Here is a 72,089-nt window from a genome sequence, read left to right on the forward strand (position 1 = left end):
AGTCTCAATCACATAGTTCTGTTTATTGTCAAATGAAGTACTTCAAGAAGAGGGGAAAAGCAAATAAAAGGTATATTCCAGTGTAAAATACATGGGGAAATGATGATTAGTTGTTGTATGGAGGACACTGATAATATATACCAACGTATTAGCTATTGGCTTTTGCATACAAACAAGTATTTCTACTGACAAATTTCACGCTAAGTGCACAAGGAAGGAGTTTCACCAAAAATACTAATGAAGGCTCAATTGTGGCTATCAGTTTGTTGCTAATAGCTCTCTCTTTCATTTTACAATGTTTAGAAAGACTGTAAATAGTAATGAAAAGATAAATGTGTACGAAATTCAAACGGCAAGTTGCTCCTAATGGCTACTGAAGACAGAGGGCCTGATTCTCATTTACACTAAGGCCCCTTTGCACCACATGATAATGTAAAGAGGCCTTCAAGTGGCTGTAAATTATATTGATGCCCATTTTAAGGCCAGTTTACACAGCAGAGTGGTGTAAAGCAGCTTTAATGTCAATGTGAGTCAGACCCAGTATTTTTCATTATTCTGCAGAATATCGACCTAATCACCTTTTGATTATGCTGGTGTACTGGTGAAAAGTATGTTTTGTACAAATATCAGAGAAACATTCATCAGAAGATAAAAAAGGACAGTAATTAATATTTAGCTTTTAAAATAAATATGTACACTATTTACAATATTTCAGAATGTTTCAGAAGATAATATATCCAGAACTATGTGAGAATGCCTAAAAATAACTCCCTATTCTTTTAATAGGAAATGATTTAATATACAAATATATATATATATATAGCTAGGGTGACCAGATAGCAACTGTGAAAAAACGGGAGGGGGGGGGAATAGGCACCTATATAAGAAAAAGTCCCCAAAAACGGGACTGTCCCTTTAAAAATGGGACATCTGGTTACCCTATATATTGCAGTTATTTATTTTCCCTTCAGTCAACTGTTCAAAAATTAACAAACAAGGATAGCATGGGACATTATTTTCATCAACCAAGATTCAGGTACCCAATGTCCATATATTGAATAAAGTCAAAAATATTGTACTTCAGCTGGAAATCCTAAGAGTGCTTTCGATGTTGAGAATATTTGCAGCCCATTACTCTGCTGCCATACTAGCAAGTTAGCTTAATGTATCTGATAGTCCTGTCTGCAAAGCTGCAGAAAAGCACATATATCAGTTGGTCTCAGTGATGGTGATCGTCTGTAGCATGTCAGATAGGTTTTCTGGATCTAGCTCTTCTTTGCCATTATCTGAATTTTCCGATAAGATGTAACAGCCAGAGTCTCTCGGACAGTCATTTAACTCTGACTTGTTAAAGCTGAGATCAGGGCTTAAGGACAGGGGCTGTTGCTCATTTTCATGTTCTTGTTCAGCTGTAAAAAATGAAAAGGAAAGTGTTATGAACCCCCCCGAACAACACTTAGATGATTACAAGATTGTTCTTGGAGCACTGCAGAAACTGAATTAGCAAACTGCAGCTCTATTAGAGCTGTACCTTATATCTGTTAGAAATTGAAACCTTAGAAATCAAAGGATTGATCATTTTCACTACATGATGTCAACAGTCACTGTAGCCCACTTAACATGAACATGATCCTGCAATACATTGCTCAAAGGATACCTGAACCCCGAAGAAGACAAAAGGACTGTGTATTGGTTCAAGGGTCTGCTTGTGCAAAATGCATTGCAACGCTGGGGTCTATATGTCTGGCTCTTCATATATGTCTTCCCTCACTTTCAAAATCCTTTTAAAGACCAATTCAGTACCATCTAACATTCCAGTTTCAATGTGCCCTCAACCTTCTGTGATTGATGTGTAATGTATTGTAGCTGCTGTACCTTTAGGCTATAAGCCCCACAGGGCACGGATTTAGGCTATGTCTACACTACGCAGCTTTTAGCACAAAGCTGTGCCACTACAGCCATGCGGCTAAAAGGCACACAGTGCAGCTGCTGTTTGTTGGCGGGAGAGAGCTCTCCTGCCAACAAAAAACTTCCACACCCAGCGAGCAGTGGTAGCTTTGCTGTCAGGAGAGCACTCCTGCCGACAAAGTGCTGTTCACATTGGTGCTTTTCCTCGACAAAACTTTTGTCTTTTGGGGTGTGTGTGTTTTTTTAACACTTCTGAATGACAAAAGTTTTGTCGTTCACTTGCAAGTGTAGACAAAGCCTTAGTGTATTTATTTACAGTACTGGGTATGTTAACCATGCCATACAATTGCAAGATTTTCAAAAGCACCCACAAAGAGGGCCAGATTTGCCAAAGAGCTCAGTTCCCATTTCAGTACCAAAATGAAGTGGCCAGCTTTTCAAAAGCAATAAGGATCAGATTTTTAAAGGTGTTTAGGTGTTGCTGTGCTCAGCATTGCAAAGCCTAACTGGGTTAGATACTTAAGTCTCATTTTCAAAAGGGATTTAGGCACTTGGGATTTCAATGGGACTTAGGCACTGAGCCTAACTCTGACTGAAATTCAAAATCCCTTTTGAAAATGAGACTTAGGCTTTGCAATGCTGAGTGCAGCAATAACTAAATACCTTTAAAAATCTAGACTTTAGCTTTTCAGTGAGAGTTGCTGGTGCTGAGCATTTCTGAAAATCTGGCCATACCTAAATAAAGGATGAGATTTTCAAAGGCACAAAGGGCAATTAGTCACCCAACTCCCATTCATGTTGTTGAAAATCTCCCCAAATTAAATAGAAGCAAATTTCTCTTTCAAAACATTTGTCCTTATTTAGCACTTGCACTATAATGAATAATCTGCCAGTGAATGGAAAAAAGACATACAGGTCTGTTGCATCTTACGCGCATTTAACATGCGCGATTTCAGCTTTACGCGGTCGGCAAAAACAAAACAAAAAAGAGAAAAATAACAATTTTAATACTGTACTTGTAGTGCGGGCGATTCCGCCGCCATTCAACTCAATGTAATTTTGACTATACGCGGTTTTCGCTTTACGCGCTAACCACGGAACGGAACCCCCGTGTAAGATGAGACTCGCCTGTACTGCCTCAACAGGAAGAAAATAAACTGATCTCTCAACCAACTACAACCTGGTATCTCACTGAACATACCAAAATGTCATGAATTTGATATATATTTGACACAGAAAGTCACTGGTGGTTCACTACTCTATCAGCAACTCATATCAGGCCTGACATACTACACCTAACACACTGTTGGCACTCTGTATCTAAAAGCTGTCCCATAAGGTATATATGAACTGGTAACATGCTGGTCTTGAAAATCATGTCATGGCGTATGCACGGGGTGTGTACAAAAGGTTATCAATACATGCTAGAATTGTGTTCTAAACATGCGTGTCAGGCAGGATTATGATACACAAGGAATGTGGTTCTGCCTACTTGACTGTGTCTCCGATGTAAATTAGGTAAGGTGTGACCAAAGACAAAGAAAAGCACATTTACATACAAGGCAAACAAAGCCATCAGGAGAGCAAAAGGGGAAAGAGGAATAGTCGTAAGAGAGTTATTGTGAAATTTTTATATGTAATGATCAGTTTTGTTCTCAATTAATACTATATTTGTTAATGATGACAGCTTTATAGTGAACATGAATCCTGTGTATTGGAGGTAGAGTAGATTATGTGCATTTACAGAATGGTCATATATAGCATATGTCTACCAGGAGGCTGGGGTCCAGATTGTATTTACAGTGTGCATTGCTGGTACACCAGATAGAATTAAGGCTTTGGATGCAAAACCCTCCCTGGAAAAGGCAGGCATGCAAGGAAGATTCATAGATAGTCATTTCAAAACAATCACAATATTTCATTCAAAAAAACTGTAAAAACTGGACATTTTGGCATTGTTGGAACTTTTTTCTTTTTCCTCCTAACCAAAATTCTGGCAAAATCAACCTGATTTCACAAAGCATTTCAGTTTCCAAAGAATTGTGTAGTCTAACACAATATGGTACCATCAAAGTATTTCCAACCAGCTCGAATTGTAATCATCTGCCCTGAAACTCCCGTATAACACGTCTGCATCAAGACCATAACCTCTTTTGAGGTACAGATTATCTTTTTAGAAAGCTATCCATTCTTAATTTAAAGACTTCAAGTGATGGAGAATCCACCATTTCCCTATGTAAGTTAATGGTTAACTATCCTCACTGTTAAAAAGGTGAACCTTTGGTCAGATTTGGCATTGTCTGTAACTATTTCATCCTCTCCCCACCTTACAGAGGATGGTTTGTCATATGAAATTTCACCTCTTTTTGTAGGGAAAATTTTTGGTAACATATCAGGCCAAGTTAATTTCTGGAGTAACTCCAGTAACTTAAATGGAGTTATACCAGGATTATTAATTAATTATAATTATTATTATTAGTTAATCACAATAATAGAGGATACATATGTGATGCCTAACCTAGCTTTTCTATTAGCTCGTGCTACATTTCAGCCAATGGCAGCAAAAAACCAAGTCTGCGTGGTCACTGTGTGCTTACAGAAAGTTATTGTACGAACCCTTCCTTAGATGCTGAACTCAGTAGTTTTTCCTATTCCTCAACTGTAATCCCAGGATCATTTACATTACCACTTGCAAGTGCTTTTATCAGCTTCTGTAGAATCATCTCTCTGTCCCCTCAAGCAGTGACCTAAAAAAGTGTTAATCCTGTTTACATCATTATGGTCAAAGAGGAAGCTTTGTCTATTTCTTTCTTTTTTTCTTTTTTCAAAGTGAGCAGGAAGAGACAGTTATTGCTGGAATTTTTTTTAATTCCATTTTTTTTTGGTCATCCTATTTGTTTCCTTTTCATTAAAAGATGACTTTTTAACTATGTTCTGAAGAGTATAACTTCTTGTGCACAACTGGATCTGTTGTGGATTTTTTGCATTTGTGTCTTCCCATCATGTTGTCACAATGACAGATCACATTTGGACCAAAATGGCAGGAGCTGAAACTTCTGTAAGAGGACTATGTATGCATTTTTCCTCTGGCTTTTGAATTATTGTGTGCTGTGAATATATGGTAGTCTTGGGTAAACTCTGTAACTTTCTAGAAAGCAGAGTATTTACACACACTTTTTTGTAGCAAAATCAATCTGAGACAAATAAGCTAAAAACTAAATTACTACAAAGACAGAATGGGACTCTGAAGTGGTGCAGCACTGAACTTCACAGTGTCACAACTTTATTATTGCTGGTCAAAAGATGGTATTTTCTGTGGAAAAAATTAGAAAATTTAGAAAATGTTCCAGTGTTTGTTGTCTGAAAAAAATAAAAATATTATTTTTTCTGTTTTTCATTGAATAAATAAAATAAATATTTTCTTCAGGAAAAACAGGCCAATTTTGTCTGAAAAAAATTGATAGAAAATTTTCAGCCTGCTCTGACTATCATGCAGTAAATACAAAAGCTGCCTCAACAGAATATTGAGCATTATAAATATATATGGATTCAGTGTAAATGTCAAGTTCTCCTACTCCACAAATAAAAGCTATACTTATTTTTAACTTTTGACTTTTACACCTACTTGTTCTTAACTTCCTGGATACCCTGTCAAGCTCTTTATCATTAAAGGTAAGTTTGTAGGGTTAACCTGGATGTCAGTGAAAGATACACTGCACAGGAAAAGGAATAGATAAAGAACAACTACTGTTAAGTGTTGCAGATTCATCAGACCTCACTATCTGATCAACAAATGGAAGGCGTGTTATTTTTCCTACAGTAAATCAGTTTCATTTCAGATACGTAGCTTTCAGTCAGAGCTGTCTAAGATAAGGTTAGAAGAGTCCAAGTATGCAGAATTTTGACACGTGTTCCAATACAGACTTTTTACAAACTTTTTCTTTTTGCTGTGCCCTCCTTCTCCATGGAAGTCAGATAAGCGCCACACCCACCCTGCCCCATCTCCCATCCCTCTGGGACAGAAACTGGGGTGGTGGCAAGATCCAGCTGGCTCTATTCCCACATGAGCCCATGGCAGCTTGGCACGGAGCAAACCAGGATCCTTGCCCTCCTTCCCCCCCCATCCAGAGCCTCTCACTCGTGCAGGGCCTGGAGGGTTTAAAATATGCAGGGCTGCGGCCAGCCAGTTATCTGGGCTGGGGCAGCAGAGAGAGCTCACAGGAGTCCCCAGCGGTCAGGGAGTGGAGAAGGGGGAGAGCAGCAGGTTACTGCCAGAGCAGGATGGTGCTGCTCTTTCCCTTACTCCTCTCCCTGACCAGTGGGGACTCCCTGTGCATTCTCTCCACTGCTGCCCGGCCCTGGTTCAGACCCATCTGACCCCAGCTCTGCACCCCACCTTGTGCCTCCCGATAACCTCATTGCATCGAAAACCAATGTTTTAATACTATTTTAAACTAAACTATAGGATTAAACTAAGAGTATTGAGGAAATTTTAGGCCTTAGGTCTTTGACAATGAATGCGTGATGAATATGTAGTTTTTCCCCTTGTTAGCTCTTGGAAATTATTATTACTACCACTATTTCGGTGGGTCTGTAGATGTGCATGGAACTTTACAGAACTAGTGAAAGGATACGTCCCTTCAGAAAAGAGTTTATAATCTAAAACCCTGATTCAGGAAAACAATTACATGTATGCTTTAGAAAAATTCCTATTGACTATCAGTGGGACCAGGATTTCAGCTCATGACCACATATACCGGTATATATATAAGTTCAGTTATAACAATGGTGTCCAGCTTTTGCAACCCTATTTTCCAGTTGGATTGGCTGAAGCACAAGGAGGTCAAATGAGGTGTCCAAGGTCACACATTGAGTCAGACGCTCAGGTTGGACTTAACCCCAAGATCATCTTGGCTCCCTTCTTTTGTTGTAACTACTTGACCGAATGGCTTATTTATATTCCTCTATGCAGTTGTATCAATTTTAGTTTTTAACATCTTTGTACTTTAGAGTGTCATGTCAAACCTTGCACATTACTTCTCTCCTCATCAGTCCACTGACAAATACTACCGTGTTATGGCAATCAGTTAAGGTCAGCTTCATCACCATGCTCCTGATTCAGGAGAGCATTTTCCTTGAATGTGTGCTTAAAGTTAAGCATACATAAGTCCTATTGACATCTCTGGGACTTAATAAAAGCTTTATAATTAAGCACATGCTTAAATGTTAAAGGCCCATTCACTATTCTGCTCTTTGAGAACAGCGTTTGACTGAACTGAAATACTCATGTATTCACAGCTGATGTGAAGCAATTATTCATCTCATCCATGGACTTAATACTCCAACACATCATCAGTAGCCTTGAAACAAGGAGCACATTACAAGACTTATTATTTACAGAACAATTACAAGTATTTCAATTGTTAAACTACAGCACAAATATCCTCAAGTATACTATTCTGCCTGAAGAACAATGGCATAAACCTATGCTGGCAAAGGGCAGGGACCACTCGTGGATGGTAAGGATTAATTAGTCAAGGTTTAATGTAAAGAATATGAAAAGGCTGTGTCAGGTTAAGGACACTCTTCCCTGATCCTTGCACTTTTGCTGGCATGGGAACATGAAGAACATCAAGTGATTAAAAGTAGCTTGAGAAAGACACTAACTAATGCCTATTACAGAGTTTAGATGCTTAAGGCTGCCTGCAATGCTTGCTATCATTTGAGTATTAAAAACAGTAAATCATAACTACACCATACCAGAACAGTATTTCATGACTACAGAAACCTGTTAAAATTACTCATACTTTGTACCAATAAAAAAATCCTTGTAAAAATATAACTTTAGCATTTTCTATTCCTGTTTTGTTTGTTAATTGTTGATGTAAAACGTGTAGGATAAAATATACAGAATGTGCAGCATGATCACTTAGCAACCTAGATATGTACTGATATATATGCACAATCCAAGGGCAGGTCAAGGGGGAGGGGACAGGAGGCCACCTCCACCCAAACTGCAGGCTAAACAATAGGTATAGTTCTTTCTCCTTTCCTTCCAGGCTCACTCCTCCTCGTCCTCACTTCAATCATTGTATCTGTTATACTGGGGAGGCCCCTTTCCCACCCTCACCACCCTCAGCTGACAAAGGCTACAGGATAGAAAGAAGGACTGTTCCTGATGTGCATCCGTCACCCAGTCCATAGGGAATGGTGAGGGCAGAGAAGGCCATTTGAACTACCTCTCCTGACAGTTCTCATGGAGTCTCTTTTCTTTCCATCTTGGAGGAGGAGAGACAGTAAGGGACAAAGAGGGATTCAGAGAGACCCAGAGATGGTCTGGGAGTGAGGGGTCCTGAGAGACCCAGACAGAAAGCTGAGGGGGGCTGAGACAGCCATGGGTTCTTAGAAACTCAGAGAGGCAGAGTGTGCATATGAGATGGAGGATCCCACTTGGGGTGAAGTTCTGAATAATTGAGCTTTATGTGTTGGAAGTGGCCAGGTGTGTAAGAGTGACTGAGTGATAGACAGAAATCCACTCCACCCCAGTTAACAGCCAGACTGGGGGGGTTGCAGATGAGCTATTACTCTTGATGAGCTGTAGACCTAGGCCCCTAAGAAATCCCTAAAATGTCTCTGGGAGACTTTGCATTCCCCGGTCCCATTTTTTCTTCCACAGAATCCTCAATTTAGAGTGGATATCTGGCAAAGTGGTTGCTCAGGAAGGGCATGACTCTACATTAATGCAGAACAAACCTCTACGATTTGGTCTGGATGAGTATCCAAATATGTAGCTGTTTAGCTGAAATTTGTAGGAACTTATCTGAACTATTTTGGGTTAGAAATCAGGCTGAAAATATCACAATAGCATGTCTCACGGTCTTGGTACTTCCAAGTCCAGTGAAAGCAGCAAGTGCAAATAAGCATAAAAGGGAAAACAAAACACACACAGAGAAAGCTAATAACTTCTTGAACCTCAAACAAGATCCAGTTCAGGTTCATTTCAAGCTGAGACTACAGATCAGCTACTGTTTTATCCAAACCATTGTTTGCTGATCTGTACTACAAATGCCAGTAAATTTCATGGCTCTCACCAGGGGCTAAAGGGAAGGAACAGTGAATGGGAAGAGAGGATGTTGAAGATCCTCCTTTGCAGGAAGACAAAGACAAAAATGTTTTAATGTACTTCTAGGAAGTAAACCTGGGACATGGGAGATCTAATTTCAATTTCCTGCTCTATCACAGGCATCACTTAGCCTCTCTGTGCCTCAGTTCCCATCGGTAAAATAGGGATGATAGCCATGCTCTACCTTACAGAGCTGTTGTGAGGCATTCATATACTTCTGGGAGAGGGGCAATAATAGTACCTGAGATAATTTTTCAGGAATTTTTCCTATTTGAGGAAAAAGTCTAATTTGTGGACTTTGGCAGAAGTCACCATTATTTTAAATGTGTTTATGTCTCCAATTAAAATGAGAACATAACATTGAATGTAAGTTTACACACTTACTTTCATAGTCCTGTAGATTCTCAACTGCAGAAAGTAACCTTGCCCTGTCTTCTGGGTTTGTAATATTTAGTTCAATCAAATGGCTGTCCTGTAGCTCCTTTAAATCCTCCAAAGTCTCATAGCCATTTAGCAAGAGGGTTGATGAGTATTCCTACAAAAAGAAAAGCAAACAATTCCTTTAGTGAGCAATCAGCAGGTTCAGTGAGAGACATAACCATAATTTCTCTCTTTCATTTTTTTGGTGGAAATGGGGAGAAAAGTCATCATGACTCCTGGAGCACCGAGTCCCCCAATCAGCAACATTGCCTCAGGGCTTGTTTTAAAGAGAGCTGTCAAATTACTGTTCCCTCCCTTGTCCTGCCCATAACATGAGACATCCTGCAATGTGTCTCAGAGTACCTCAGATATACTAACACTTTACATTCAGACTGGGTTTATTTAGCTGAACTGCAGCATTGTTTAATCTATTGCTATCCAGAGGGCCAGACCCTCAGCTGGTGTAAATCAGAGTATCTCCATTGAATCTGATTTATAGCATCTGAGGATCTGGCCCAGTGTCTGTAACACTCCCATATTAATTTGAGAAACATGAGAATTGTTTCATAGAAGACTTTGTGTGGTGTTTCTGTTGGAAAGTCAGGTTTTCTATTTTTGTCAGTGGACTGCTAGAAACTGCAGCGCATACCCATAACAGGCATTGCTTAGTGTCTACTGCATAAGATAAGCCATTCTAAAGGTCACAGAATGAAATTAAGTGCATTATTGTCCTTTCCACCACCACAATTAGTTATTGTTAAATTAAAGTTGGATTGCCTGGAGGGATAACACTGACACAGAACCAAGAATATGATTCATTAACAGGTCAGGGGAAAAAAATAACCTTTCAAGACACTAAGAGAGAGTTTCCATTTAGATGGACTTGAACCAAGCCCCTTCATTCCAATACCCCCAAATTTCAGTGCCTGGCCCAAACAGGACAAACCAAAATAGGACAAACCAAAACTCCAGATTCAGTCACCACTAAACTTTGCAAATGTTTGGATCTGGGCCTGACCTTTGTAGCTTGGGTCCCCTTTCTAATTTTAACGTAACATACTTTCTGAACATATTTTCCCTCTCCTTTTATAGGAGTAAACTAAGTCTAGAGCTGGAACCAGGAGCTTCTGTGTTCTACTCTCGACTCACTGCTATCTCAGGCTGTGACACTGGGCCATTCACAACCTCTCTGCATCTCAAGTTCCTGAACTGTAAAATGAAGATCAGTGGCCAAATTCGAGTCACGTGAGGGATACATTTTACCCAATAATATTTACAACACTAACATGCAGTAGGAAGTTTTGAGGATTAATTAGGGTTTGCAAACTGCTTTGAAATTGCAGTGTCATAATACTGTCATTATTATTATTTTATGTCTGTGTTACAATAATTATTCCATTGATAAAACAGCCTAAGAAGAAGCATTCAAATTTTCTGTATCCAGAAAACAATTTGAGTCCAGCTCCATAAGCAGGCTGGGTATTTTGTTTACACTGGTGCCAGCCAGAGGGAGCATGCAGAGAACCATGTAGATGGCTGTAGGACTAATGCATTGTTACTCCTGGTGCCCCCAACTGTGTGTGTGTTGTCCCAGTGTCTGAGTGTGTGTGTGTGTATTCCTGCAGAGAGAAGTGATTCATTCCCACACAAATACCAGTGCCATAACATTGTTGTTATTATTCTTATTTATCATTTGTATTGCAGTAATATCTAGAGACCCAATCAGAAATTGGGGCCCATTGGGCTACACACACTACACACCTATACTAAAAAAAGACTACCTCTTCCCCAAGGACCTTACCAACTAAGAAAAAGGCATATTAAGTGAAGGATTAATGTACTCTCATGCCTTATTTTGCCAACAACCACCCTCACATCCACATATCCACTGGCTAGGTAATGGAAGGAAGTAGCATCTTCTGGGCTACTGATAGGATATTTCCCAAGCTGCTGGAGCCTGCCATTTTGGCCCTGGCTTTGATGTAAAAATAAGAGCAAATGCACAGAAACAAAATAAAACACAAAACTGGAAATGTGTTTGCTGACCTGAAGATGGACCCGTTCCAAAAGTTCCTGCAGAGTTTTAGGTTTGGCCCTTTTGCTCCCTCTGTGTGCCTTTATCTTTCTAGGTGTAGCTTCCGCTTCCAAAATAATATCGACGTAAATGAATTTGAAGTGCCCCACCTTGTTATTCAGCATGCCTGTCCACATACCCATGGGGGTTTTGCAGATGATGTCTATAATGTCTCCTTTCTAGAGAAAAAAAAAGCACACCAAATCTGAGGCAGATGATTTGTGATATGTAACCTGTTACCTCAATGGAGCAAGAACAGAGTCACTACACAGACAACATCGAGCAGAAGCAACATTAGTGCTCAGCAGTATTAACTAGAATGAAGAAACTCTCCTTCCACAACTAGGGAATACTTCTTGATTTACAAAATTCCAGAAAACAATTGCAGAGTAATGTGTGGCAAGATTGGCCCTGGCCCTACAAACCCCTGCAGAGGAGTAAGGGGCAGAAAGTGGACCCCTTTCTTGCTTGTGCGGGCAATACAATTTACATATGGGATGGGAAGTAGCCTCTGTGGAGCTACTATTTTCCTTCCCATGCAGATGGGCCAGCAGTGGGCAGGAAGGGACAGGGAATGGGTGGAGTCTTGGCAAGGAGCAAGAGGGCATTCATAGGGTATATCTCCACTACATAGTTAACCTGGACTCTTACCCAGGTTTTAGCCCAGCTTCCTATCCTGCCCCCAAACCATCCACACAGAAAAACCTCTGACTTGATTTGGAGGGGCTTTAAGCCAGACTAGCTTACATAGCTTGGTGTGGGGGTTAGAACCCAGGCTCTACTTTAACTTGAGCTGGAACCCACCCACTTTGCGGTGAGGATTCAGGCTAAATCACTCAAGTGCTGATAGGCCTCCAATGCCTTTCCCATAGTTCCCCCAAAGGGTAGACAAGTTCTCCCACAACTGATAAAAAAGAATCGTAGAACACCTTGGCACACAAAAAAAACATGGGATATGCTCCAGACGACAACAAGCAAGTGAGAATGGTAACAAAGATAGACCTTTGCAGTCAGGGCTCTCACACCTGGGCTAGGCTTACTCAGGTGCTGATCACCCAAGCTAACTCTTCAGTGAAGGCAAACCCCTCCCCAGTTTGCTCCTGGGACAGCTCAACAATGCACTGTCCCAGCAGCAAACTCCTTTATTCTGGGCAGTTTGTAAATACACAATCTAGACCTTAATTGTTAAATTATATATATATAATTCTGCCTTAAAATAAGAATTTACCACAGTATTTCAAATAGTGGTGTGCAAAGCATATGCAGCAAATCTCCAAACCCACCTTGGGTTTGGAGATTTTGTTCCAAACTTGAAATTGAGACCCAGTTTATTACAATGTGTGTTATAAATTCTGCAAACATTTTGAGTAAATTTCAGCCAAATGATAGTTTTGCTTTGCAATCATGCAAAGTTCAGGGTTTCACCAGGTTTTGAGTTTGTTTGACCACTAAACTCAGAGGTATGAAACCACATGAAATGAAAGCTAAGGAAATATTTGCCCCCAGCCCCATGAAGCAAAAACACTATGCTTTTGGAAAGGTCTCATTTCTACATATTGGGAGGGGGATTTGTATCTGAATCCAGATTAGGCTCAGCCTGGGGTTCAAAGCCAACTCAGAGCTAAGGTTTGTGTTTTGATTGAACGGTGCTGAAATTTTATGGGCTGTACTCACAAGTTTTGAGCCCCAAGCAGCAGGCAGCTCACAACTTTAAAGCAAGCTGCCTTAATAGTGAAAAATGTACATGACCTCATCGTTATGCCATCTGATATCACCAAATAGCTGATTTGAAAAAAGACAACACCACTGAGGTGGTTGGGGAAGTAATGAACTAACTGGTGGTGAAAATGATCACCAAGCAAAGGCAGAGGTTGAGGATACAATAGAGTAATAGATAAACTGGGCAGGACTATATCATATAGTGGTTTAAAGGTGACAGTAGGAAGCTTATATTTGATGCAGGGGAGAAGGAGGAGTCAGCAGCATAGCTTACAGGGGTAACATAATCAAAGCAACACTCAAGAAAGATGATTTTGGGAGCAGTATTTTAAATGGACAGACTCAAGATCTGGACACACCCTGGATGAGAGGGCAAACTCAAAAATACTGTGATAGGGTGGAGTCCCATGACTCAGGGTCCCTGCAATAGTAGGTCTGACAACTCTGTATGAACTAGCCCTGTACAAAGGTATTGCTAAACTGACTGTGTCTGTTTTAAAGTGTCATATATCCTTAAAAGTCAGAAATGAACGAACAGACCCCTTCCCTAACAAATGTCTCAGATATCTCTACTGCACAAAGCAATTTTGATGATGGTCTCACCTTGATTTTGAGAGAGTCAGTGTCATAAGGACTCGGTGTGAAGTCGGTGTGCACTTTGGCTCGTCCACAGAATGGTCCAGTGTAAGGGACTTCATCATCAAGTCTAAAGCTGTCCCTGTTGCTGGTTCCATCTGAACAGCTAGTCACTCCACCTAATGGAGAGGAGAATGAAGATTTAAATCCCCTTCCTTGAACTACTAGATATTCAATTTTGTATAGAAATGGAGAGGCTAATATGCAAAGCACAGGATTAAAAGACTGTACTAAGAGAGTTTTCACCCATTCCAAGAAAAATATATTCAATAATCAAATGTACTACGAAAGGCTAAACAAAATAAGTTGGAGACCTTTAATTTATTCTGTGCAGTAATCCTTTATGATGCTGATGCTAATAGACTGCTCATTTTACTTATGAGCTTGTTTGAATATTACCTCTGCAGATTAATAATATGTATTTTAAAACTGCAATGTAGGGAATTATAGCTGCTGAACTTGTCCTGTTTATTCAGAGAAACTGAAACAAATACTGCAGAAACTACTTTATTTCATTATATTATAAACTAGGACCTCAACGCACCTACATTACAGAGGGAAATTTTAGTCTTATCTACATTTCTACCTGTCATTTTATCCAAGTTGGGTAATAAAACATCAGTAGAGTAAGTCAGGCAAATTGAAGCAAGCTCTGCAAAATCCCATCCAAGTATGTTTTTAGATAAGACCAGCAGTGTGTTGGAAGTAAACTCCCATATAGTTTGTACAAATCACATCAGAGAAAATGACCATAAAAATCATTTGACTTGATGTGGTTGTTCAAGTGCACAGCTACAACTCAGGGCCAGACTAACCACTAAGTACAAATGGCCTGTGCCTACCGAACCCACTCAGATCAGATTATATATGCGGTGACACCAGTGCAACATCATCATGTACAGTCTTTGGGGAGCAGTTTGCCTACAGCATGGCAGCCAGAAAGGAACCCCACTGCCCCTGGGAGAGTTACATGCCTCCCCAAACCTCCAGCTTATGCTACTTGGTGGGGGGAATAGCAGATTTTTGGTGGGTTGGGAAGGAGGCAGACCTTGGTCCTCTGCTGCCTTTGTGTTGGCTGGGTTCTCCCATCTCCTCCAGAGCAGCAGAGTCATGCTGGGTAACTCCTTTTGGCTAATCCATCTGCAGACTGGGGGCAGTGGGTTCCCAGCCACCCTAAGAGAAGGCTCGTATGTGGGTGACCCTGCAATCACCACTCCACAGGTGATGGGGCCATGGCAGCGAGAGGCCTAGGGCCAGCTCTGACATTTAAGGCTGTTGTATCAATAGGCAGGAAGTCAGGCTTGTTGAAAAGCTCAAGTTTAATTATTGTGGGGTTAAATTTTGGTTCTAATTATGAAAATGGGCAAAGTCTGATTCACAGATGGTAAAGCCAGAAGGAACTACTGTACTAACGTACCTCTGACCGCCTGTATAACACAGGCTGTATGACTTCCCTGAATTAACTCCTGTTTGAGCTAGAGCAGATCTTTCAGAAAAACATCCTGATTTAAAAACTGCCAGTAAAGAATCCAGAAAAAGTCTTGGCAAATTGTTCCAATGGCTAATTAACCTCAAGGTTAAAAAACTGCACATTACTTCCAAACTGAGTTTCTCTAGCTTTAACATCCAACCGTTGGATCTTGTTATAGCTTTGTCTGCTAGAATAAAAATCCTTGTGTTATCAAATTTCTGTTCCCCAGTGCCAACAACTCAAGGCGTATTCAATAATAAATAATAAAGAAAGAGACTGAACAGGCTATGCTTTTTTTGTACTTACTAGAAGAGCTCTGGCCACTATTCAAACTATAGAGACTGTCCATGGAGTCACTGGCTTTTAAGCAGACCTTCTCCGTGTGTGTTCCATCCCCAGGGTCACTATGCGAGTAGCAGACTTCTTTTCCTTCTTCATTCTTCAGCAATAAAAATCAGTGGTTAGATGCAGTGAAATAGATTTTATATGCACAGCTGACACGCAATATCTTGTGCATATTTACTTTGCCTATCCACAATGATTCTAAAAAACCCTATTATTACAGTTTAGTTGCAGTTTAAGAAAGCTTCTTTCACTACCAACCATTACAAGGGAGGAAGCACTTTTCGTGGTTATACCATGGGGCTGGGAATCAGGAATTCAGGGTTTAATTCCCAGCTCCACAACTTACTCACCCTGTGACCATTTACATGTCACTTACCCTTTCTGTGCCTCAATTTCCCCAGTGACTGCCCTCCAGAAAAGGACACTGGCTAAATTCATCCCTGAACTCCGCGGAATTACAACAGTAGTGAATCTGGCACAACAGTTACATCCATCTGAGGCTTATCAAGGGGAAATCCTAGATAGCCAGATAAGAGACTTTCTGGCTGCTTTGCCTCACCAGAGCAGGGGCCAAAATCTATCCCAAAGTTTTTCACCTTTCATGTTTTGTAAGTTATCTTTGCTAATTTTAGAAGTTCAGGCGGAAAATACAAAATCATCTGAGGCCTAATTCAAAAAGGCTGCCTCTTCCACATACTCAGGAAGCCCATAGGAGCAGGAAGGGAACCATTAGCTGCAACTGCTATGTCTTGCAAAGAGCTTTCCCAGAACCTGGACTCTACTGGCCTTCTGCAGCTAGAACCAAGGTCAGGGCTTTCCAGAGCCAACCTTCCAGATGGGAGTGTGGATGATCAGCTATCACACTCCCTGAGTTGGCTGCTCAAGTCTCATAACAAAAATTCTGCTTTTACAAAATTAACATAGGCCCATTTCCCTCACAAAATCATCTAAGGCCTGGGTACTGGACCTTAGAGGTTATATTATTAAATGCTACCTCTCAAAGCATAGCTTATAGAGTTTGCAAAGATTAGAAAGTATGACCCATGCTTCAGTCACCACTTCATTTAAAGCAGATGTAATAGCTAAATGGAACAATGATGATTTTCAAAGGAAGCTGGTTCTTTACCGTATTGCATTACAATGTCAACGTAGCGTGACATGCTGATGTAACCTGGATATCATATGCCCTGTGGGATATTGCATCAAACTAAGGAAAATGTTAAACATCCGTTATTTGGCTCATAGAGTAGATCAAAGGTGATAGCACATTTGTGGAGTGGGCCCAGGGCCCCTGATGTGGGACTAATCTCTAGAAACTAACTTCCTCTTCCCATGCAGATGCACGTAACACAAATCAAGGATGACTGGTTTCCAGCAGGGAGAATGCTAGTTACACCATTCTATTGCACCCTGCACTAGTTAATCAGTTGAGAAGCACTGAATGTATTAGTTACAGGGGAAAAGAAGATTGTATGTGTTGTCTGTTTCTTTTGTATGAAGAATTAATTTAACTACACAGAAATAAATGTGGCACTCCTGTTTATTCTTTCTCATAATACAAAAACAACTAGACACATAATGAAAATGAAACTCAAATATAAAACTAATAAAAGGAAATACATTTTTAATGCACAGTATGTGATTAAAATGTGGAACTCACTGCCAGAATATATTGAGGAAAAAGGTTTAGTTAGATTAAAAAACGATTTTACATTTATTTTTATATATAATAAGAATATCTGCAGTTGCATTAGATAAGATAAAAATGTATGAGGGATATAAACCCTCCTGCTTCAGGACATAAGCCTAACAGGGATTAGAAAGAATTCCTGCATGCAGGTTATTCCATAAATGTCCACCGTGAGAATTCTTCTGAAGCATCTAGTATTGGCCTTGGTCAGAGACAGGATACGAGACTAAATGGACCACTGATCTGATTCAGTATGGTAATTCCAATGTATCTCATTTTGGATCAGATTTTTCCTGGTCCTTACACAGATGGACAGTTAGTGAAGAGTGTTTAAGAAGCTTTCCCCTCACTTGCATGGCTGTATTCATGGATGGATGGATGGATGGATGCACACACAATCTTTTCACTGTTGGCAAAGCAAAATCTCTCCTTTCCCAATAGTATAAAACTCTCGTCTCTATCCTGGACCCCAGGAGGGTGAAATTGTGCGCACGCGTGTGTGCGTGCGTGTGAGAGGGAGAGAGAATATGCGTACACAGGGGAGGAAAAGCGTGGAGGGAAAGAATTGATATATAATTGAGGTAACTACTGTTTTAATTCAATATGTGTCACTAAGTTATATACACCTGAACTCTGGTACATCAATGCTAGTTTATAACATGCTACCGTAAAACAATGAAATAAACACACACAAAATTTCTAATGTAATTGATCATACAAATCCAAAGATTTTTTTAAGCATATTTACCATGTCCTCAGAGAGTGCCTTGATGTACTTTTTACCCATCTTTTTCTTCATGGTTAGGGAAATGGCCCGCATCTTCTTTCCCAGGCTTCCTCCATTACCTGCCATTTTATTTTGTCCTGGATCTCCAATGTCACTTACAGTCTCCACTTCACATATCTAATTTGAAATTAAAAAAAACCCAAAACCATTATTACTCATGAAAATAAAATCAGATGTAATGGAATGAGAGACTGCAGAGAGATATTTTGGATTCAGGTAAGGTGCATGCAAGTTATTATTAGCAGTTCTTCTAGCTTTAGAACTGTCTGGGGAATTATATGTACACAACAGACTTGCACTTCGCTTAAGTACTCACAAATGGGATATAGAAAATGCTGTACAAATTGATGCTCACCTTATTTATGGTCCCTGATCCAAATGAGAGTGGTGGGAATTTACTTAACACACTTGAAGACAGAAAGCCACATCTCCAGGATGCTAGCATAAGGCCACTATTGTAGAAGCAGCCCTCTGAAGTGTAGATTTTCCTGAGTTCTTGCTGCCCTTTCTTTTTTAAAAACAGAAATGACCCTGTCCTTTGCACTACGCAAATATTAAGGGCTTGATTGTGCAAACCTTACTCTGGTTGCTAAGCACTCAGTCACGCAAGTAGTTCCCATTGATTTCAACAGGAGCATGCACGTGAGCAAGTGCGCACCAATGCATGTTTTACACCACTGAACCCTACTGTTTCCCCAACAGTCACAGGGAGAGGGAGTAACAGAAGTAGATTATTGCAACATACAAACCTCAACTGAATCATCTGGCTTTGATACTGAATGGTGCCTAAAACGGTCAAAGTTTCCAAAACTACTTGTGCGCTATAAGACAAAATAAACAAACAAAATTGAGCTCATTGACAATATTCTTTTTCATTATTAAGACAAATACAAATTCTCTCTCTTATGTTAAAACTTCTTTGCCTATGAATGGAACATAACATGCTATTTTTAAGTAGAGACAGACACAGCCTTAGAGGTGCCTATAGGGACAAAATATGAGTGTATATCTGGAGACAAAGCAATCTGAATCAAAGACATTGTTAACAATGCATGGAATTAGATTATGCGTATGATTATAGGAGCTCATGTACACCAGTTTCACATCCGTAGTTTACATTGACTTCAGTGAGTTATCGTCATTTACTCTGGTGGTAAGGGAGATCACAATCAGGCCATTTACATTTAGTATTAAACAACGTAGGTGCTTTGGAGGACACCAGTTCTATTACTGTAGCTGTTCAATTAACTTTATACAGTTTATCCTTCCTACTGGGAACTGCAGCTGAAGACTGTTTAAGGCTCTTTAGTTTGGGCTAGATTCAGTTCCCACTGGAGGCAGCGGAAAGCCTCTCACTGGCTTCACTGGGAATTGAACTGGCCCTTAAGAGAGAGTTCCGAATAAAGAACTTTAAGCTTATTTCTGTGCGGGAACATTACGAAACCAAGTGAAACAAACAGAGTAATCAGTAAGCTCCACATTTTTCAAAAATAGCCTCTAATTTAGGTGCCCAATTTTTAAACACACACGGACTCACTTCCCTCCTGTGCCAGAGCTCTGAGCTCTGTTCGGTGCAGGGATGGGCTGATATCAGGGAGCTGGTTGCAGCTCCCTAAGCCTGTATTGCCTGGCCATGGCATTGCAGCAACCAAGGGGGCTGCACTAATTTGTACCACTGGCACAATTGTGGAGAACTGGTATATCAAAGCTCTGCTCTGCCTCCACCATGCCCCCTTATTGCTGCCACACACATCCAATGCTGAGGATAAGGCTGACACTGGAGTTAGCATTGAAGACTATGTCAGCTTTACAGCAGTGGGGAGTTCCCCTCCACAAGAGAATGATCTTCTGTCCGTTTCCAGGCAGAATCCTTTCACTTTGCATTGCCTGAGTGGCCAAAGTGTACTGAGCACACAGAATAATCTGGTCCAGTAGCTGTCTAATGTTTATCATCCAAAAATTGAAACACCCAAGTTAGAAGCTCCTTTTGACAATCTGAACCTAATAAATCAACTGCCAGAGTTTCTAGACTTGTAACAGTATCTTTTAAGAGATCAATTTAGGTTTTTCACAGTTATTCAAAGCTAAGCCAAGAGCTAACCCTTCTAATTTCTACTCTTACATATAAGATAGAGAAAATGACCTGTAATACACTCACAAGATTATTGCTTGTTTTATTTTATTTTTATACTTTGTGTGCCCTTCTCAGTAGGTATCTGGGTATCCAAAACTTTCCATTTGCATAATTTGGAAGGGAAATGCACTAAACTTAATAGTAAATATCAAACTGCATGAATAGTGTACATTTCGGAATTCTGCTCCAGAAACTACATGTCTTAAAACTTCTGGGTTAAAGAATTGCTCATATTCATTTATCCATTCCTCCCTCACTGTGACTTCAGCCTGCCTAATGGATTGCTTGTTCTCTCTTTTTCTTTCCATCTGGTGATTCTAACAGTCCTTCTCTCCTTCCATCTGCCGCAGGTATTTAAAATGCCTGTCATATTTCCCTCCCATCAACCATAACAGGTCTCCCCAGCCGTCTCTCTCTCTAGCTTCTTTAACTTTAAGATAACTTTACAGGAGGCTTTATCAGGTGTGATGTCTGAGGCCTTGTCCACCAGCCTACTGAAGTCTCATGAGCTTCCAAGCTTCTCCATCAAATATACCTCTGAATATATTGCAGTTTTGAGGAGGAAGCTTCAGATTGAGGTTTCCCTTGAGTGATGTGTAAGCAAAATGAAGGGTGATTAAGGCACTAGACTGGGATTCAGAAACCCAGTGTTCAATATTTAGGTCTGGCACAAACTCCCTTTGTCACCTTGGGTAAGCTCCTTCAGGTGGTATTTCAAAAAAATGTTCCACATTGGAATAACTCAGTTTACATGAAGTTAACGGGAAAACTCTCATTTACTTCAGTAGGAGCAGAATTTGAAAATACCATCCCTTTGAAAAGGACTTTTGAAAATACCATCCTTATTCTCATCATGCCACAGTGCTTGATTTATAAAATGCGAATAATGCTACCATGAGGATAAATTCATGTGTTTGTGAGGTACTCATATACTACAGTGGTGGGTGCCTTACGAGAACTAGACTGATGAACTAACCCTCGCTGTGTATGTTCTTATATCATCCCATTTATGTGTTATCTGAACACCACTCATGTCCTTTCATGAAGTGTTCTTAAAAGCAGGGGATCTGAAGCTCTTATGGCATTCAACTCTGATGGAGTTGAGATCTGAGTAACAATTTAACCTTATGGTAATTTTCTGAGTGATGATACAGATCTGTACCTTTTTCTACCCATAATTAATAAGCTGCAGTTTACTTCTATGTATTTGTATACTGTCCTTTTCTGGGTATAGTTAGCCCTCTAAGAGTCTCATCAGTAAACTGTCATACTTCTGACTGTTGTACAGGGTGACAAGCTGACATTCAGCGTCAGCAACTGTGATCTTAAGGATGGTGCTCATCAAAATGATACCAACTATCCTGTGTACACATATACCTCCCCTGGGTATTTCCATCTAGGAAAGACCCCATCTTATTCTGTCCCTGCTCATAAATCACAGGGTCACTATCCATTTTAGCTCCCGTATCTCTCTCACACAGTCACTTTTAAACTAAAAATAGTTGACGAGGGAGGGGAGAGAGAGGTGACAGTGGAAAACTACAGAAAAATAGCAGGTCTTAAAATCTCTATTTTCTTCTAAAGAAAAAAATAATTCAGATTCACCTTTTACACAATTCAGATTAAAAATTCCCTGATAGCCCAATCCTCTCTTCCCCCAAAACATACAAACTATTTCTTATTGGAGCTGGTTAGAAAACAATCTGTGTTTTGGGGAAAATTTTCAGAAAAGATTTTTTTTCACCAAAATATTGTTTCAGTGAAAAGTTTACAGCCAGAGTGACCTCTCCCAGTAATGTGAGGTTGGTCTCTCACTGATCTTCGGTTTGTAATAGGGTTCTAGTCCCGGGAAGGCATTCTGTGGCATATATTTGTTGAGTTTTCTAGCCTGATATCTTGTTTTTTTATGTTATTTTTGTTTATTTCATTTTGATTGTTTTGGCATTAGCGTGGTTTACAAAATTATTACATGAAATATATTTGTATATATTCATTAACTCAAATGCTGACTTAGTCATTTTAAAAAGGTATTTATTTTTTATTTGTGGTGTCTCTTAATTGGTTGTAATCCATCAGAAAATCTGTTGGAGAAAGCTACTAAGAATTGGTTAAAGGACAATTTAGTCTGTGCAGTTTAATTTTATTTAAAGCTCCCAGAAATAACTTCTATATTTACTAGATCAACAATATCATATGACAAGGGGTTAGCTCAATAGTATGATATAAAACATAGCCCCAAGGATTATGGGTCTATTAGACAGGATTAACACCTTTCACTGACTTGTCAGCCTTGCCAAATATGCTCCTCAGCAGAGTGGGAGGGATGGAAAGAGGGAGGCTGGGAATCACAACAATATTGGGAAAATATTCTCATTCAGTGATCTCTAAACATACAGTGACCTTTCTGTAGCATTCCATCATTTCAAGCTGCCTACTAGGAATAACTGTATATTAAAGTGCTGATGTGCTTCAGATAGTCTAAAAAAGAACAGAGGAAAAGGGTTTATTGTTGCTCTTACTCATAAACAACTTGAGCACAGGGAAATCAGTTATTCTTTTTAGAGCCTTGAAACAACCTTATATCCTATCTGGACAGACGCCTTGGGCTATTTTGTAGTATACTTCAGTGTTGCTTCAGAGCTATTAAATATTAATAAGGGTTACAGGATGATTTCCACCGTTCCAGATAATGGTCTTGTTGCACAGAAGAGCACTAAATAGGGCTGCTTCAGCAATTCTCCCATACTAACTTTTTCCATTAAGTAATCAATAGCTACCACCTTTTAAAATGTATTCAACCCCATTATACCGATAAAGAAATGCAGATTTAGGAGCCCTGGGCTCGGAGGGGAACAAGGCTATTACTTTTGGTATTGTCAGTCACCGCATTAGTGTCAGGGAACACCTATTTTGTGAAGGCATAGTCATAATCTGTAGGCCTCATTTCCAGGTTAAGGGAAGATCTTAAAGCAAATGCAAATCTACTAGATGAAAATATGTCATTGATTATATCTTATAAAACTAAGTGATTTTGCTGGCTGGATTCACACAAGAGTTACTGATGGGTGCATTAAGCAGATGTGAATTTGCACAATGAAATCTAATGCAGGCATGTGAAAAAAACACCCTTATTTTTCCACAGAAGGACTGTATCATTTATTTAGATTCAGTAAAAGAACATTGCTGGCTTGCTTTCCATTTGCGCTCTAGTATCCAATAAACATAACGCGAAAAGGCAAACATATCAAATTGTTTTTAATGACTCTTCTATCTTCTGATGCTTCTTTCATTCCCAGAAATTTGAGATTTTTTAAATAACCCCTTTAAAGCTGTGAAAAGACACATTTATTTTTATTTTGATCACATTTTTACTTGCCTGCGAGTTATTCTTAAAATCTTCAATGAAGTTTAAAAGAAGGGCAAAGAATAGAAAACAAACCAAAATGTTTGGCAAACAAATAGAAAACAACAGACACTAAAATCTATGGGATACTTTGTCTTCCTATTATAAACTATATATTTCCTAATTAGAGTACTTCTTATTGACAAATTAGTCAGAGTCTTCTGTATCTCAAAAGCTAGCCTATGTGCCACAAGTGACAGTGGTTGCCTTAGTAAATATTGATTATGGGTGAAATTCAGCCTGGTCATATCTCCAACGGACATTCACAATTTCTACCTGCTGAGTAGCAGCCCCTAGTATAGAATGCCAGCACAATCTCTGTGCATCACCAAAGTCCCATTCAATATAGTGTTTAAGTGGGAGGTAAGTGGTGCAGAGGCTTCATGCTGGCTCTCTGCACAGGGGTAAATGTCGCCTTGTTTGAAATTCCTCCACTCATTTTCAGCTCCAGTTTTCACTTGTCCCCTGTCTACAGTTTATACGGTATAGCTATAAATTGCTTAAGGTAACTGTTGCAGGTCTTTGACAGGCTGTTCGTACTTCAGATAATGGGGCCAGATCCTCAGCTGGTGGAAATCAGCATGATTAGTGATTTCAAGCAAACTACACTGATCTACATCAGTTGAGGATCTGGCCCAACTTTTTCTTTCTGTTCTTTTTCTCTTCACCCCCCACTAAGGATTATTCCTTTGTGATGTGTTTCTAGACTGTCCCTGCTCTTTCCTCACTGCAGGGAAAGAAGCCACAGGAACATCCAAGAGGACAGAATATGTCTGCTTGATCAATGGAGATAAGTAGAGCTGGGCAAAGTTCACCTACATAGGGTGGGGCTGAATACATCCATTCCATGATACTTCTAGTCCCTCAGAACAAGGGATCCAGTGTCAGTCACTATGGAGATGAAACAGAGAGCTAGAGATAACTATTAGCCAGCCCATCTTAATTCTTTAATAGATCACAGGAAATGGTCTTTTAACTGGCCTGATAGCAAGCTATCATATTTGAAGTTTAGGGCTGTTCTGTATGCAGAAGTTTCTCACTTCTGTATAAAGTATAAGAATTTGAACATCTGATTCAGAAACAATCAGAAGTATAACAAAGAGCTAAGAGAGGAGACAAAAGGCCCACCATACTTCACAGGATTTGGCCCATTTACACATTAATTACATATACAGAATATCTGACTATTAATATAACTTTCTAGTCCATTTAAAAAACAAAACATGGTTAAATCTTGTACCTTACCAGGCAAAGCAACAAAAATGACACAGCTTGTTCTCGCTAACTCAGCTGGGGCAAGCTACTAAAATGGAATTTTAACTGGTTTAAAAATTACTCTATAAGACTCTGTCAGTATGCTCTGGTATTCAGTGATCGCATGGGGGTGGCAGGCTGAGGGGAAGAAAGACAAAGAGGTTGTTCAACAAAGCTGTCACCGTGAAACATCAGGGCAAACAGTAACTTTAATGATGGAAAAATCACTAGAAAATAAACAGCTGTATAAAGTAGTGTGTTAATTATATTTAACACTTCTACAGCTCAGCTAACATCGCTCTTTAAAGCAAATGTTGAACAGCTGTTCTATTAGCATGTCTATCTAACACCCACATAAACCTCTAGAGCCTTCACCAAAATGTACAGTGAAACACGTAGTACCCGGCAGCAGTGTTGTCAGAGTTTCTATTAAAAACTTTATTTTTCAGTTGTTTAGAGTCTATGCCAGTGATACTCAGACCTCAGTGGCTCAGGAGCCAAACTAGCGATCAACATTACCTAAAAGAGCCACAGTAGTGAACATTTATTGTTTCATTTACTATATATTTATATATATTCTCACAACAAAATGACTGACTGAGTATTCTGCAATTGGTTAATAACATAGTAAAAGCATCCTGATTGATTAATAACTTAGCTTGGTTAATAATGAAACCACACAATGTTTTAATATCATTTGCTCCAAAGAGTCACAGGAGAGACATTAAAGAGCCACTTGTGGCTCCCGAGCCTCAGTCTGAGTATCACTGGTCTATGACTTTGGTCCTGCAACTACTACATGCATGTGAACAACTCCATTCACTCAACAGGGCTTCTTATGTTTCTAAAGTTAAGCAGGGGCATAAGAGCTTGCAGGATTGGGGTCCATTTTCCTACAGGCTAATGCCAAGGACATGGGAAAGACTAAACTAATAGCAAATTTCACCTTGCAAAAAATGTTTTAAATAAGTTATAACACATCTGTGAGGCCAGAAAACACTCCTTATTGTAGCAACATTTACCTCAGATGTAGCATGGCTTTTTACAACTATGATTTACAAATGGGGGGTGGAGGGGAGGCTGCCTTTTCTTTTTCTAAAAAAGGCACACATAGATCCTGAACTTTAAATAGCACCTACACGCAGATTTTGAAAAGTACTTAGCACCACACAGCTCCCATCCAGAAAAACCTGTCAGTCTGGCCGACACTGTGCATGCAGTGCACCCACATGTATTTGTAATAATTATGGAATTCTGACAATTATTTCTCTGCTGTTTCATTAAAAACTATTCTGAATAGCACACAAAAGCATAGAAAGGAAAATGACATTAAAGGAAGGTTAAGGATGTGGGACAAACTCACAGGAGCTATGAAACTGACAGTTCAGGACTTGCCATGATGGGCAAATCTACCTCACCATCACCCTTTTCGCCCTTCATTTAGACATGTGCAAAAAACATCTAGGGACAGGTCCTGAACCCCTTCCTCAGCAAAATTGTCTCCTGAAGTCAAGGAGCATGTTGCCTGAGTAAAGACTGGTTAAACACTTGGTAAGAACTTCAGATTTGGGCTCAGATCCTTGAAGGTATTGGTGCCTAAGTTCCCAGATCCTCAAAGGTTATTTAGGTATCTAATTCCCATTGGGAATTAGAAGCCACTGCGAGTTAGGCACCTAAATACCTTTGCGGATCTGGGTTTTGGTCCCTAATCCTTAAATATGAACTTCCTTGCTTTCCTGTGGTTTTTTTTTTTTTCAGAACCAGAGCAATTCAAATATTCTCACATATTAAAAGAACCAGCTTGTTTGATTTTTAAACCCTCCCTAAACTTATTTATTGAGTGGGATTCCCTTTTAAAAAATGTTTTATGTAAAACATATCTAGGCCCTGGTCCTACAAAGTGCAATGCAACTTCTCATGTTAGTAAAATTACACACATGCTTAAGTGTTTTTAGGACTGAGCCCTTAGAGAATAGAGGCATTAAATACCTATATAACTCTACACAACAGGAAGAGGTGAGTAAATTGTGCCTCAGAATGATACTACATATGTGACATCATTTCTTGATGCTTTCAAGAGCGGTGGAGGGCCAGAGCAACTTATTCCCCCCACTTTGCAGGCTACCCCTAATTATCTCCTTGCACACTTTATACATCACTCATGCACAGGACAAATTGGCTTGATCCTTCTCCCAATGCAGCCCGTAGTAAAACTCCAGTGACTTTACTGAGAACACAATCAGGCCTTTACATCCCTTGTTATCAAAACATAGTTTAATGGTGAAGGAAGCTGTGAGAAAAATATTCCATCAGCTAAAGCTTTCAGTGGGGACTGGTATTAAATAGTAACCCTAAGTCATCACTGTCAGAGGTGACTGTCCTCCAAGCTTGCTCAGTTTTAGAAGAGTGAAGAAACTTTTAAAACCAATCTGCTAGGTTTTACTGCAGCGATATCCTTGACCACAGGTAATGACCAACAATAAGCTAATTCTAAGAAAGTTTAAAAAAAAAAGAAAGAGAGTTTTTATTACTTTTAAATGAGTGTTTGAAGCATCATTTTGGTTCACCTGATTAATGTTTGCAGCAAACTCAGCCACTGGAGTTGTAATGTTTCTGCAAGCTCCCCTACAGCAAAGCTTAGCTATTAATTCAGTGGCATATGTCAGCTCAGCAGAGCAAGGTCACTCTTCTCCTTCAAGGGGAACCTTTTTAGAAATAATAAAACTGACAGAAAGTTCTTTTTTGCATGCTTTATGTCACCTGAGGTTGAGTGCTGCAGTTAATATCATAGAGCTTATAAACATTCCCATCTCAGACAGCCTCTAACGCCACCAGAATTTTTGAACCTAAACTTTTTTTTTAAAAAGTAAGAGAGTGACAGTTTTACGTGGGGCAAATATACAATATGTGATCCTAAATGAATAAAGAATGAGTAAATCTTTTCTTAGGATCTTTGGAGGAGAAATTTTGGAAGCCACTAGCATAGTGCTGATGTTGCAGTTTGCATTTTTCAGACTGGTGCTTGGAAAGAAAAATGTAGGATTAAGGGCTTTGTCTATTTGAATCCAGGGATCTTTCAACCTTTGGGTACAAGGTGGGGAAATTTATTTCAGATATTATTGGATCTCTGTTTCTAGTTCACTGCCGGCTGTTAAAGCAGATTGTAAGTCTATAAAGGTACTTAATGTATAGGAGAATACCAAGTTAATTGATTTGTTGATAGTATTGTTTTGAAATTTATGCATTAATGGAGACTTGTTAGTGGTCTGTTATGACAAATAATTATAATTAGAACCTGTTTATTGAGACACAAAAAGTAACTGTAAAGCATAATCAAACAAAAGACTTTAGTCACTGCTAATGAAGGGCCCAATCCTGCAAAGAATGTTACACGGGCAGACCCCAGGGCTTGGATGGAGCTCATTTAAAGATCAGAGCCTAAAACAACTGAAGGATAAGATATATTGAAATATATCCAACCAACAAGCCAAATTTGTCCTTTGATTATATCCACTCAAACCTACTGAGTACAATTTTATTAATAAATCTTTAGCAACATTAGCTGAAACCACTTTTATGGGTTTGAGGGCAGAATTTGGACCAATATTTATTATCAGTCACTGTTAATGTTAGAGTTATCGCAAATCTATATGGCAATCGATTTTCATTATTTTACCTATGAAAATGATGAAACAAACCAAAAAAAAGATTACACTTTGCTACTGAAGGCTAGTATTTGACTACTGTATAGTGAAGGCCAGATTATGTTTCATTGTAATGGCATAGGGTTCAGTGATACGCTAATTGTATGTGGTACATGTATGCACGTGATAACATGCTTTGGGCTTTGAAAACTGATCATTGGGAACTGGAGTTCATACACTACATGTTAGGCTTTGGATCATTAAGTAGGCTCAAAAAGAACATCCAGCTAATAGCATCCTAGTAATTTAGCACTGCCTAGGAACATTTCTTGGCATGAAAGATGCAATAGGTTTGATTCTGGGCAGCTTGTAATAAACTAAGTACTACAGCTGCAGTCTCATGAGAAAGTCTAGTCTAATTGAATTAGTTACACCATCCTGATTCTCTCCAGTAGTTTTTACACCAGAACTGCACAGATACACACAGGAGCTCTTTTGGGTAATGGGTGGAGCCAAAGGTATGGGTCTAGTAACCATACACACCCCTGTTCAGTCTCTCACCTCTGCTGCAGTCACTCACAGGGGTCTTGTAAGCCTTGAACTGATGATCCTGTCACTGCTGCTCAGGGAATTTGGGGAGTAACATGAGGGCAGAAAGGATCTTATTTGTCTGTATGTGAAAATGAGCAGAGAAGCTACAAAAGCACTTGCTGGGCAATCTGCAGAGAAACAATGTCCCTCTGAGAAAGCTCTCACATGCCACAGACACTGCAAAGTTCCCTAAAGCATGTGTTAGTGCAGCACTCAGGTATTCGCCTGGCAAGACCCTTGCACACTATTGCCATGCACTGGCTGGGTGTGGAGAGACACTGATTTATTAACCAATAATTTGCTCAGCTGCATTGCCTCTTTTTCTCCTCATTCACATCTGCTGTCTGCACAAGTCTTATGTGACTTTCATATGCTGCATCCATGGTCCTCCAATATTGCACATGGTCTGTGTGACAGGCAATAATTTTGTACAAAAGAAGTAATTACAGAGATGAGAGCTTGAAGAAGAACATGTCTCACTAGGGGATGTCAGCAAAGTCCAGCTTTGCACTTGTGATTAGAGCCCCCCTCGTGGTTCCTCTGGTTTAGATTAGCCACTTACACCAGCTTTACCCAGGCTCTGAGTCACTCAGTTCAGTATAGATTTTTGTTAACTGTGCCTCTTTTTGGCTCTCAGCCACACCCCTTTTTACCTTACACCTCATCTCTCAGAGCCAGCCAGCAACGCTCTTTTGCATAATGAAACAGCTTAGCAGTGCAGATTGGGTGCAATTCAGGAGTGATAAAGCTGAACACCCACTTTCCACAGGTGCAGCTGACTACATATGGTGCAACACAGCAGGGAGTTGACCCAGCGAGTTCCTTCAGCTCTCTCAACCACCCTGTCATCTCAGCTTCACATATTTACTTTTTTTGTTGTGCTGTTGCTAAGTGAAGTTGATTTCTTCATCTCACTACCCAGGATAACTGTCTGTGACAAATCTCTGTCTCAAACATAATGAGAAGGGAACAGTCTCTTGTTTGTAGTTTTCCCTTCATTTAACCATGACCATTCTGTTGGGTGGCACTCCTACAATAATATTTCAGGTTCAGGAAAGCAAAAGAAGTCCTCAAAAAAAAAATCCAACATAGTATTCCATGCTCTAGGATCATCTCACCCTACCATTGAGTATTCCAAAGCATTAATCCTGGAACACCTTTTAAATGAGATCAGCAAGACCCAATAGAGGGAATTTCTGCTTCCTTCTGCACCAGATAGGTGACCAGGCCATCCAGTCAGCTCATGAAGCTGTAAGTGAGACCAGTGCAGGATGGGAGAGTGGGACTGCCTCATTGTTCTCATGAAGATGAGAATACGACTCAGGCATGAATGAAGAGAAAAGGTGGTGGGTTGCTTGGCTTCTCCATAAAGGTGACATGATGCTGTACGGCATCAGGAGGTCCCTCCATATTTCTTCTTCAGTGTAGAGTGAGGGCTGGCCTGTCTGCACCATGCTGGGTGTGGCACACCCCCCAGCAGTGGAGAGTCACTGCTAGAGGAGAGGAGCAGGCTCTGACTCAACACCCCACCCTAAAGAGCTATTCCACCTGTTAGGAGTGGTGTTTAGTCAGAAGATGGCAACTGATATTTTTAAAAAATATATTTTGTTTCCATTCAAATGTGAATGATGTGTGAAGGCCAGGGGCCAGCCCTTCTTATAGTCAAATTATATTGTATTCAACCATCCTTTCCTCTTTCTCCCCATCCACAGAACAAACCAAGGAAAAATGCAGAGTAACAAAAGCTACAGAATTGGCAGGATGGGGTATATTATGTATAATAATATAAGCAGCTAGAGCAGCAGCATTGGTGACAGCAGAAGCTTTAAATCTCCAGCATTTTTGCTAGACTCTGAACTTTAGTGATCAATCTCAGGAGGAGGAAGAATAATAATAATGCTTCTAGAAGGGAAGAAGAGATGAAGAAAGAGAAAAGATAAATGAAATGGGAAATATTCCAGGTTGCCCCTCTGAGAGACAATCTGGCATCTGGTGATAAACCTTCCACCTCTTACAACACGCCCCCCCACCCCCATATATTTCTATAGCCTTCATTCATTTTTGTACTACTGATTGTTTTTGCTGTGTTGTTGATACAACCTTGAGAATGCACATCAGCTCATCTATGTCTTGGTCCACAGCAAAAATGCTGATGTTGCCAGTTTGATAAAAACAATAATACTGCTATTAGTAGCCAAAGCAGCCCCGCTGTCCCTTCTTCCTCTTCCTCGCTCCACTTTCAAAAACCACAGTTAAGGAGATGATGTGAGGACAGAGTGACCAGAACCATTTGACTTGCTACCACTGGTATCACCTGTCATTCCAGTCCAAACAATCTGTCACAGGCCCAGGAGTGGGTTTCATACCACTTGAGTCAATTATGTAGGAGGATCAGAGGCGTAGCGAGCGCCCTCCGTACCCTCCGACAGGAGGGGGCCCCGCAAGGAAGGGGGCCCCTAAAAGTCGCAAAATAAATACCGCATTCCAGTTTCTGCATTGTAAGGGGCCCCGCCCGGACATATGTTCGGAGGGGGCCACCGTTTGGAGGGGGCCACGTTCTTTGTTGCTACGGCCCTGAGGAGGATTAACACTATTAGTCACATGGAGACTCTCCCCCTAGTCCATGGGGATTCAGACCCCAAAATGAAGTCTCTTAATTAGCTCACTTCTAGCTAGGAAATGCAAATGATAACATCTTGTGTGCTAGCAAACTCTGCACAGCTGAATATGGATTGATGCAGTTACACTACTTATCGCACACTAGTTTCTCTTCTTGACTTGAAGAGGGCAGATCCAATGCAGAGAGACAATGCACAGCATAGTCATGAAACATTTTTATCAGCTCATGATGCCAAATCAGTATGTACAATAACGGATGGTGTCTTTAGCTAATACATTCATACCATTCCATCCTTGCTTAAACTTGGCCATCAGTTACTTCAGGTCTGATAACTGAACTATGAATATTCTGACACAGATTACTGGCAGAGTGTTGTCATATATGACAAACTGTAAACCACATCATCTGCTTCCCCAAAACAGACAATCCTTTTCCAAGTAATTACTTTCCAGGTATCAGACACCTTATTCACATTTGGTTCAGAGGTATTTGGCGTTACCTGAAAATACAATATTGCAATTAGTCAAATGCTCTATACAATTAATGAAAGAAAAACAGATATTGGGGCAGATCTTTAGCTGGTGTAAATCCATGGACTTCAGTAAAGCTAGCTCTTTTACATCAGCTGAGTATCTGCCCCCCCTGTGCTTATGAGTGTGTGCACATGTGTATGTTTGATGGAGAACCCAGTTTTCAAATATGGCCCCTTTAGAGCATCCAGGCATGTGACATGGACATTCTGACTGGAGCATCCACATGGGAATGTTGGACATACCAGCACCTTATTATCTCATCATAGGATCACAGTAACTCCTGGAGTCTTACCCTGTGGGGAGAGAATAGCACCTCAGGGTTTCAAAGCCCATCTTGCTCCTGGACAAACATCATGGAAAACAACTTGCTAAATATTCCTCCGATGAAAGACCAAAAAAAAAAAAAATGCTCTGTGGGCTGTGAAAAAAGGTACTTATACCAATGCCTGACAAAAATTAGAGATAAAAGAAGTAAGGCTTTGGCTGTGGAGCCTTCCATGCAAGCAAGAAAAAAAAAATCACCAATGGTTCCCTCTAACCTTGTTCTAGGTTTTATAAAGCCTGAGGGAAACAAGAAATATCCCTCTGAAATGTCACCTGCAATCTTCTGTATACACATTTATGTATTTGGTTATTTCTAGTATACTTTTTACATGAGCCTCTTTTGATAAGGCCCACTGTAAGCCAAATCCTTAAAATTACATCCCAGATGTCCTCTCTTTCTGGTAACTTTACAGAGTTCAAATGTATTTTGACAAACAGTCTTTCCACAAGAGACAACACAGTAAAGACCTTTAATGACAGAACTGTGTGTCCCTTTTGCCTATGAGCATAAATTTGAATAGCAGGTAGTACTTCTCATCAGTTCATCACCCCTCATCACTGTTAGAATGAAATGCAAATGAAAACGAACACCACTTCAGTCATGGTTGTGAAAATTAGCATCCGTGACATGAGCAGGGGCTCATTTATGCACTCAAAATTTTGGAAAAAAAAAAACATATAAAAACTTGCTATTTCCACAACTGTATCAGGCTATACCTTTGAACCAACATTAAAAAGCTGAATTTCTACTACTCAAGGATAAACCCTAGTTAATATTCATTAACTCTGAACAATCTCTACACTGCAGACCTTAGTCTACAGAAGTTCTAATTATGACTTGAATTATTCTGGGCGCTAAGGCTTATTGCACCTTTAGTTTGTATTTTCTTTTCTCTCATCAGTATTCCCCTTACGGAGTGCTGCTCAAACCCCCATAGGAGAAAAAAGCAACACTGGGAAGCTTGCTTAATATCTGCCCACACTACAGGCATGATCGTGCAAACACTTATGCAAATGAATATTTCACCTTCTAAGGGACTAGTCATGTGAGTAATGAGTCCACTCCTGTGGGCAAACTTATTTATGTAAGTGTTTGCAGCATCACTCTCTACGTCAAGAACACATATAAAGGGTAAAATCCTGGTCCCACTGAAATCTCAGGCATTGACTACACCGGGGGCCAGGATTTCAAGAAAAATGTATAAGAAGGGAAACTATTGGTGTGATACAGTGCTAGAGTACAATAGCTTTACAGAGAAATATTTTAGCTCAGATCAGATTGGCCATGTTATTTCATATGTACCTTTCGAGCTCTGAAAATTAATAATATCAGTGTATCCTGCAAACAAGCTCACAGGGACTTTATTAAGCAGTTTGAACAAATGTTGAGATAAATAGGGAAAATATATTCTTCATGATTCTGTACGGTCTCACACCTTGTATAGGTGGAGGTTCAAGCACCACGTAGGTGAAGCATATTTGAAAACAGAATGAAACAACAAAATGTCTTCTAGCTTTAACATAAAGCTAGAGCAGCAGTAATCCTAAATAAATATAGAAGAGAAAACTTGCTTCAACCAAGTCCAAAAGGGTATAAGGTAAGGCTTGCTTCAGATTGGAGTGGAAGCAAGAGGAATCCCTTCATTCTCTACCTAACTGTATAAATTTCAGAGGCAGAAACAAGAGATGGACTAGTTATGGTCCACAGTTCTGTGCACTTTACAAGCTATATTACTGTACAGAATAGACACTATCTTCCCCTTGTGCTGTCATGTACACCTGGGCAAAGCAAGTACAGAGTGGATGTAAAACACTGCCTAATAACAGTACTAGCATTTTACGCTCATGTTGCACAAGTTTGTGAGACTGCACAAGGTGCATGGCATTGGAATGTCAGGTCCTGTAGAAGCATTCTGATGAAATTATCCTTCCTTCCCCTGCACCAGGATAGCAGACACAGCTGACGTCTGACTAGTTGCACGTGAATAGCCCCTTTGCTAGGTTTGGCAGAGAGTGGGTCTGTGGATGGGGAGGGGAGGGAATCAAAATGATGGTTCTAAATGACTGAAAGATCACTTCAGAGCACAGACAGTTGGTGCCTACTAAGATTATAGCAGAGTTTGAAGGAAGTGATCAAAAGCTCACTGAGGTCAGTGGAAAGACTCCTGTTGACTTCAGGGTCCAGGCTCTAAACAAAGCCCTTTGTGATACCACGCACATTCTCCTTGTCCGGGGACAGGCACAGGGGTTGCTGGTGGGAAAGTTTACATAAACCTGTAACTGTGTCACTGAAACACATTCTGTAAAGAGCATCCACTCACCTCCCCACTAGCTGCCCTAAAAATAACCTCTTTGGTGGCAGTAGCTGAAACTTGTGTGGAGAGGAGACAGAGCTGTCTCTACAACTAGCCCATGAAGTTTACTCTCGGAGAGATCAGTTTGACCACAGAGCTCAGATCTTTCAAAGCTAAATGCAAACCACCATTTTTGTTTGCCTTAACCTGCCCACAATGTGACATTTTAGAACAACAGCAACACAAAATAAACAAAGTCCAGTCCCCACTGACTAGAAGGGGGCTGGGAGAGGGAGTAGTGAGAGAAATGTATCTTGATAGATGCACTTATAATTATGACTCAGATACCATCGTGATAGGAGACCATGTAAGAACCTAGACAGAAAGAAATTAGATATGTGTGGGCATGAAAAAAAATATAATGAACCTCACAACTGTAGGGTCCTTCTACATTCTGTTCTGTATTCTGCAATATTCTGAAATTTTTTAAGCTTTCAGTTTTTAAAGCAGAAAATAACAACTTTCTGGGCCAGGTCCTCAACTGATGTATAATGGTGTAGCTCCAGGAAGTAAATGCAGCTATACTGATATGCATTAGCTGAGGATCTGGCCCTTCCTCTTACCTCGTTAGAGACCACCCTCACAATGTAACCTGATATTCTATTGACCTGCTAAGCAGACTTGCAGAAAACTGTCACAGAACGCAGAAGAGGTTTTCCTTAAACTTTCAAAGAAAACATTCAGCTTTGGGATGAGACCAGATACAAGACGTGACATGACTCAAAACATGACTGTTCATTCACATTACATAGAATATATAGACTGGGTGTATTATGTATACACACACACATACACACACCGTGCTTGCTATTGACTGTAGGAAAGTAATTACTGTTGCTTCAGTACTACAGTACCCTCTATATAACCCAGAGAATAGCTACCCTAAAAGTGCATTTTCATAGTGAACACTTATCCACACACCCCCCCTGATGTACATCTCACTACAAGTTGGGGGCCAGCTGCCAGAGTCTCTATGGAGCACTTGCTTGGCCTACCACCTATATGAGCCAAGCACAGGGGCAGCTGACTGTTTAGAGAAGGCTTTCCACCCCCATCCTCACATGATTTCCCTTCACCAATCTAAGTCTAAACCATATATTAGATATTCTTCATGGACCTCACATGCATGATACATTTATATTAAAATAAAGATTTGAAAAGGGAATTGTGATGGAAATTTTGTAAATTAATGTGCAAAAGTAAAATGATGACAAACGTGACTGGCTGTAATGTGCATAAACGGATATAGACTGCTGACTGGGTAAAGCATGGTAACCAGGAAGATATCTAGGGAAATCCGTTATGAAATTTTGTAAATGTTGTCATAAGCCATTGACTTGCGTCCTGTACATTTCCCAACCGCTCACTGAATAAATTAGGTAACTATCTTGCTTAGAGAGAACAAGCTACAAAATGCAAGATGACAAACAATGGTTTAGAGCAGGGGTTGGCAACGTTCGGCACGCGGCTCGCCAGGGTAAGCACCCTGGCGGGCCGGGCCAGTTTATTTACCTGCTGACGTGGCAGGTTCGGCCGATCGCGGCCCCCACTGGCCGCGGTTCGCCATCCCGGGCCAATGGGGGCGGCGAGAAGCGGCGCGGGCGAGCGATGTGCTGGCCGCGCCTTCCCACCGCCCCCATTGGCCCGGGACGGCGAACCGCGGCCAGCGGAGGCCGCGATCGGCCGAACCTGCTGCATCAGCAGGTAAATAAACTGGCCCGGCCCGCCAGGGTGCTTACCCTGGCGAGCCGCGTGCCGAACATTGCCGACCCCTGGTTTAGAATTAGTATGTTCTTTTTCCATTCTTAATACTATGATCCTCAGATGCTCAGCAAAATGCTCCCATTGAGAGACATTCACACAAAGGGGCCTAATTCTTCTCTGCCTTGCAGCTGGTGTAATCAGTGTCCAAAGTGAGTGTAAGATGAGTGAAATGCATCCAGAGCAGAGTGCCAATGTGATGAGAAAAGGATACAGACTGATTTACCCAGAACAAGCAAGCTGTTTTCAGGCTGAAGTACTAGAACTACATAGTATCACAGAAGAAGTGATACGTACGAACAGTATGATTATACTAGGTGTTACTGAGTTTCTGATATAAATGACAATGTAAAATTCATTTGATTTGGAGAATAAAATGAAATTAAAGGTATGGGCTCTTCATTCTCATTAAAGTGACTTAAGACTACAACTCCTTGTTTGCTTGTTCACTGTTTATTTATTTATTTGTATAGCAGCATAGGTGTTCATGGAACTCTTTAGCAGAATAGGTCAACTGAAACAGGGAACATGGGTATTTGTTTAATTTATTATTATATTTATATTGATCACTAAGAGCCATTGTTCAGTGGTCACCTATCCACATTTTAATTTGGGCCGGATTCTGCCATCCTTTGCCATGTGGAATCCATGAGTAACTCCAATGAAATCAATGGGACTATTTGTTCAGAAAGTTACCATTCCACAGGAGTGAAGTGGGTCGTGTTTGGCCCTTAATGAATATATCTGACAAGAAAACCAAAACCATCCATAAATGAGAAGGAACTGATTCTCTTATGCTCATTTCTTAGTTTTAGTCATGTGCCATTTATTTAAAACTAGCTGTTCATTATTTTAATTCACTGCCTATAAAATGCATCACAATAATTTAACAGCATAAAATATATAACTATAAAAACAAAATGTGAATCAGGAAGGGCTTGATCCAGAGCTCATTGAAATCCATGGAAAGACTCTCTTTTACCTCAATGGTCCATAAATAAGACCGTAGAACTGGGGGTGTTTCACAGAAAGGCCAACAATGGTTAAAACAGAAAATTCTTCTGATGAGCAAGTGTCTTCAATGATCTTTTAGGACTGAGAGTTACAAGCTGAGCCATATTCATGCCATGGGGAGTTAGTTCTACATGCTAGCAGGCACCCTACTGAGAGCAGTGAGATGTTGGCCTGGGCTCGCAGTAGGGTGATCAGATGTCCTGATTTTATAGGGACAGTCCTGATATTCGGGGCTTTGTCTTATATAGGTGCCTATTACCCTCCACCCCCGGCCCAATTTTTCACACTTGCTATCTGGTCACCCTGGCTCGCAGGGGCCCTTTGCTAAAATTCTGGCACCACCAAATTGAAGTAAAGGGTAGATATTTCAGATTTTCTCTCATGTTTCATATCTGCCAGTGATAACTTACTCCAGGGGCTCAGGAAAGTATTTCTGAAGACATTTGATTTTTTACTTTGGGAAGGGCCAGGGTGCACCCAATGGTAGGAATTGAAGCTCAGTTCCTAGCTCAGGACATTCCCATACATCCTACAAGTGCCTTTAATCTCCCTCCTCCAACTTCAGATTGCAGAAGTTGAACAATGTCGCATACTATCATTGACTTTGCATATTTTTTCAGTCTGAAAGTATAAACATTTCCAGCAACGTGCAGCCGACTAAAAGATTGTTTGCCAAGTGCTGTCTTCTTCTTTAGTATTATGAAACAGCAATTGTGTTTAAATGGGAAAAAAATAATACATCTGCTAATCCTTCACCCCTCCTCTCTGTTGGCACACACTTTCCTGCTACATCCCTGGTTTATCACAGGCTGTAGAGGAGACTTATGTGAGAGCTATTGTCAAAACAGCAGCAACACATCAGTAGGCAAACAACACTAGGCAAACACTAGCAGGACTCTTCTGAGCAGACACCTCCAAATTTTGCTTTGTCCCTTTACAGTGTGAATGGCAGTTCCATAATGAAGATTCCGTAAACTGAAGACACTAAACTGAATGTATACAAACTGAGCCAGGAGATTATAATAATGAAGCACAGGTCAGTGTATTAGGAGCTCCTGAGACACTATCAGTGTTATTTAATATCAGATTTTCCTATTCAACCTTTTCATAGAACAAAGCCTGTACATTGCATATGATTTTTTTAAGTGAATGACTGATGCTCAACTCTTTCAAGCATCAAAAAATACCTGCTCTGCAAACTGTTAAGTATCTCTTTTATTATATAACATTCTCTTACCTTTGGTTTTTGACATTTCTCCTTATCCGACACATTGGAAGTTTTTCTCTTCAACATTTTAAAATTCAGATGTATCCAGATTAGGAGCAGTTGTCTGACTTTACCCAAACTAAATGCAAGAGTGCAGGATATAGAGAATACACATCAGATGAATGGTACTTCCTTATTCTAGTCAGGATGTGACTTCACTCCTTTTTAGACTTGTGGGGCAAGGGGGGGGAGGGGGCGAAAGAAACACCAACCATCAAGGCAGCACCAGCCAAAGGAATGAACACAGGCCTGGGAATCAAGAACTCCTGAGTTCTCTTCCAACCACTATCACCATTAGGTTTTAATAATAATGAAGAGAGCCTGCCTCTCCCAGTCTTCCCACCCATCCTTGTGGCATTGCTGCTTGTATCATCCCTATACAAGCAGACCCAGAGTAGAGTGGGAGTCACTGCTGCTCTGAAGCTGTGGTGACATTTTCCCCCAACAGATTTGAAAAGCAACATGATGTGTGGCCCAGCTGTTCTCCTAGCTCCCCCATTGCCTCTTGGCCACGTGGAACTGGTCTCCATCTCAGCGGCTGCAGAGAGAAGAGAGGCAGCTACATGGGGGTTTGGAGGGAAGGAAGAGGAGGAGAAATCCCCACAGCTACCTTTGCCTTTTGCGTGGGGAAACCTCTCAACCTTTCTCCACAGGATTTGGACTTCCTAAGGCAGCACTTTCAAGTCCCTTGTTCAGAAGCACCATCACAGATTCTATGAGGAAAGGAAGAGATGGGACAAGCAAATCTGACAATAGACTAAAAAAAAGAAAATAAAAAGTTCAGGAGAGAGTGACATGAGGGGTGGGAACCAGTGGCCCCTTTTAAAGCCCTTTAAAATCAGCTAAGATGCTTAAAGAAGAAAAGAACCACAGGGTATCCAAACCAACATCTCATTTTATGTTTTCATTTTAACATAATTTGCCAAGGAGACAGAGTAAGGCAGCAGAAATCCCCTGGCTCCAGTATCTCGGGGATTAGCTGACTGGACTGCGAATCACTGCTCAACAAAACTTGAACCCATACAAAACTCTGCTGACTTCCCGTTGAAAGTTGTAAGAGAATCCAGCCGTTTTGAACAAAAACCTCTCTTTTGGGCCACACATCCCTTCAACAGAATCTCAACATGAAGCTTTTTGGTATACATGGATACGCATGGATTTTTTGAAACTTAATTGTAGAGCTGGTCAAAAAACAGAATGGAATTTTTATTAAAATTTAGTTAAAATTTTGATAATGAAATTTGTCAAAATTACAAATTTTGAACATTTTCAACTAACCCTATTTAATTACTTGGTTGGGTTTTGTTTTAATAACAAACTGGAGATAGCTGGTCACATCAGACATCTTCTGGGTCAAATAAAACCTCACAAATCTTGCGAATCCATAAGCAATGCAGAGAGCTTAAAAAAAAGACACTGCTTTGTTCTTATTTGTTATCCTTTTACAGCTGGGTTTGAATGAACCTGAAACTTAAAACAAATTAAAAGGCAAGAAACCATGTGAACTGAAACCAAGGAGAACGTTTGTTAAAACCCAGCAAGAGATGCACAGCTTTCATATCAAGGGCTGCCTTTCCCTTATTCCTGTAAAAGCACTTCTAATGTTTCTGATGCATGAATGAGGAGAGGAATTAGATAAGGGTGGTTACTATATTTGCTCAAATGTCCTCTTTCTTACTGTTTAAGAATCAATATAAGACAGCTCAGATATCAATTTTCAGATGAGTTACCATTTAATTTTGTTATACCAACTACTGTGTCTACATATGCAAATTTTAGGAGGCAATGTTAAGTTTGGGTGGCTGGTATATTGGATGGGTTAATAACATATGATGAAAGATTCTAGCGAAATGGGGAAACTAAATGGATGCCTGAAGTGTTCTTTTCCAGGCAGGTTTTCTTAACAAGGTGTAGAATTTCTTTTAAGACAATGCAATGTCATTCTTGGGTGTTAGCTGGACTCCAGTGAAATACATGTTCAAGCTTAACAAAATACTTTTGTTTACAAATTTTAAATTCAGAGTTACCCACTTAAAAGATAGGGGACAAATTCAGCGCTGGTTTGTTTGGTGTCAACAATAAAGGACTCCAAGGGGTAAATTTCCCATCCTCATACATCTGATAACAACACCCAAAAAGTCCATTTAGATTAAACCATATTACCATAAGTATTGAACTTACCCTGGTAATTCAATAATTACATGTTTGTAGTAATTAAACCTATTTTTCTTTATAAATGTATTATTGCATTTCTCTTTAATCTTTTAAACTGTATGCAAACTTTAGGAGGAAATCATACTGCACTGATCATTAGAATGCGATTCTGTCCACCATTAAAATCTTCATGATGAATAAATGGGAACTCGTCTGAACAATAATATGAGCTTCCTTTTTATAGCATATCACTTGTTAAACTGGAAGAAAGAAGGCATTTCAAGAAATATAGTACCCACCCATATCTATTTCTTCTCCTCATTCACAGACCAGAAAAATTATAACAGCTTGAAGGCTGACCTGATTATCTTCTTGACCTTGAAAGGTTGATACACATGCTAGTTTTAGAAACTGCCAAAGGAGGAAGAAAATCCAACAAAGGTAACATTAAATGCACTTAATTTAGTAAACCAGTACATTTAAAAGAGGTTCCATTTGAAATTAAAAACAACAGGTGGGGAAATAATAGCATACTTCATGATTTATAGAAGTGGTCCTCAAACTTTTGTACTGGTAACCCCTTTCACATAGCAAGCCTCTGAGTGCGACCCCCCCCCTTATAAATTAAAAACACCTTTTAATATATTTAACACCATTATAAATGCTGGAAGCAAAGCAGGGTTTTGAGTGGAGGCTGACAGCTCACGACCCCCCATGTAATAACCTTGCAACCCCTTGAGGGGTCCCAATCCCCAGTTTGAGAACCCCTGATTTATAGCCTTTTAATTTCAAACAGGTATTCAAAGGAAGGGTGGCTGTCCCAAACATTATTCTCATACCTATGTGATAGATATGATTAGAAGAGTTGAAAACCCTGTCTACTCAATGATACATTAAGAAGTGTCTTATCCCATACAAAATATATAATAACTTGTGAAGCGGTTTAGTGAATTCAATAGGAGCTGTGACTACACAGCCTCTTTAAAAAAATCAGACCCTTAATATCTCAGATTAGGCATCCAAAATAAGTGGACACATTTGAAAATGTTGGTCTTTATATGCAGTCTATTGACTGACATACCTAGTCTTAACAACAGGAAGTAATGAGAAAGCTGTTTCACTTGCTTAAGTCACAGTCAGAATAGAGTGCCCCTCTGTTGCACTCACACTATGCAAAACCCCGTGAAGAGATTTCTGGTCTCAATGGGGAGGGCTGAAATGCCATCAGTTTCATCCTTTGTCAATGGAGTGACATTGGCATGCAACATGGTAGAGAAAAGACCCAAATCCTCTACTGAATCTCAGGTTAGGGGCCCAATGCAAATAGTAGGTGCTACCCAGGAGAGCAGGACGAACACGGATTCCTGACCCAGGGAGCACTGCCTTGGCATGCTCCCAACCTCTGCTATCCTAAGCGGGGAGTAAAGTATCAAGATTCTATGTCAAACTTTGACCCCCCGTGGTAGCCCCATGCACTAGATGGGCAGGTCAGCCACTCTTATGCAACATCAGTTTAGAACCAACACCGGTTAAAGAAAAGATATTCTATAGAATATGATGAGGGAATGATTCTCAAAGAGAACAGATGCAGGATGTTCCACAGATACCCTTTTTTTACAGCTTTGAACTGCAAAGACCAGATTTGTTCTCTTTTTTTCCTGTTTCTTTGAGTCTACGCCTTCCTGCTGGGAAAACTCCAAGTCAATGAGATGTGGGTTTGTGTTTTGAAGTGTATAGCCACAGGCTGATCCAACTTCTCAGTAATGATTCCACACTTGCGATTTTGGAAAGATTAATGTACCTCACTGGTGGTTTTCCTGTGTGATTATTTGTAATCAGCTCACTGCTTCCTGTGTGTGAGAGAGATAACAAATCAATCTGCCAGGGGGATTCTGGTGTGGCTTTAGGTAAACATAGGTACAACAGAGACCTGCTAAGTATAGACGTACTTTTAAAAGCTAGAGTGCAAATGTTCATGTCTAGGACATCTCAGTAGATTACATTAGTGAATTCTGGGATTACTAATCAGCTACAGGAATTTTTCATATAGGTAAATTGCATGATTATACAAGAGTTGGTTTATAATTGTACAAGCTATTGCACAGGTTGTCAGAAATGTCTTTACAAATATATTGAAAGAATGAGGACCCAAGGCGCTGATACACTGCATGTATTCTCAGTAGGAAAGCCACAGAACAATGATAATATTTTAAATAGAAGTAAAAAATGTTCAGATACTCACTGTTAATCTAATACACAAGACATAGCATGTTTCATTCTGTAGCTTGAAAAGCGGCTTAATGCACAAGCACTAGCTGTGCAGTTGGGGATTTTTCAAGGTACCTACATCATGTTGTTTGCCTGCCTATCTCTGATTAAAATCAAGATCAACAAAAGTAAATTCTGATTAACTCTAATGCACAGCCTGCTGTCAGGAAACTCTTTGTAGTTTGAGCCATCTTTTACCAGTAAACATCTCATACTGAATTTCTTCACTGATGTCAGAATGACAAGTTGCCATACTGTCACATCAGTAGAACTGCTGTTTAAATGCTAACATGAAAAAGAATAACTGGAGTAAACTCTCCGTAGGCTCTTGCAGAGCTTTAATATCATTTGGCCTAGATGGAAGATGGTATTTCTTCTTTCCCCTCACATGCAGTTTCAGGTGGGTGGGATTCAAAATTTGGACAGTCACTCTTGAATCATGTTAACATGTAGACCCAGTTAGCTTCATCAAGAGTATAACAGGGGCCAGAATGTCTCTTTGGGCCAGGGGAAATTGGGGAGCAAACATAGGGGTCCTGAAGGGAAATCTTAGGGATAGCCAAACTCAAAGAAGACATTTAGGCTGAGGTTTATGGTTTGTTATTGTTTTTGAGTGAAATCCCTTGAAGGGATGAGTTAGGACACTAACTCATAATGTGTGTGTGTTCTGTTGAGTAAGGGATAGTGACGCAGGCTGTTAACACAGACTGCCTCTCCCCCGCATCCCCAACAACCAATCCGGGGATTTTATTTTTGGTTCCAATTTATCTTGATGTGTCCTGATTTCTCTTCCTGTTGCTTAATGCTTACTCACCCCACCCCATCCCTAGACCCTTTCCTTGTTGCACCACTTGTGTGGCTCTGCCCCTGCACACCTGTTCCCACACTCCCTCCTGTGTATCCCCTTCTTGCTTTCCCATCCTCCTATCCATGTCTCAGAGGCTGTCCTACGTCCCTCATCCTGCTGATGCCAGGGAAGGAGAGGGCAGAAAACAGGTTTGGAAACTACTTTCCCACATCTTTAGTGGCTGAACTAAGTGGGGCACAGCTGGAGCAGCTTTTGCAGCCTTGTGTGTGAAGGGAGGAGACATGTCTGCTGTTCCTTTCCTCCAGCCCTGTCTGGCTGGTAATCAGCTAAGGGTGGAAAACAAGTGCTTCAGAGCCATAGTCAAGAAAAGTCAGCTGCAAGGCAGGGTCCTTTCACTCAGGAAGCAGCAGGATGTCTTTAAGCCTGTGACCACACAGCAAATGTAAAGCGCCACATTTGTATGAAGTAGCAAACCCTTATGTTTTTTTACACACACACACACACAGAGAGAGAGAGAGAGAGAGAACAGTAAGGTTGCAAAGTCACATATTCAAAAGTTGGGAAATGCCAGAATTAAAGTAGCTTGTGCAACCTTGGTTTGATTCCCTACATGTACGTATTCATACAGTCTTGAAGTACATGATCACATATTTTTTCCCACAGGACCCCTGCCTCATTCAGGGCACAGGGTGGACCTGCTCTGGGTATGAATCAGATTGTGCAGTGAAGGAAATGGTTGTTTGTAGGACCCCTGCCTCATTATGGTAGAAGCTGTATAGTCAATGAGGCAGGAAGCTCTAAAGTACTTATATGCCCCCCCATCAGTGAAATATATGACTGCCTCAAAATCTATAATGTATTTATTCTCACAATACCCCTGTGAGGAAGGGACTTTGTCTTATATAGGTGCCTATTACCCCCCCACCCCCGGCCCGATTTTTCACACTTGCTATCTGGTCACCCTGGCTCGCAGGGGCCCTTTGCGAAAATTCTGGCCCCACCAAATTGAAGTAAAGGGTAGATATTTCAGATTTTGTCTCATGTTTCATATCTGCCAGTGATAACTTACTCCGGGGGCTGTGAGGAAGGGAAGTGCCATTATATCCCCAGTTTACAGATGGACAGTGGAGGTCTAGAGAAGAAGTGACTTGCCCGAGCAAGAAGTTTGTGGCATAGTTGAGAATTGAGCCCAGGCCTTGTGAGTCCTAAGCTAGTGCTCTAACAACTGGTCTGGTGGTTAAAGCACTTGAATACTGCCCTGAATAACTGGATTCTAATCCTGTCTCTGCCAGAGTTTCTATGTGATGCTAGACAACTCACTTGAACCAAAGCCTTCAAGGATGGTCACTAATTGTTTATTCCTTAATTTCTGGGTTTTAATTTGCAAAAGTGCTAAGCATTCTCAGCTGCAACTGAAGTCAATAGGTGCTGTGCTTTGAACATAAAGTGCTATGTAATGCTAAGTACTCTGAAAAAAAATCCTCCCTAGGTGTCTCAAATTGGGCACCCAAAATTAGTGGATACTGTTGACCTTTTCCACCTGCACAGATCCAGTTGCAAGACTGGAGCCTTAAACTGTAAACATTTTGAGGCAAGGACTGTCTTGTGAGTTTGTAGAGCAGCTAGCATCATAGTTGGGACTAATGGGTATTACTTCAATATAAATGGTAAATATTCATTTTTCTAGAGGGTTTTCTCAGTATTTTATGTTTATTGAGGATATTTAATAAAATGGAAAAAAAAATGCATTAAAACCACTCATGAAAACCTAAATATAAGAACCAATAAATGCTTAAAACAAAGCCATAGCACGTGATCTTAAATTAACTTAACCTTCCCCATTCACTGGCTGTCATTACTTCTTGTTGTGTAAAATTGAACTTAATTTGTAAGTAGAGCTGAACAAGAAGTTGCAACATTTTCTGATTAATTTGGTTTTCTCTTCTTCTCATGAAATATATGCAATCAGATTATTATTTCCTCAACCTCAACAGTATTCAGTGAATTTTGTCTACACATTTATTTGATCAACTGTTCTCTGAATTTTAGCAGTTTGAGCTACCTTGATTAGTTATGATTGATCAGCTTAATCACAGACTATCGCTTCTGGATGACAGTGCAATTAAACTTCCAATGTGAATATTTGTGTGTGCAAATCTGCAATTTGCTTTACATATGTATTAGAGAAAGCAAATTTGATATTCTCTTTCCTGGCACTGTTTTTCAGTTGATATTTTTCTGTCCCTTTGTAAACCAAATGCAAAGCCAACAGCATTCAAGTTACATTAAGAAATTAAACAAAACAAGTTCACCCATTCCTACTAGGAATTAAATTTGTCTGGGCTTAGGAGGTTCTCAGAACAGCAGCCCTTCTTTCACTAGAAGATCTTTATGCATATTAATTACACAATATCCATTAAACTGGTGCCCTTACACTAATGTTCCTGATATTATATAATATATATGGAAATATACCTATCTCATAGAACTGGAAGGGACCCTGAAAGGTCATTGAGTCCAGCCCCCTGCCTTCACTAGCAGGACCAAGTACTGATTTTGCCCCAGATCCCTCAGTGGCCCCCTCAAGGATTGAACTCATAACCCTGGGTTTAGAAGGCCAAGACTCAAACCACTGAGCTATCCCTCCCCCTCTTCTCGCTAGCCCTCCCCCTCTTCTCTGTTATCATATTATCCTGGCATTGGAAATCCTCTCTGCACCTCTCACACCATTGCTCAGCACTGATATCACGTGACTTCTCCTCCATTTCTACATTAGTTCTGCAGTTCTGTATTCACAATTAGTTCTGTATTCACAATACAATTTATGAAGCACCTATCCTAAACCATAGGTTTGAGGGCAAAATTTTAAAGCATAAAAATAAATCAGTCCAATAAAGAGAATAACTAGGATCCAATGGGACTTAAAGACATGCTTACAGTTAAACATATGCTTAAATGTAGTCCTGAATAAAGATGGACTTAAACACATACTTAAATGCTTTTCTGAATCAGGGCTTAGGTACTTTACTGAATCAGGGGCAGAATCTTCAGCACTTTGTAGCCCTAAACCTTAAGATCCTGCATCACTTGCCACTGACTTTAATAGGCCTCGCGTAACATCAAGCCATAAGTGTAAAATTTACCCCTGTGCAGAGGGACAAGTTGCAGCAGTTAAGCCCTCTGTACAGAGGTGAACTGTATCTAAAGAGACAGGCTGCCATAAGGAGATAAGCCTTAAACGGTGTGGGCTCATTGGTCAAAACTAGGAATTTAATGTGATAGCAAAGCATAGCATCCAAGGATAGCTGTGTAGTTCTTCAGAAGAGCTGTTTCATTTCGCAAAATCAGAGGAGAGGTGATCTACCATAAAAAGATTGTTCTTCTGAAAAATCTCCCCAAAAGTCAGTAATAAAATACCAGACTGACAACAGAAAATGATCCAGGGAAAGGCAGTATTATAATAGCATACGTATGTAAAATACTAGCCAGACAACATTTAATTTTCTTTTGCGTATGCATCACTGCATCATTTTGACAATTCTAGAAGATGCCAAGGGAAAGTTGTACGTTCCATTGGCAGTACTTTGTCAGCAGCTGCACTTAGTTTAATTAAAATTTGACTCTCAATCATGCTTCATGCAGCAGGTATCAGTCCTTCATCTTTTTTTTTAATTGCAAATGTTCATAACATTCACAAAGACCAAGCACATGAAATGCTGAATTTCCACATAACACTCCCAACTATTATATTTCCCTTCAAATAGATCCATGACTGCAATTCAGGAATCACTTCCCTTTCTTTCTGACTGTAGCTCAGGAGAACCAAGTAACTATGTAGGAAACAAAGCCAGCAGATCTGGTAACAGGCAAAGAGGAACTTTCCCTTACAACAAGCTGTCAGTGAAACAGTACAATTGACATTAGCAGTTTTATTTTAAAAAATACTTACTGTAAATACAATCTCTTAATTATATTCTATTTTAGCAGCACCAGCAATACAAAATTTCCAAGACACGGTCCTGGAATGTAAAAGAAATGGTCCAATCTCAGTCATTTACACACATATCTGCCATTAAAAAGAATGGATAATGTGTCTAACTCCCTTAGGTGGCTCTGAAAATCTCAGCAAGGTATTTCAAAATACCCAAAACCATAAGGTGAGATTCACCCTGGTGATGAGGGATGGGCACCATCTCTTCCACATCCCCTAAATCCCACAGTGGGGTTGTGTGAGCAGCGTAACCACAGAGGGAGATGGGCCAATGCAAATGGAGATGTTGCAGCCTGTCCCATAATGACTATGCAGAAAAGTGGCCAAAAATTACTGTACTGGTGATGTAGAGGGGACTCAGCAGACATTCAAGCCCCAGAGGCTTAATAGTGTCTGCAGAGATGTGCTACAGTGTCACACCCATGGATTGTGGGGTGAGTTGCACCCTCCCCATTACCCACTTAGTTCCTGGCACAGAGCCTAAGTAAATTGGGCTGTGTGTGTTAAGTGGTGATATGCACTCATTTTCTGTATTCTGTTGAAGCGAGCCAAAAAGCATTTATAAACGTACAGCTATTACAACTTCTTAAACAAACACACGCCAATATGCAACAAATCAAGAGCTGCAGATATCAAAGCACTGGAAATATTAAAACTATATGAAACTCAGTAGTTTCTGTTTGCTGGGTTCATGCAGATCTTTGGTTTCAATTCTTATGGGTTCACCTCAGATCTTATTTTCTGATTCAAGTTTAAAGGAACCCCGAACTCTAACCGAACCAGTCACAACTCCTGATTTTTCATCCATTTAAGTATCCAAACCATGCAAATCCCACAAGCCAGGGCTTTATAAAGCAGCGCACAAGCGACCAGGGAGCTTTTGCGACCAGGGGCTGCTAACAGAGAGTTTCGCAAGGGAGTTAGGAAAGGAGCGGGGGTCCCTTGCCGGTTCTGTCTGTTTCCCTTTAGTCCCCTTAAAACCTATAAACCAAACTACATTCAAAACTTCTTGCTTAAACAACCCTTTCAGCGGACGGGGGCTTCAGACAGGGGAGTTTGAGAGGGAGTTTGACAGAGGGAGGCTTACGGTGGTTAGGAAGACCCACAACACCTGTGCCAGCACTGCTTCTGTCTCCTCCACCTGCGCCTGAGCATGGATGCTTCTACCCAGATCCTGGTGTGGTTTTGCAGAGACTGTAACTTGCAATTTCCACTTACTGATATCCAGGCTGGGGGGACCATCCAATGTGAAAGGTGCCTGCTGGTGGAATCTCTCAGGCAGCAGGTGGGAGAGCTACAGGAGGAGGTGGCTAGGTTGAGGAGCATCCGAATCCACGAGCAATTCCTGGACAGTGTCCATGTGGAGACAGCTGAGGTAGCTGTCCCATACACAGGACTGCTGATACACCACTGGTGGAGGAGGAGATGGCTCAGGGTGGACACTGGCAGCTGGTTACTTCTGGCAGCAGGCAGTGCTCCACCCCTGCTCCGAACCCTCCCGCCATGGTAATAGGTAACCGTTATGCTCTTCTTGATACAGGAGAGAAGGAATCACATCCTACAGTAAAGGAGGAGAAGCCTCGTACCCCTATGGCTGGGAGGTCTGCTGCCACCACTGCGAATAGGAAACGTAGGGTAGTGGTGGTCGGAGACTCTCTGTTGAGGGGGACGGAGGCGCCCATCTGTCGCCCAGACATTTCATCTCGGGAGGTATGCTGCCTGCCAGGGGCCCGTATCCGAAATGTTACGGAGGCATTGTCGAGGATTATCCAGCCCTCTGACTACTACCCCATGCTACTCATCCATGTGGGCACAAATGATACTGCGAGGTGTGACACTGAACGGATCAAGAGTGACTACAGGACTCTGGGAGTACGGGTGAAGGAGTTTGGAGCGCAGGTGGTATTCTCTTCGATTCTTCCTGTCAAAGGTAGGGGCCCAGGCAGAGACAGATGCATCATGGAGCTGAATGCCTGGCTGCGAAGATGGTGTTGCCAGGAGGGCTTTGGCTTCCTCAACCACGGGATGCTATTCGAGGAAGGACTGCTAGGCAGAGATGACGTTCACCTTTCGAGGAGGGGAAAGACCCTATTTGGACACAGACTGGCTAACCTAGTGAGGAGGGCTTTAAACTAGGTTCGACGGGGACAGGTGAGCAAAGCCCACAGGTAAGTGGGGAACATGGAGACCTGGGAGATGAGTCGGAAACAAGAGGGAGCATGGGCTATAATGGCAGAGAGAAAGGAGGGTCAGGGCAAAACTGGGAGGCAAGATCAAACCAGTATCTTAGATGCCTATATACAAATGCGAGAAGTATGGGTAATAAGCAGGAAGAACTGGAAGTGCTAATAAATAAATACAACTATGACATTGTTGGCATCACTGAAACTTGGTGGGATAATACACATGATTGGAATGTTGGTGTGGATGGGTTCAGCTTGCTCAGGAAGGATAGATGGGGGAAAAGGGAGGAGGTGTTGCCTTATATATTAAAAATGTACACACTTGGACTGAGGTGGAGATGGACATAGGAGACGGAAGTGTTGAGAGTCTCTGGGTTAGGCTAAAAGGGGTAAAAAAACAAGGGTGATGTCATGCTAGGAGTCTACTACAGGCCACCTAACCAGGTGGAAGAGGTGGATGAGGCTTTTTTTAAACAACTAACAAAATCATCCAAAGCCCAAGATTTGGTGGTGATGGGGCACTTCAACTATCCAAATATATGTTGGGAAAATAACACAGCGGGGCACAGACTATCCAACAAATTCTTGGACTGCATTGCAGACAACTTTTTATTTCAGAAGGTTGAAAAAGCTACTGGGGGGAAGCTGTTCTAGACTTGATTTTAACAAATAGGGAGGAACTCATTGAGAATTTGAAAGTAGAAGGCAGCTTGGGTGAAAGTGATCATGAAATCAGAGTTTGCAATTCTAAGGAAGGGTACAAGGGAGTACAGCAAAATAGAGACAATGGATTTCAGGAAGGTGGATTTTGGTAAGCTCAGAGAGCTGATAGGTAAGGTCCCATGGAAATCAAGACTGAGGGGAAAAACAACTGAGGAGAGTTGGCAGTTTTTCAAAGGGATACTATTAAGGGCCCAAAAGCAAGCTATTCCGCTGGTTAGGAAAGATAGAAAATGTGGCAAAAGACCACCTTGGCTTAACCACGAGATCTTGCATGATCTAAAAAATAAAAAGGAGTCATATAAAAAATGGAAACTAGGACAGATTACAAAGGATGAATATAGGCAAACAACACAGGAATGCAGGGGCAAGATTAGAAAGGCAAAGGCACAAAATGAGCTCAAACTAGCTATAGGAATAAAGGGAAACAAGAAGACTTTTTATCAATACATTAGAAGCAAGAGGAAGACCAAAGACAGGGTAGGCCCACTGCTCAGTGAAGAGGGAGAAACAGTAACAGGAAACTTGGAAATGGCAGAGATGCTTAATGACTTCTTTGTTTCGGTCTTTACCCAGAAGTCTGAAGGAATGCCTAACATAGTGAATGCTAATGGGAAGGGGGTAGGTTTACCAGATAAAATAAAAAAAGAACAAGTTAAAAATCACTTAGAAAAGTTAGATGCCTGCAAGTCACCAGGGCCTGATGAAATGCATCCTAGAATACTCAAGGAGCTAATAGAGGATGTATCTGAGCCTCAGCTATTATCTTTGGAAAATCATGGGAGACGGGAGAGATTCCAGAAGACTGGAAAAGGGCAAATATAGTGCCCATCTATAAAAAGGGAAATAAAAACAACCCAGGAAACTACAGACCAGTTAGTTTAACTTCTGTGCCAGGGAAGATAATGGAGCAAGTAATTAAGGAAATCCTCTGCAAACACTTGGAAGGTGGTAAGGTGATAGGGAATAGCCAGCATGGATTCGTAAAGAACAAATCATGTCAAACTAATCTGATAGCTTTCTTTGATAGGATAACGAGTCTTGTGGATAAGGGAGAAGCTGTGGATGTGGTATACCTAGACTTTAGTAAGGCATTTGATACGGTCTCGCATGATATTCTTATCGATAAACTAGGCAAATACTACTTAGATGGGGCTACTATAAGGTGGGTGCATAACTGGCTAGATAACTGTACTCGGAGGGTAGTTATTAATGGTTCCCAATCCTGCTGGAAAGGCATAACAAGTGGGGTTCCGCAGGGGTCTGTTTTGGTACCGGCTCTGTTCAATATCTTCATTAACAACTTAGGTATTGGCATAGAAAGTACGCTTATTAAGTTTGCAGATGATACCAAACTGGGAGGGATTGCAACTGCTTTGGAGGACAGGGTCATAATTCAAAATGATCTGGACAAATTGGAGAAATGGTCTGAGGTAAACAAGATGAAGTTTAACAAAGATAAATGCAAAGTGCTCCACTTAGGAAGGAAAAATCAGTTTCACACATACAGAATGGGAAGAGACTGTCTAGGAAGGAGTATGGCAGAAAGGGATCTAGGGGTTATAGTGGACCACAAGCTAAATGAGAGTCAACAGTGTGATGCTGTTGCAAAAAAAGCAAACATAATTCTGGGATGTATTAACAAGTGTGTTGTGATCAAGACACGAGAAGTCATTCTTCCGCTCTACTCTGCGCTGGTTAGGCCTCAGCTGGAGTATTGTGTACAGTTCTGGGCACCGCATTTCAAGAAAGATGTGGAGAAATCGGAGAGGGTCCAGAGAAGAGCAACAAGAATGATTAAAGGTCTTGAGAACATGACCTATGAAGGAAGGCTGAAAGAATTGGGTTTGTTTAGTTTGGAAAAGAGAAGACAGAGGGGACATGATAGCAGTTTTCAAGTATCTAAAAGGGTGTCATAAGGAGGAGGGAGAAAACTTGTTCACCTTAGCCTCTAAGGATAGAATAAGAAGCAATGGGCTTAAACTGCAGCAAGGGAGGTTTAGGTTGGACATTAGGAAAAAGTTCCTAACTGTCAGGGTGGTTAAACACTGGAATAAATTGCCTAGGGAGGTTGTGGAATCTTCATCTCTGGAGATATTTAAGAGTAGGTTAGATAAATGTCTATCAGGGATGGTCTAGACAGTATTTGGTCCTGCCATGAGGGCAGGGGACTGGACTCGATGACCTCTCGAGGTCCCTTCCAGTCCTAGAATCTATGAATCTATTTCACAGGGAACTGACCCCACATTTAGGTATAAATCATCCCCATTCCCTCACAAGATTAGAACACCTTAAGAACATTTCTGAGAGTTCTAGGATGTGTAGTAAGATGAGGCCCTGAGACATAAACCCTTGGTATCAGAGGCCCGGTATGAGGCCTGAGGCCTGAACTGAAGTAATGGTCAAGACGTTGCTAACATAAAGCAAAGTTAGGCTGTGAGCCAGAGGTAGGCCCTGCTCACAGAAGTTGGCAAGAGGAAGGCTGCTAAAAGAACGTGTGCCAGGATGGCACCAGAACAGCCTGGTATGAACCCATCCCACAGAGATAACAAGGAACAGGCAGACCCAGCCTAAAGACAGGGTCAAAAGGACAATATAATGGATAGACAATATAATGGATAGACAATATGAAAGGACAATACAATGGATGGACTTGTTTGTTCGAACCAACCTGTACCAGGAGAAAGGCAGCACCCTAATGCGTAGAGGGGCTGTACCTCAATGCGTTCAATGACGCGTAACCTGTTTGTACCTGTATAAGAATGCATCCCTGAGTGGATGACTTTGTCTAGTCAAGGGGACAGTGGCAAATCCCGCCACTGACCGAGCCAGTCCATTGTCAGGGAGCACATATGTACTAGCAGAACTGTAGACATCTGATCCGGGGAGCTAGAGACTGTGTTTTGTTTGACAATAAACCTGGCCGGGTGCCTTCATACCTTATTAGAGTCTGTGGTCATTGGGCGGTTTGCTCGAGATCTGCTGTGCCAGCTATCTGTGCAGAGCTGGGACAGCACACAGGGAGAACACACACGTACGCAGCCGACTGTTATCATCATTGAACAGAACAGAGCACCACGCCGGTGACGTCTGACAACAGGATGTGTTTTGAGTTTGGAACAAAATCCAAAAGCAGGCAAATTGTATGTGCCTTTGGACTGTGTAATAGACATTCTAGACCAGAGGTTGGCAACGTTTGGCACGCAGCTCGCCAGGGTAAGCACCCTGGCGGGCCGGGCCAGTTTATTTACCTGCTGACGCGGCAGGTTCGGCCGATCGCGGCCCCCACTGGCCGCGGTTCGCCGTCCCGGGCCAATGGGGGTGGCGGGAAGCTGCAGCCAGCACATCGCTCGCCCGCGCCGCTTCTCGCCATCCCCATTGGCCCGGGACGGCAAACCGCGGCCAGTGGGGACCGCGATCGGCCGAACCTGCCACGTCAGCAGGTAAATAAACTGGCCCGGCCCGCCAGGGTGCTTACCCTGGCGAGCTGCGTGCTGAACGTTGCCGACCCCTGTTCTAGACCATGTCCCCTGCTCCCATCAGATCACCATCACACACTGCAGTCCAGGACATCATGAAGGCACTAGGCACTTAATTCTGTAGGACACAGGGTGAGAGGCTGGGTTGAGGGAATGAGGAGGGTGATCATGAGGAATGGGAGAGTTTAGCTAGAATTTTAGTGGGTTTGAATAAAAAACAATTATTATCATTATGAGTCTGTAGACAGGCTTTAGTCAGGAATTAACAAAAAACTAGCTAGAGGGACAGTGGGATAGTTTCTACCCACAAACAACCCAGTCAAATAAGCATGGCACAAAAACACAACACACACGCCTAACATCATCCTGACTGTTTTCTCTGTTGTAGCCCTGGCAACTACACTTCACCAGATTGTGCGTCTTTTAGATTGTAAGCTGATTTGGGCAGAGACTGTGGGCCAGATTCTCAGCTGGTATAAATCAGCATAGCTCCTATGAAACCACAGATTTACACCTGTTGAAAATCTGGCCCTTTTTCCTGTGTAGAGTTTAGCATGGTTTGGGTGCTATTGTAATAAAAATAAGTAATAGCCACAGCTCAGAAATATTAGCTACTTCCTGAAATTGGGATAACTACAGTTATCATAATAATACCCAGCTCTTTAGTTATCCAATTTTAAAATGTATATTTCAGAAAAGAGCTTCTTAGATTTCCCAGTATGCCAGTTACATGCATGCCAATTAAGAATTCTAAATTTAATCTGGAATTCTTTTTGAAGCAATGGGCAGGCCTGTAGCAATCAAAAGGGATAAGAAGTAAAAATACAAAAAACAAAAAACCCCCAAAACAAACCAATTGATGGCCATGTATCTTATGAAAATAGCACACCCAAAAAACTATCAAAAGCCCACAGTTCTGCTCAGCAGGAAACACTAACTTGTCTGCAGTGATGTAGAAATATTTCTCTTAAATGTCCCCTAGACTTGAGACAGCCAAAAAGCAGAACTGGAAGCTTTCGACTTCCTAAAATAAATTTTGCAGCACAAGTGCATATTCTTTTCTCTGTTTGTTCATTACTGGATGCCCTGCACCCGCTACAATGACCTGGAGGATAATGATCGTGTCACTGGTCACCACAAGACAGCCAGGGGCCCACATCAGAACTTAACTAATAGGTAGCACCTAGAAGAACCATGATGATCAGGAACAGTAAGCATGCACTGTTGTAGTGTCAGTCCCAGGATATTACAGAGACAAGAAGAGTGAGGTAATATCTTTTATTGGAACAACTTCTGTTGGTGTTGACAAGCTTTCCAACTTACACAGAGCCCTTATTCAGGTCTGGGCCATGTACTTAGGCCTTGTCTACACTGCCACTTTACAGCGCTGAAACTTTCTTGTTCAGGGGTGTGAAAAAACACACCCTGATCGATTCAAGTTTCAGCGCTGTAAAGTGGCAGTGTAGACAGTGCACCGAGCCATGCTCCCAGCACTGGTAGCTACTCCCTGCGTGGGGGTGCTTTTTTACAGTGCGGGGAGAGCTCTCTCCCAGTGCTGATGCCATGACTACACAGCCACGTTAAAGCATTGCCGCAGCAGTGCTTTAACCTTGGTAGTGAAGACATACCCTGAGAGTGCCACAGTTAAATATAAGATGGAACAAATTGTTTAGCATAAGTAGTTAATACATATTTCAAGGGACCATTCAAGGTGAAGTGGCCAATTAACACCTCTCCAGTCACAGGGGGGAAAAGGAGAAAATAAAGCTTGTGGGGATGGGGGGGGGGGCGCTCTGGTGTTTAGTGGGTTACAGATTGTTGTAATAAGCCATAAATCTAATGTCTCTGTTCAGTCCATGGTTTTTAGTGTCTAGCAGAGTTATGAATTTAAGCTCCCAGGTTTGTCTTTTGAAAGTGTTGTGCAGCTTTCCTTTGAGGATGAGGACTGAGAAGTCAGATATAGAGTGATCGCTTTGTGAAGTGTTCACCCACAGGTGATGTGTTGTCTTTGTCTTTTATCATTTTTCTGTGAGAGTTCATTTGAGAGTGTATTGATTGTCTGGTTTCACCCACATAGTTGTTATTGGGGCATTTAATGCTGTGATAGGTTTGTGTAGGACTCATGGATCTTGAAAGGTGTGTTGTGGGAGACACTGGTCTTTATAGCAGTAGTGATACATATACAGGTTTTGCACCATGGACAAAAGTGACAGACAGGAGACAATGCCAGAATGCAAGTAAAAAACTGGAGGAAGCAGCCAAGAACTTGCTGCAGGGAGGGGAGGAAGTTGTGAAAGCCAGGAAGAAGAGCATGATGGCAGCTGAAGCCTGGGAGAGCCAGGCCAAGGTAGTGGCCATGAGCAGGGCTGAGAAGGAAAGCAGGTCAGCAGGGAAACAGCTGTGCAACTACAGGCTCAGGAAAGATGCTGGGAAGTGGCCATGGTGACCAGTAGAACTGGTCCTGGGAGAAGAAAGGCCAGAGGTTGCCAGGGGTGCACAGGAGGGAAAGCAGCCTCAAAATTTGGGAAACCCAGTCTATAGTATCAGGGGACAATGTATGAAGCTTCCCTTCAAGTGAATAATATAATAAAATAATAACAATATCTATTTCTCATGTAGCACTTTTCATCTGTATATCTCGAAGTATATTACGAAAGAGATAATAATACTTAGCACTTATTTTGCACCTACCAGCTGTAGATCTCAAAGCACCTTGCGAAAGGGTGGAATAAGAATTATTATTCTCATTTTGCAGATGGGGAAGAATAAGCCACTGTTGTAATAACTGGGATCTAATAAATTTACCCCAATTGTGGGAAAGTGAATAAAAAAACTTTCTAAAAGAGATTACGTGACTTATTATACAGCAGCTCAATGGCACAGTAGGAAATGGAACTCAAATCTTCTGCATCCCAGGCCACTGTTTTACACAATGGACCACACCATCTTTCACAACAATGTACTTGGTATGTGTGACACTCTGTACTTCAAAGTAGCACCCCCATAGTCACTACTGGCATACAATGATGATATGTTTTATAGAAAGTATGCCTTATGAGGTATCATTTTAAAAGTGTTGATCTGTTGAATATTAATATTCTGTGGGATTGTATGTGCTGTCATTATACACCAGGCTATGAAATATTGCTATATATATAAATATATATATATATATATATTACTGAAATACGTTGTGAGATCAGGAACACCCACAAGCCAGCCTTTCAGCTGCATCAAAGGAGTAGCCATCAATAGCCAGACAAGTGATTAACAGCTCAACACACAATCCACTATCTGCGAAACTTCTCGGAGAAGGCACGTGCACCTTGGGGGTGAACTAACCCACGTCACAACAAATATCTTTCCAGCAAGCTTGAAGAAAGCATAAAAGAGAAGTGATATCATCACTTGGCCTCACTCCTCCCCCTCCCTCGGCCCCTCATCTCAACACCCAGAAACACGTCTGGAAGACAAAGAGTTTCAACTAGGGAAGTTTGGTCCCAGGCTGGAAAAGAGTTCCAGTCTGTATATTGAGAAACTGTAACCTGCTTGTACCATCTGTCAGGGTGAGAAAAGCTGTATAATTTAACTCTTGCTTAGACTAAAAGTTTAGGATTTAGAATGCATGTTTCTATTTTTATTTCCTAAGGTAACTAAGTTTGACCTTTAAGCCTACCACTTATAATCACTTCAAATCTATCTTTCTGTAGTAAATAAATCTGTTTTATATTTTACCTAAAATAGTGTCTTTTGGTTGAAGTGCTTGGGAAATCTCAGCTCAGTTTACAAAGGCTAGCGTATGTCCATTCCACATTGAGGGTGGGGTGGACTGGGTAATGAACTTTTCCAGGCCAGGCTTCTGACCAGTGCAAGATGGTAAAGCTCTGGGGTGCGAGGCTGGGGAGCAGGGAGGAATTGCCTGGCGTCTCTTTATTGTTGGTTCATGAGTGGCTGGGAGATCATTCATGTAACATAGTTGGGTATGTCCCTACCTGTGGCTGGCTGTATAAGTGTAATGCCTGTCAGAGGCTTGTAACTTGACATCAGCATCACAGTGTGAGGGCCAGCCGGTGTTGGTGGGATAGCGGGCTCAGCAGTCCCACAGTCCAGGTTGCACTCCGGGGACCCGGTCACAGTACGCTAGCCACACAGCTGTCTGAAAACTTTTGGTATACCACAATACTCATGATAGCACCCACATGATGGTCCATTACAATGTCTTATAAAGGTTACCCAGCCAAGAATATATTAGTATCGCAAGTGTGACATTAGAAAGATATACTTCAAAGAAATACCTGGGCTACTGTTTTGTTCAAGTCCAAGATCAAAATACTTCTATAAAGAAAATAAATAAATAAAGAAATAGTATAACATATTTTGTAAAGCAATTATTTTATCCTGTATTGAATACAGTGTATGGGACTATGTTAAAAATACCAAACAAAACTTTTGGTTTTTTTTAACAACTGGAGGTTAGCCCTAGTGCTATGATCACTGCTTTCCGGATGTGGCACTTCTAAGTAGACTATTGCCCTGTCTGGTTAGCAAGATTTCTAAATTATAGATAGCACAAGAAGAGTTTCTAGTAATCCACAAAGTGTTAAGAAAAGTCCAAGCCACAAACAACTGACGTAGTCTTTTGCTAGTGGAATAGCTTGAGAAAGAGCGAGAGACCAAAAAAAAGGAACTACCACCCTCATAAAGGTCAAGTGCTTATTAAACTGGCATCTGATCATTATTTCCTCCTGTTTTTCAGCTGACACTTAACATTACAATATTTAACACTGGGCTGTAACACTCATTTCTCTACTCAACACACTTTGAAGTAGTGTTGCGTGCAGCAAAGTAGTTTCGGTGTCTATAGGTACCTTTTAATTTTTTAAGAATCATTCAGTACATCTTTTAAATATACTAAACTTTCTCCTAAGAATAACATCTTTCCAGGACACATGCTGATATCAATAATTGCACAGAGAAACCATCTGAGATTCCAAAAAGCTACAAAGGTGGTCTGTTGTCCCCAGCAAAATTTTGCTCTATTTCCCATTATATTTTCAATGGGTAAACAATGCAGAAAAACGCTCTGTGTCTAAGTTAACTCGTGTGGAAGAGGCACAGATGGTGCTTTAGCTATAGACCGATAATGAAGCTATTCATCCATGTGGTTGTATATTACGTTGTTACAGAACTGAAATCTGAAAGTGCTCTGATGCTACATAATGAGCCTTCATATAATAATAAAGCTGGAGACAGTACATGAGATCCTAGTTCTCTCTCTCTCTGACACCCACAGAGGAAAGAATTGGAGCAAGGCATGCTTCTACTATGGACTGAATTAGGAAGGACAGGGGAAAGTTTAGCTAGAAGAGTTTGAAGGGTTCCATGTGGTTGGGGTTTCTCTACAATTTAGTTGTTGTGAGAGATCTTGATGGATAGAATGGGTCAGTGAGGTGCAGATTTGCCATGACAGAAGATGAATACCCTTTGTAGTCAGTCCTAGAGTTGCTTATTCTGGCACCCAGTCGTAGCACTTTGAAGGCCATCTTAAAATGGCTGAGAAGATACAACAATGCTGCCATGCATTGGGGATGAGAAGAATTGGGAAGAGGGACACTTGGTTTTGAAACTTGAGGAAGTGGGTAGGAAGAGACAATGCAGGAGAAGTAGTCAGAAGAGAAAACCTGGAGTGAGTTAGTCTTGGTTCCATTGGTTTTTTTTGTTCCTTATCTCGCAGGAAGGCAGGGTGTCAGATTGAGATTCATGTCTTTCTTTCATGGTGACTAATGAGGCCACCGTTTAATTAGGCACCAACCATTCATGATTTAAGTAAAGCTGAGGTCCCCAAGTTTGCGTACATAACCAAGGCGTGGTTGGATGACACTGCATCCAACCTAAAATGTAGGTGCTCTCCCATCCCCAAACTAGATCAGAGACAGCATGTCTATTTGAAATGAGTCCTGGAAACTTATTCTTGCATGTAGAGTGTTCCCCTTCCCCTCCTCTTGCCCCATTAAAGCAGGGCATAACCACATCTATTTTAGTATTACAGTTACTTCAGTCTGTCTGTTCCACCTCACACTTGACCAAAGGCAGGAGAATATCTGCCAAGCCAAGCCAATAAAACTAAAACTCCTTAACTATAAATTGGGTTGATGGCAATATTTTCAAATACACTATTTTTACTGTTATAGATAAATCAACATCAAAATTGCCATCCCCTAAATCTGATCCCTTCACATGCAAAACAGCCACTTCTGGCGTCTACTGATTCTTGAAAAGCAAAACCGAAAATCTAATCCTTGTAATCTTTTGCTGAGCCGGTTGGTAGGATGCAGATGGAGAGAATGAGATGTCTCGCCCTCTTCTATAATCTGAATCTAAAGAGTCTAAACCCACAAAGATAAATTAAAATCAGGGAGAAAACTATTAATTAAGAAAGCAGATGGCTCAATAACAACTCCCCCCCCGCTAAAAACGAAATAAAAAACAACTCTTGCTGGCAATTGACCTTGACCCTGGCTGGACAAATCTCAACCACAGTATTTGTGTGAAAAGCTAAACAGAATTTTTTGAAAGGACACTGATGTTTCCACCGTATGTTCATATTAAGTGAGGCGTGTCTACAGCATTTCCAACAAAAAAATGTATTCAAGGCAAAATGGGAAAACCTCACATTGTCTTCAATATAATCCAAAACAAGGCTGAAGTCTTTGATCTAACATTTCAGTTACCTGGGTATCCCTCTGGCCACTGCACCAGCTGATGGCAGCAGCAGCCTCTGCTCCCTCAGGGCTGTGCTCACTGCACATTGAGAACCAGACTCTACCACGAGTACAATAGAAGTAAATGGGCATGGCGCAGTGAGGGTTAGAGGCCACTGTTTGGTTCTTCCCAGCACCTCTTTCGGCAACTAGTAGCTCAGTAGATGCTAGCAGGGAACAATCCCTACTCTGTGTAAAGTGCAGGAGCTGAAATTTGAGCAATGAAGGGAAGGGAAGGCTCCCTGCACCATTCCATCCCCATGCAATCCAGGCACACTCTGGGCCTTTGAAGCCTTAAACAACCCTTAAAACAATCTTTTTTAAAAAAGCTTATTCCAAATGGAGATCAAACTCTGCGTCTCTAGCACTGGCTACATGAATCCCCGAGAGCCACAAAAGTTTCCTCAAAATCAAGTCCCTCTTGATACAAAGGGCACAAACATTACCACTAGCAATTGCACCACTTGCTGATATTCCTCTGGATAGAATTTTGGAGCTCATTACTAGTATCACAGTGACTGCTAAGGGCCTGACCCAAAGCCCATTAAGTCAATTAAGGCTCCCATTGACTTCAGTGGGCTTTGGATCACGCCATACGAGAATGTCTAAAGAACCCAATATACTGTTGTACAGACATATAGAAAGATCCTAAGTTTAAACACCCTGGTAGATCACATGGTGGTGTAAAATATTAAAACGCTGCACCATTGGTATTTATGTTGTTGCAAGTTGTATATCCTGGACCAAATCCAAACTTGGTGTAAGTGGGCGCAACTCAAATGGAGTTCATCTGTTCACATCAGATCTGAATTTGACCTTTTAAATTTCCCCCCTCATTATTTCACTTTTGATAACCATGTGCTAAATTCTAGTGACTCTTAAATTGATGTTCAATAAGTTTCCACTGCTGACACATTTAACTGCAAAGGAAACCACTTACCCATGAACATGGAAGATCCACATCAGTGACGGAGCAAGTAAGATGCGGATGATGAGAACAACAAGTACAATTTTCCCACTTTTCTATTTTTGAGATCACAAAATCACATGGGCAGAGCTGATTATTGGGAAAGGGCTTCCAGTCACTCCATAGCTGAAATTCAGTTTCTGAATGGATGGAAATATTTCCTATATTGCTCAGTCTGGAAGTATAAGATCTTCCCAACGAAGCAGAAATAAAATCTGCTGTAGTCTCAGTTTCTTCCTTTCGCCTAGCATTGTCTTTCCAGACCTTCTTTTCCTGGGACTTGGTTAGTTTCATGCAGGAAATCAGTGCTTCCTCCTCCTCTTCAGAGAGACAGGAGTCTTGAGGTGGATCTTTAAAAATGTAAAAGATTTTCTTTTTACAACATGTTGCATTTGCAGTCAGAACGTTTGCTACCATTTGCAATGTTGCCCAATGAGTTGTATATACTGAAAGCAATCAAAAACTCTATAAACTCAAAGAATAATGGCAATTAGAGAGATGGAAAAGACCGATTAATAGGTCAACGACTCTGTCCTCTAGAGCTAAAGCAGGATTTATTTTCCATTTGATAAAATATCTTGCTGCTCCCTCAGAAGCCTGGAGAATTTTGCTGGTTCCACAGGGCATTATAATGGTAATTTCTGCATTGAATATGGTGACTTCATTATACAAACATCATTATGATACAATACTCACACAACCCGTGAATTTGGTTTAGGAGACTAATTGACAGAGACCAGAATATTTTCCTGAATAATTCACCTACTCATAGTCTATGCATGGAAATCTCAAAGTAGCTGCTGAACCCTGAATCTCCTCATGTGGTTTCACTGCATCACTGATCCGGCCGGGGCAGCAGTTCATTAAATGGTCTCAACTCATTTTTCTGGGATTAGTTTAAAAATAACCTTATACATAAATGCACCATATGTCTACGCTAATGCTTGCACTTTAGGCAAAGAACAGCTACACAATCTGATCGGTGATCTGGTGAAAGCACTTGAAAATAACCTGGGTTCAGCATCAGCTTTAGAATACCTGCTTGGCATCAACTTTGGGATACTCCAAGCAATCAGGTGTGTTGCAACAATAACCTACTTCTTGTGCCACAGATTGTTGTGTTCTCTGGCACCTCCTACTACTATTGACTCAAGGACTGATAAACATCATCTTTTCTTCTGTGCATTTTGCCTTCTTCATGGAAAATGTGAGATAAAGCTGAGAAACTTGATAAAAAACACAATGGCCCCAAGATGAAAGCCTGGGTGTTATATTCAGCTATTTAGGATAACTCCCCACAAGCCCCCTCAGTTGCAAGAAACAGTATTTATTACTAAATATAAATGGATGTAATGGGAAATAATTTTCCACATATCACCTTTGTTATGATATCATAGCAGTGCAGTGACATTTGGTATGGCATCTAAGGTGTTGAAAGGAGGATCTAGAGCAGGGGTCGGCAACGTTCGGCACGCGGCTCGCCAGGGTAAGCACCCTGGCGGGCCGGGCCAGTTTATTTACCTGCTGACGCGGCAGGTTCGGCCGATCGCGGGCCCCACTGGCCGCGGTTCGCCATCCCGGGCCAATGGGGGCGGCGAGAAGTGGCGAGGGTGAGGGATGTGCTGGCCGCGGCTTCCCGCCGCCCCCATTGGCCCGGGACGGTGAACCACGGCCAGTGGGGGCTGCGATCGGCCGAACCTGTCGCGTCAGCAGGTAAATAAACTGACCTGGCCTGCCAGGGTGCTTACCCTGGCGAGCCGCGTGCCAAACGTTGCCGACCCCTGATCTAGAGTGACTTTCAATGACAGCCCAGCCCGGATCAAAGCAAGATCATTTATACCTTTGTTCAGTAAAGTGACATTTTCCAAATGTGTGCGAGTACACTAAAATGGCTCTTTACTTACTGAGAGGTATCAAAACATGTTTGACATCATCCAAACTATGTATACTGGCTTTCTTGGCTCGGACCAATTTCTGCAATCGTTTTAATGTTCCCATTGATTCAGCTTTATTATCGTCTGATTCTGGAACCTAATTGAAAAACAAAATAAAAATGAGAATAAATAATAAACATTATAATGTACTATAAAGATGTTCTATTGCAGGGGTCGGCAACGTTTGGCATGCGGCTCGCCAGGGTAAGCACCCTGGTGGGCCGGGCCAGTTTATTTACCTGCTGACGCGGCAGGTTCGGCCGATCGCGGCCCCCACTGGCCGCGGTTCGCCGTCCCGGGCCAATGGGGGCGGCGAGAAGCGGCGCGGGCTAGCGATGTGCTGGCCGCGGCTTCTCGCCGCCCCCATTGGCCCGGGACGGTGAACCGCGGCCAGTGGGGGCCGCGATCGGCCGAACCTGCCGCGTCAGCAGGTAAATAAACTGGCCCGGCCCGCCAGGGTGCTTACCCTGGCGAGCCGCGTGCCAAACGTTGCCAACCCCTGTTCTATTGTTTATTTTGAGAAGCAAGGAAGTTCAGCATCATAGCCAAGCACTTTGGATCAGTGAACAAGATGAGGATTAATCATCTCCGCAATGGCTTTGGAAGGCGAGTCTCGAGCGGCACGTTTGAGGTCACGTATGTGATGACAAGAGGGCAACCCGAGAAAAAACTTGACAGGAAAATCAGGAGACCCATCAGCCCTAGATCTGTGTGCATGCTGCTCACCTTTGTGGCTCCCAAATATCACAGCCCTCAAATTACATGTGATGATTCCGAATGGTGTGGAAACTTCCACAGAACTGATTAATATCACCAGGCAAAAGCATTTGCTTTTGAAACCACAATTCAAGCAAGCATTTAAGGATGGGCTTAAAATCCTTTTCTATTCAGGGCAGCACTTAAGCATGTGCTCGACTTTTAACATGTGCTTACATCTCAGCTCTGTTGAGCCATTGGACTCGTGCTTAAGTGCTTTCCTGAATAGGGATGTTTCCCTAAACTGGGGCCTTTCTTCTCTTCCTAGCTTAAATTCAAATCATACAGAAAATAAGACGTTTACTGGGCATTTTCCAACATCACAAAACTATCACAATACCTATTAGGTACAAACAATCCTCCAGGAGTTTGGAGTTTAGGTTCCAAAGGCTTCTAGTATTAAGTAACATCTCTATGTGTGTAACTATTAGAGAGTTTGGATTTAAACAGTATTTATTAATATAAATGGCTATATTATTATATACTGTAGCCATAGAGTGGATTGAACATAGGGCATATAGAGAGCCAGGAACTCCTGAGTTCTATTCCCAGCTGCAACTTTCTCCTTGGAGTTGGGTGCAGAAATTCTCTGTTTCAGTAGCAAGCAAGCTGTTTCCCATGGTCAAATGGCACCTGTGGTAACTGCCTTTCAGTGGAAACCAGCAAACATAAATAAATAAAAGGAGTAAAACTATGAATGGTTGTGTTTTACAATGGTGGATTTTGGCACAATGCTAACTATGATCTTCTAATTAAATGCATATTCTCTGCTGGTGTAAATGGATCTAGCTCCATTGACTTCAGTGGAGTGCCTCCCATTTACAGCAGCAGAGAATTTAGTCTAGTATGTCAACACCTCTTCCGTAATATTACAAATGATTAATTGCCAATGCTGATGTTATCAGCAAGTAATTCACAGACCTTGTTGCACTCTCCCCACCAATTAAGTCACACATCAAAGTTCCTTCCTGCTTCCTCATATGCATAATCCTCCACGCCAAGACAAAGACAGAAGAGGAGGTCGGGTCTGCATCATTTCTGCCAGCACAGTCTAATTAATGCACACTGGTAGGTTACGTAAGGATTGAGCTTGAGAGATTCAGCATGCCTTCAGCTCTCACTTTGGTGCAGGAAATGTAGGATGAGGCACTTACGGAGCACAAGCATTCACTCAGTACAGAGTAGCATCCAACAATAGCCATCATAAAGGAGGCACAACATACACTCATTTCAGATTTCAAAAATACTGCTCAATGGATCAACCTAACAATGCTTGTCAATAGAGATTTCCACACTTTGGATGCCAGCAGTTCAGATATTGGTGTGTTGAGCCCTGAAACTGCTGCAAGCAGAAATAAACACTCACTAAATGTGCAGTGGAAAGGCAAATGGTGTTTTTAAGGAAGGTACTGCATTGTGACTTTGTTTCACTGTCTTGCTGGAACAATAGTGGCCATTGGCAAACCCACAAAGTACTAAATCCTAAGCAAGTTCTAATCAAAGTTGATTTGCAACCTAAACTATAGCCCTTGCAGTGCACAAGTTGCATGGAGTTTATAAGAAATGGACAGGGCTAAAGGACTGAAAAAAATAATGGAGCAAAAATTATAGACTAAATATGCTCTTGAGATGTCATAGAATAGTAGAAATTGTGTTGAACCAAGCATAACACAGAGAAACGTTTCATCAGAACACTGTCTGAAAGATTAAACGAGTTTCAATATTTGTATATTCTATATAATTTAGGCATTAGAAGCCAGCTCCCTAGCACAAGAATAGCTCCCTTGACTTCAGTGGAACTATGCTAGCTTACTCCAGCTGAGAACCCAGCCCTAGAGCCTCTCATGAGAAATACAGTGAGAAGTCCAAAACTTTGGACCTGAGTTCTCAGTGCAAGTCTTTGGCTGAATTCAAACACCCGGCAGGTTCTGAGTCAGATTTCAAAGCCCCCACAGCTCAAGCATGTTCAGATTCAGGTTCTGGTTCACACCAGTGCAGAAATATGGGATTTAATTCTCTCACTGTCTGGGACCCAGGGCCGGCTCCAGGCACCAGCTTACCAAGCAGGTGCTTGGGGCGGCCACTTCAGAGAGGGGCGGCACGTCCAGCTGTTCGGCGGCAATTCAGCGGGCTGTCCCTCACTCCTGCTTGGAGCGAAGGACCTCCCGCCGAACTGCCGCCGCAGATCGTGATCGCGGCTTTTTTTGTTTGTTTGTTTTTGTCTTTTTTTTTTTGTTTGGCTGCTTGGGGCGGCCAAAACCCTGGAGCCGGCCCTGCTGGGACCTCATGAATCTACTTTGCAAAGCATGTGCCAAAGGGAGTGCAAAATGTTAACACTGGTGTATGAGTGGAGAACTCTGATAAGCACTCACTTTGCACAGGTGTCAATGACTACACAAGGGCAGTGCAGAATCAGGCCCAGGAATTTTTGATCTGGGGTTCTGATCTGGGATTTATGTTTAGGGGACATCAAGATAAAAGGGCACATAATCTACTCAGATAATTTTACTAATGGATAAAGTGCAATCCTCTTTTGTTTTGTTTTTTTTAAAAGCACTTATTGGGGAGTGTCTAATGTTAGTTAAATGTAATAATAAACAAAATAGCTATCTGGTATGGACACAGATAACCTTGTAATATCTATTAGTGGCAGGGGAGCTTTTAGAAGATCTGGAGTTTTGCTTTGACTAAGCATCCAAATCCAAATATTTGGCTGCTTATCCTAACATAGCTGAATTGTCTCATTCTAGAAATTATACTGAAGTCGAGTCCCTACCGCACTACTAGCTTGAATCTTGGTGGCATTCAAGCTCCAACCCATCACCCTGATGGACCAGCTAGCTTGATCAAGCTAGAGATTATTGTGCATGCTCAGGTGTTGGGTGAGGGGTAACTCTCAAGTTATACTGGGAGTTAACTATGCTGCCAAAGCCCTGAATCTCACGAGAGTTGGCTATTCTGTAAGATTTCTAGTGCTTACTTGTTCCAGATGAGTGGGCAAGTGTCACAAGAACAGCCGTCTCATGGCTGTTTTTTATAATTTCTTTGTAACACTCAGCCACCACCACCAAGTGAAGGTGTAAAAAAAATGTTAAAGTTTTGATTCCAGTATCAGGCAAAGATTCTACTGGGTACTTATTTTAAGTGAGAATCAGCATCCCAGGTAGTCTCAGCTCAGGATTGCTGCGACAAGAACTACTTGTTCTACTGGCTCTGATGATAATGCAACCTGATCTTGAGGAAGTCTCTTTTCTGCATTTCCCCTCCCTAAAACTAGGATAATAGTTAACAGAGAGCACTGGGTGAATACTGAAAAACAGTGTTCATAATCAGATGTTTGAATTCCAAACAGCTGTTCACTTCAACCACATTTGGGACTCCTTTTAGTCCCCTTTCCCGTACTCTGGGTATTTGTTTGCGCAAACATTGGGGAATGGCTTTTTCTCCCCACCACAAATACCTCAGAGAAAGAGCCTTTATGCACACATGCATATTCATTATTCTCCAGTTTAACAAGTTTTAGTCATGCAGAAATACTATGTCATTTAGGTGACTAATCACACACCACAAATACTAGTAATGAGTAGTCTAAGTAAACAACCCACCCATTAGCTGAATTTTACTTGCATACACAGTTTGAACACTAATGAATAACAAATTTATAAACATTAAAAAGTCTATTCATGAAAAATGTGTGAACAGAAAAGGGCTACATTTGGCCCGATAAATTATTCCCAACAAATACATTTGACAGCCCTACTCCCAGAGCTGTTGGGTGGATTAATCTGGTGAAATAAAAGTGAACTGCACTATCAGCCAGATCCTAACACCCTTACTCACTTTTAGTAATACCTAATTTGGGGAGAAGCTACGCTGGTTTCAGTCAGATTACTTGTGAAGCATGGTATTTCTCAGCATGAATAAGCATGGCAGAACCTGGCCTGTGTGATTATTTTCTAAACTAGTTTGCAGGTCCCAAATAATTATGCAACTACATAGCAATTATTAGCCTTGCAAAAATGCAAACTAAACATAACAAGAGTAAATAAACCTGTCTTCCTGTCTGTAGTATTATGATGATCTAACTATGAGAAATATTTTTATAATATTTCTTTGGAAAGTATTGGTAGTTTCCAATGTCATTTCCAGATGGGCTATAAATATGTGAATTCTATGCTATGATAAAACATTTGCTGCTGCATTTGTATGGTAGAACTGATTTGCAAAACGTGCTGATTTTTTAAATCAAGAAAATTGGGTTAATGTAGTACTCAGGAAAGTTACTAGAGCAATGGTCAGGCATGATGCAGGCAGTACTGTGAAAAATTCTTTCACACATCCCTGCTCATGAAACTCAACCCTGACCTTTCAGTAATCTTGCTATTTTAACCCTGGGCCTCAACCTACCATTTGGCCCAACTAAGCAGGGCTGATTGTGGGGGCAACAGATGTGTGGTTCCATGAGGAAAGAACACCTAACAGGAATTAGAAATTCTGTTTCCATAAAGGATACAATGACTGCCACTAATACTATAGATCTGGAAAGAGGGCTTTCACTGGATTTCAGATCCCAAAATTTTGAAAGAAATCATAGTCAAACTATCCACTCTTGCAGAACATTCTCATCTGAGGAAAAATACAAAAGTTCTCATCATAAAACTCACCATTTCACTGTTACTGGGCTCAGTCAGACCGTGAACTCGAGGTGGGATCCACTGTTCATAAGTCATCACCTTGACCATAAGGGAAAAAAACCCAATAGATAGTATATGAAAAAAAAACATGAATGTAACAGCAAGTGTTATAAAACAGCACTGTGAGAGCTATGCAAGCTCTCCAAGATGTACTGCCCGTGTATAAAAACTGTATCTGACACTTCAGCATGTTGGATCTGTCAGAAGGCAGTTTGGTGTTGTGTTTATTTCATCAATTGTCTCAGAACTAAGATTATTTTCCCTTTCTGCCGATTGCAAGTTGGGTTCATCATTGCATATATGAGCAGATCAGGGGTTAGCCTACTGATCTAGTGACAGAGCTGTACATTGCCAGCTGGGATGCTCGGGTCTCGATTCTCCACCCTCCAGACTGTTAGGGGCTCGGAATGCTACAGAGAACCAGACTATTCTCAACAATGACTCCTCCAGCTGATGTAGGAATGGCACTAATAGATTCCCAAAGAGTGTCTCCGTCAGGCCTCTTTAGCTGGAAGGCTAGTGGGTGAGAATGAAGAACCTTGAGGGTGTGAGTTTGAATAGGGTTAAAAATGCAGAAGGAGTGGAAGGATTCTCAGAGGTCTAGGAAATAAGAAAAGAACAGACCACATGCTTTTATCATGTGTCCATAAACCATTCCTCTGGTCATAATGTCCCCATGATAGGAATATCATGGAGAAAACACTGATGCAGTCCCTGGTGGGCATGCCTGACAGTGCTTATAGCTTATGAGTGAAAGTAATGAATGCTAGCCCTCTTTTCTTCATGAATATGAATGACATTTTGAAGGCTGAATGCAATCTAAGAATTTACATGAGAAATGAGGCATGAAACATTTTTGAAAATGTATTAGCCCAAAGACTATTACTTCATATTTTATATCCTTCCCAATATGCTACAACGGGTTTGAGCCATCAAGTGAGTGCTGCCAGAGAAGAACAAACAAGAACAAGGATATGAAAATAAATGCTGAGAGTAAAGCTTCCATGAAATACTCTTTATAGTAAGCTATAATTATTGCAGGGCCAATCGTGCTGCTCAACCTCAAACTGTATTTCCCTTGCAAGCCCCTTTTTTCAGGGCTTTTCATGTAGTCCAGGAATAAAATCAGGCATCAAGTTGTAGGCTGAGGAGGGGTTTAAGTTTTAAAAGCATTCCGAGAAGTCTATTAGATTATTTTTAAAGTTGAGAGAGAAATAATAAAATGTTTGCTTATTCTGTTCACCATTCCCACAATGTTGGGCTCTTCCAGTTCAGGTCCTGGACAAAAAGTGGAAGTGAAAAATGATGAGAACAACATTTCAGAGACTTAAAAAAGGCAACTACATCAATTTTACCCTGAGCCTCACTCACTCTCACAGATGGCAGGGGTAATAACCGTCCAGTAAAGTTGTTTTTCTAAAATAAATCCATAAAAAGGCCAATATTTTCAAAATCAGCCACTGGAAAAAAAAATCATATCTTGCAAGTCTCAAACTGGCATCAAAACTTAGAGGTGCTCTGTCCCTCCAGCTTCCTTTGAGAGATCAAAGCAAAAATGGAGGCAACCCAAATTAGAGGCCATTTTAAAAGTGTTTGGCTAGAGTTTTTTGTGGTGTTTCAAAGGCCTCTAGGAGACTCCTAGGCTCAAAGCAAAAATAAACCTCATCTCTAGTTCTGATGCCTGAGAAGGAGCCCCTAGGAATCCATCCAGGAAGCAACAAGAGACACCCCAGTTGCTGCTCCTCTGGGGTAGGAGAACAGTACCATAGATCACCCAAACTGATGGGAATGAGAGGAGAGAAAGAATTGTGGAGCACACCCCAAATCCTGTTGCACTGATGAGGGATGGCAGAGACCAGGGAAGCTTCCTAATACTTAGCAGCAAGAGAGGGAGGAAGAGAACAGGAAGCCCAGAGAGAAACAAGGGGAGAAGGAAGCCAACCCCCACACCCTCCATACCTGCTTTTTGTGGGAGACACTGGAATAAGACCCACTCCCTCTGCCAACAATATTGCTACAGAAGGGGCTCTGAGGGGAAGCAGAAGGAGGCAGGACCAAAGCAGTTTTCCAGTCACCAATCTCCCTCTCCTTCCCAGGGACACCCTGACTTCTACTCACTGTAATGTGTCATCTCTGATCTACCATGGGAGCTGAGCAGAGCACAGCTACAGGATGGATCTGACCTGCTCTGTGTACCATCCCCGCTGCCCTCAGGGTGGGAGATTGCAACTAGGATGCTCTTTCTTTTAAGAACCAGAACCAACGGGACTGTTCCTTGTAGGGTTTACTCCCAGTGGAGAAA

The 72,089-nt window shown here is 41.3% G+C and overlaps 1 protein-coding gene across 1 annotated transcript; it reads right to left on the reverse strand.

Annotated features, from left to right (window-relative positions):
- Window positions 1-1,209: 1,209 nt before the first annotated feature.
- On the reverse strand, window positions 1,210-18,221 carry SAMSN1 (SAM domain, SH3 domain and nuclear localization signals 1). Its single transcript, XM_065423241.1, has 6 exons — window positions 18,135-18,221; window positions 15,658-15,790; window positions 13,848-13,999; window positions 11,498-11,704; window positions 9,416-9,566; window positions 1,210-1,409 (listed from the first exon to the last, which is right to left on the reverse strand). Exons 1-6 carry the CDS (start codon window positions 18,204-18,206, stop codon window positions 1,210-1,212), a joined length of 915 nt encoding a protein of 304 aa, XP_065279313.1. The 5' UTR covers window positions 18,207-18,221.
- Window positions 18,222-72,089: the final 53,868 nt, after the last annotated feature.

Source organism: Emys orbicularis, chromosome 1 (genome assembly GCF_028017835.1).
Source record: "Emys orbicularis isolate rEmyOrb1 chromosome 1, rEmyOrb1.hap1, whole genome shotgun sequence".
Lineage (NCBI taxonomy): Eukaryota > Metazoa > Chordata > Testudines > Emydidae > Emys > Emys orbicularis.

Bases quoted from the DNA above. Each gene is read 5' to 3' on its own strand.
- SAMSN1 (XM_065423241.1), bottom strand. From the start codon at position 18,206: ATGCGGGCCATTTCCCTAACCATGAAGAAAAAGATGGGTAAAAAGTAC. The intron at 15,791-18,134 runs GTAAATATGCTT...TTATTGCTGAAG, and splicing joins AGGCACTCTCTGAGGACATG to AATGAAGAAGGAAAAGAAGT. The intron at 9,567-11,497 runs GTCAGCAAACAC...TTCTTTTTGTAG, and splicing joins TGGAACGGGTCCATCTTCAG to GAATACTCATCAACCCTCTT.